Here is a 72,089-nt window from a genome sequence, read left to right as displayed (position 1 = left end):
TCTGCTAGAAATGACCTGTTGCCGCCTCCTAGTGTCTTAAATTTTATCCTTTCTGCTAAGGTTTGACATTCAAAAAATTAGAAACGTTCGCTGAATTTTTTTTCAAAAAACAATCATGAATATGCAATCCACCTGTAGACACTAGTCAACAAGAGAAACTTTAAAGCAAGAAACCTATCACATTGAAAATGCAGGCCAAACAGTGCGACGTTACACAACAAGAGGAGCTCTTTCTATGGTGGGAAGTCAATTAAGAAAGAGTGTGTTTTATGATTTTGCTCCTTGTATTTACCGGGTTAGCCCTTTCCTTCAATAATCTGACAGAAGCTTATGAGGGTGGGCATCAGGTCCTTCAAGCATAAGTCCAAATGAAAAAAAGCTGCATACCATGCATCAAAGTGAAAATATTAGTGGATTTATTCCATGTAGAAGAGCTTAATTGGATTTTAAAAATGTTGGGTTGTCATAAGATGCAAGATTAATAATACATCTCAAAGACACCTTTGATGACTGTTATAGCTGTTTATTGTAGCCAAAGACTAAAGTACAGTAAATTGCCAAAATTCAGAGGTCCAGTTGTAACTAGGGGTCGTCTGTAAGTCAGGTTCATATATACACACAAGCAAATTTATAAAAAATTGTACCAGGGAAGCCGCTAATGTTTCCAGACAAAGGTATCTCAGATCAAGACTAATTCTATTGAGTGACATCAGGCACATGCGCACTCTTCACTGATCAATGCCGCAAGGACGCTGGAGGAGAAGGGAGCTCGATAACAGACTTAAGTATCTTCTTATCTTCTTATGTGCTTACGTTGTTTAGTATTAGTATTATTATAGACAATATCAATCCATACATTTTTCTGGAATCAATTCTTATGTAACATGGCGTAACAGAGTACTCTATGGGGCACATTTACTAAGGTCCTTGCACAAGTTTTTTCTCAGAATTTGCACGTTCTTTTAGGTGCAAACTGCTTGCACATGTTTTTAAGAAGTGCCCGCACCACATTTGTGTTGCACCAAGTCCAACAGAAATGTGTTGCATGTTAAAGGTGCACCAACAAAAATAGTGGTGCACTCTGTCAGGGCAGTGCATGGAGAATCAGATTCATGCAGAATGTGCACCAGATTCAGGATTTCTCTGCACTATTTCAATAAACTGCACATAGTACAGACTGCACTATTCTTAGTAAATTAGCATATGTGGAAAAATAGAATCTTGAGCATTTTCCACAAAAGGTTCACTGGAACTGTATGATTTTTTTTTACAAGGACCCTTTTGTGTATATACAAATCAAATTTTAATATGTAGATTTGTTACATGGACGGATACACCGGATGATATTTATTGCATTATTGATTTAAGTTTTCTATGTTTTTTATTGCATCTTTTATATTACCTTATTTTTCGGACTATAAGGCGCACATTAAAACCTAAGATTTTCTTAGAAATCCAAAGTGCGCCTTATAGTCCGGTGCGCCTTATATATTAAACAAGCTCCAGGCCACGCCAGCAATATCCTGTCAACATCCTGCACACAGGCACAATACCCCACATTGGTGCCAACAACGTCGGAGCAGGGCAGTAGCAGGAAGTAGCAGTAGCTGCGACCCTGCATGGCCGGCAGTACCAGAGGGGGACTCGGCAGTGACTGGAGGAGAAAAGGCGGAGGAACTGCAGACCATGAGCTGGTTGCGACCTGTCTGCTCGGCATCCAAACCACGCCCCCGGACTCCCTTCTAACCCAAGCAGCCTCCAGGAACCTGCTCCTTATAGTCCGCTGTGCCTTATATATGCACCTAGACATCGTAGCTGACCTTTATTCATAATGTGCATTATAGTCCGGTGCGCCTAATCATCCGAAAAATACGGTATTCATTTTGTGTTATAAACATAATGTATTATATATTTTTGAATATATACCGTAAGCATTGTGCCATGTTAATTTTAATTTCCATGTCCTATTTAGTGTTTGTCCCAATTGGCAAGAATGTAGGATTTAGTGGAGCTAATTTTTCTGCTCCATTTCTGCTCAGGGCATATAAAGTGTTTTTCACACTGGAACGTCATGCTGTTGCTAAAATGCTTTTGTATTTTGGGATGTGTTAGGGCTAGAGATGAGCGAGCACTAAAATGCTCGGGTACTCGTTATTCGAGACGAACTTTTCCCGATGCTCGAGTGCTCGTTTCGAGTAACGAGCCCCATTGAAGTCAATGGGAGACTCGAGCATTTTTCAAGGGGACCAAGGCTCTGCACAGGGAAGCTTGGCCAAACACCTGGGAACCTCAGAAAAGGATGGAAACACCACGGAAATGGACAGGAAACAGCAGGGGCAGCATGCATGGATGCCTCTGAGGCTGCTTAATCTCACCATTATGCCAAAATTATGGGCAACAGCATGGCCATGACAGAGTGACAGAATGAAGCTAGATAGCATCTAAAACATCCAATAATTGACCCTGACACTATAGGGGACGGCATGCAGAGGCAGCGGCAGCAGCGGAAGGCTAGAGAGTGGCATGGCGACATACCCTAAATGGACTCAGGCTTCAAACCAATGGGTAGCAGAGAGGAACCAAAGAAGGTGAGCAAGAAGCGCTCAAATAATATTGGTACATGATAAAAGTTTGCCAGTATATTTTGTGGATTACACAGCAGGGTGGCGACAAAGTTAACATGGAAGCCATGAAAACAATCCAAAATTCTGCCTGACACAGCTCGTTTGATAAGGGGACGATGTATGGAGGCAGTGAACTAGTAGTAGATTAAAGGTACTGCAGTTAAAACTATGTTAGTTGGTTCTTGGCATGGAGCTGGCGCTCCGCTGCCAGGCGAGCTTTCGCCAATCCAAGCCCCTGTCTCTAGGCTACTCCCCAAACAGCACTTCTAAGAACCTTTCAGATAAGATCAAGTGTAGTAGCGTTCTTATAAGTTTGGGATATGGCGGGTGAGGGGAATGTAAACATCTGCGCAAGAAGCGCTGAAATAATATCCGTAAATGAAAAAAGTTTTCCAGTATATTTTGTGGCTTACACAGCAGGGTGGCGACAAAGTTAACAAGTTTGATGTGGAATGCCCTGCAATAGCTCTTGGGCGGTGTGCCTTTTATCACCTAGGCTCAGCAGTTTGAGCACCGCCTGCTGTCGCTTAGCAACGGCACTGCTGCTGTGCCTAGAGCTACCGACTGATGGCGCCATGCCCACGGATGGTAATTCGGAGGAGAAGGAGGTGGAGGAGGGGTGGGAGGATTTGGAGGTATAGTAGGCCTTTGAGACCTGGACCGAGGTAGGCCCCGCAATCCTCTGCGTCGGCAGTATATGACCAGCCCCAGGGTCAGACTCGGTCCCAGCCTGCACCAAGTTAAGTGTAGTAGCGTTCTTATAAGTTTGGAATATGGCGGGTGAGGGGAATGTAAACAGATGCGCAAGAAGCGCATGATGCGCATGGAGCTGGCGCTCCGCTGCTAGGCGAGCTTTCGCCAATCCAAGCCCCTGTCTCTAGGCTACTCCCCAAACAGCACTTCTAAGAACCTTTTGTATAAGATCAAGTGTAGTAGCGTTCTTATAAGTTTAGGATATGGCGGGTGAGGGGAATGTAAACAGATGCGCAAGAAGCGCATGATGCGCATGGAGCTGGCGCTCCGCTGCTAGGCGAGCTTTCGCCAATCCAAGCCCCTGTCTCTAGGCTACTCCCCAAACAGCACTTCTAAGAACCTTTTGTATAAGATCAAGTGTAGTAGCGTTCTTATAAGTTTAGGATATGGCGGGTGAGGGGAATGTAAACAGATGCGCAAGAAGCGCTGAAATAATATCCGTAAATGGTAAAAGTTTGCCAGTGTATTTTGTGGATAACACAGCAGGGTGGCGACAAAGTTAACAACTTTGATGTGGAATCCATGAAAACAACCCAAATTTCGGCCTGACAAACCTCGTTTGATAAAGGGACGATGTATGGAGGCAGCTATATGGACGACTTTTGGAGGTAGCAATGGAGACAACGTGTGGAGGCTGCTATGGAGACAATTCAATTTGGATAGTGCCTGTATGTGGCAGTCCAAAAAATTTTTCAAACCAGAGGAGCAGGTAGGTGGCCCTCCAGAAAAATGGAATAGATTGAGTGCCTGTATGTGGCAGTCCAAAAAAGTTTTCAAACCAGAGGAGCAGGTAGGTGGCCCTCCAGAAAAATGGAATAGATTGAGTGCCTGTATGTGGCAGTCCAAAAAAGTTTTCAAACCAGAGGAGCAGGTAGGTGGCCCTCCAGAAAAATGGAATAGATTGAGTGCCTGTATGTGGCAGTCCAAAAAAGTTTTTAAACCAGAGGAGCAGGTAGGTGGCCCTCCAGAAAAATGGAATAGATTGAGTGCCTGTATGTGGCAGTCCAAAAAAGTTTTTTAACCAGAGGAGCAGGTAGGTGGCCCTCCAGAAAAATGGAATAGATTGAGTGCCTGTATGTGGCAGTCCCAAAAAATTGTTTAAAACAGAGGACCGGAAAGGTGGCCCTCCAGAAAAATTGAATAGATTGAGTGCCTGTATGTGGCACTCCCAAAAATTGTTTAAAACAGAGGACCGTGTCGGTGGCCCTCCAGAAAAATTAAATGCATAAAGTACTATACCTAGAGCCAGTGGGCCCTGTCAAAAAACAGCCAGTTTCCTCTGCTTTACTGTAGAAAGAGGAGGAGAAGGAGGAAAATGAGGAGGAGGAGGAGTGGATAAATTATTCAGGTTGAGCTTCCTTCACCTGCTGGAGATTTGAAATTAGGAGAAATCCATGCTTTATTCATCTTGATAAGCGTCAGCCTGTCAGCGCTGTCAGTCGACAGGCGTGTACGCTTATCGGTGATGATGCCACCAGCTGCACTGAAAACCCGCTCTGACAAGACGCTAGCGGCAGGGCAGGCAAGAACCTCCAAGGCGTAGAGCGCCAGTTCGTGCCACATGTCCAGCTTTGAAACCCAGTAGTTGTAGGGAGCTGTGTGATCATTTAGGACGATGGTATGGTCAGCTACGTACTCCCTCACCATCTTTCTGTAAAGATCAGCCCTACTCTGCCGAGACTGGGGACAGGTGACAGTGTCTTGCTGGGGTGACATAAAGCTGGCAAAAGCCTTGTAAAGCGTACCCTTGCCAGTGCTGGACAAGCTGCCTGCTCGCCTACTCTCCCTCGCTACTTGTCCCGCAGAACTACGCACTCTGCCGCTAGCGCTGTCAGAAGGGAAATACTGTTTCAGCTTGTGCACCAGGGCCTGCTGGTATTCATGCATTCTCACACTCCTTTCCTCTCCAGGGATGAGAGTGGAAAGATTTTGCTTGTACCGTGGGTCCAGGAGAGTGAACACCCAGTAATCGGTGCTGGAATAAATTCTTTGAACGCGAGGGTCACGGGATAGGCAGCCTAGCATGAAATCTGCCATATGCGCCAGAGTACCAACGCGTAAGAATTCACTCCCCTCACTGGCCTGACTGTCCATTTCCTCCTCCTCCAACTCCTCCAACTCCTCTTCTTCTGCCCATACACGCTCAACAGTGTAGGACTCAACAATGGTCCCCTCTTGTGTCTCGCCAACATTCTCCTCCTCTTCCTCCTCATCCTCCTCCACCTCCACCTCCTCCGATATGCGCTGAGAAACAGACCTAAGGGTGCTTTGGCTATCAACAAGGGAATCTTCTTCCCCCGTCTCTTGTGAGGAGCGCAAAGCTTCCGACTTCATGCTGACCAGAGAGTTTTTCAACAGGCCAAGCAGCGGGATGGTGAGGCTGATGATGGCGGCATCGCCACTGAGTTACTCCTCAAAGTTACTCAGCACCTGACAGATATCAGACATCCACGTCCACTCCTCATTGTAGACTTGAGGAAGCTGACTGACCTGACTACCAGTTCTGGTGGAAGTTGACATCTGGCAGTCTACAATGGCTCGGCGCTGCTGGTAAACTCTGGATAACATGGTCAGTGTTGAATTCCACCTCGTGGGCACGTCGCACAACAGTCGGTGAGCGGGCAGTTGGAGGCGGCGCTGCGCTGCCCTGAGAGTGGCAGCATCTGTGCTGGACTTCCTGAAATGCGCACAGATGCGGCGCACCTTCGTGAGCAAATCAGACAGATTGGGGTATGTCTTGAGGAAACGCTGAACTATCAGATTTAACACATGGGCCAGGCATGGCACATGTGTCAGTCTGCCGAGTTGCAGAGCCGCCACCAGGTTACGGCCGTTGTCACACACAACCATGCCTGGCTTCAGGTTCAGCGGTGCCAGCCACAGATCAGTCTGCGCCGTGATGCCCTGTAATAGTTCTTGGGCGGTGTGCCTTTTATCGCCTAGGCTCAGCAGTTTGAGCACCGCCTGCTGTCGCTTAGCGACGGCACTGCTGCTGTGCCTAGAGCTACCGACTGATGGCGCCATGCCCACGGATGGTCGTTCGGAGGAGGAGGTGGAGGAGGGGTGGGAGGAGGAGGAGGCATAGTAGGCCTCAAACACCTGGACCGAGGTAGGCCCCGCAATCCTCGGCGTCGGCAGTATATGACCAGCCGCAGGGTCACACTCGGTCCCAGCCTCCACCAAGTTAACCCAATGTGCCGTCAGAGATATATAGTGGCCCTGCCCGGCAGCACTCGTCCACGTGTCCGTGGTCAGGTGGACCTTGTCAGAAACGGCGTTGGTCAGGGCACGGATTATGTTGTCTGACACGTGCTGGTGCAGGGCTGGGACGGCACATCGGGAAAAGTAGTGGCGGCTGGGGACCGAATACCGAGGGGCGGCCGCCGCCATGAGGCTGCGAAAGGCCTCGGTCTCTACTAGCCTATAGGGCAGCATCTTCAGGCTTAGCAATCTGGAAATGTGCACATTAAGGGCTTGGGCGTGCGGGTGGGTTGCACTATATTTGCGTTTCCGCTCCAGCGTCTGGGGTATGGAGAGCTGAACGCTGGTGGATGCTGTGGAGGATCGTGGAGGTGACGATGGGGTTTTTGTGGCAGGGTCCTGGGCAGGGGGCTGACTATCAGCTGACACAGGGGAAGGAGCAGTGGTGTGCACGGCCGGAGGTGAACGCGCTTGTTGCCACTGAGTGGGGTGTTTAGCATTCATATGCCTGCGCATACTGGTGGTAGTTAAGCTAGTAGTGGTGGAACCCCTGCTGATCCTGGTTTGGCAAATGTGGCACACCACAGTCCGTCGGTCATCCGGTGTTTCCTTAAAGAACCTCCAGACTTCTGAAAATCTAGCCCTCGCCGCAGGAACCCTCGCCACGGGAGCTTCACTAGTTGACACATTTGGCGCTGATGCACCAGCTCTGGCCCTGCCTCTCCGTCTGGCCCCACCACTGCCTCTTCCAACCTGTTCTGGTCGAGGACTCTCCTCCGTCTCAGAAGCACTGTGTTCACCCGGCCTCTCAACCCAGCTTGGGTCTGTCACCTCATCATCCTCCGATCCCTCAGTCTGCTCCCCCCTCGGACTTCCTGCCCTGACAACAACTTCCCCACTGTCTGACAACCGTGTCTCCTCATCGTCGGACACCTCTTTACACACTTCTTCCACTACGTCAACAAGGTCATCATCACCCACAGACTGCGACTGGTGGAAAACCTGGGCATCAGAAAATTGCTCATCAGCAACCGGACAAGTGGTTTGTGACTGTGGGAAGGGTCCAGAAAACAGTTCCTCAGAGTATGCCGGTTCAAATGGCAAATTTTGCTGGGAGGGGGCAGACTGGGGGGGAGGAGGCTGAGGTGCAGGAGCTGGAGGAGTGCCGATTTCGGTGACATGGGTGGACTGCGTGGAAGACTGACTGGTGGACAAATTGCTCGAAGCATTGTCGGCAATCCACGACATCACCTGTTCGCACTGTTCTGGCCTCAACAGTGCTCTACCACGAGTCCCAGTAACTTCAGACATGAACCTAGGGAGTGTAGCTCTGCGGCGTTCCCCTGCTCCCTCATAAGCAGGTGGTGTCTCACCCCGCCCAGGACCACGGCCTCTGACCCCTGCAGTAGTTGGACGCCCACGTCCCCGCCCTCGTCCTCTACCCCTAGCCCTCGGGTTAAACATTTTGAAAATGAGAGTTATAACTTGTATTTTTTTTTTAACTTTTTTTTTTTTTTTTTTTTTTTGTGTTTTTTAGTTTTTAAAACCAAACGATGCTATCCTATTGCTATGGCTATTTTCTAGCCAAGTATTACAGCACACTACTATGCCAGATGAGATGACGCTGAGTTATGAAAAAAATAAACGTAAAATAAAAAAGGAAATGGCAGACTGTGCCTAGTTGAAATACAACCCCGGGCCCTAATAAATTTTCCCACTTCGGTCTTTGCGATGGATATGTGCGTCACTAAAACACAGTGGTCGCAAGTCTGACTCCAAATTGCTCCCAATTTGATAGTAGATGCACTGCAGCAAGTACAGCCACCAGCAGATCAACCAGAAATCAAATATATATAACGCTACTGTAGGCGTAATTAAGACGTTTGTATTCTCCTATGGCTATTTTCTAGCCAAGTATTACAGCACACTACTATGCCAGATGAGATGACGCTGAGTTATGAAAAAAATAAACGTAAAATAAAAAGAAACTGGCAGACTGTGCCTAATTGAAATACAACCCCGGGCCCTAATAAATTTTCCCACTTCGGTCTTTGCGATGGATATGTGCGTCACTAAAACACAGTGGTCGCAAGTCTGACTCCAAATTGCTCCCAATTTGATAGTAGATGCACTGCAGCAAGTACAGCCACCAGCAGATCAACCAGAAATCAAATATATATAACGCTACTGCAGGCGTAATTAAGACGTTTGTATTCTCCTATGGCTATTTTCTAGCCAAGTATTACAGCACACTACTATGCCAGATGAGATGACGCTGAGTTATGAAAAAAATAAACGTAAAATAAAAAGAAACTGGCAGACTGTGCCTAATTCTACTCAAACCCCTAATAAATTTTCCCACTTTGGTGTTTGAGGTGGATATGTGTGTCACTAAGAGCTAAACACAACGGTAGCAAGTCCCCCTACTAATTCCTCACAATATGGTACTAGCTGCAAATAAAAAAAAAAAAAAATTATAACGTTATTGTAGCCAAGAAGGGCTGTTGGGTTCTTTAAGAATCACTCCTGCCTAACAGTAAGCTAATAGAACACCCTAACGCTTTCCCTGAGCAGCAGCAGCTCTCTCCCTAGCGGCATCCAGACAGAGAATGATCCGAGCAGCGCGGGCAGCGGCTAGTCTATCCCAGGGTCACCTGATCTGGCCAGCCAACCACTGCTATCTACGTGTAAGGGTACCACGTCATGCTGGGTGGAGTGCAGAGTCTCCTGGCTTGTGATTGGCTCTGTTTCTGGCCGCCAAAAAGCAAAACGGCGGGAGCTGCCATTTTCTCGAGCGGGCGAAATACTCGTCCGAGCAACGAGCAGTTACGAGTACGCTAATGCTCGATCGAGCATCAAGCTCGGACGAGTATGTTCGCTCATCTCTAGTTAGGGCCATTTTAAATTATGCGAATCAGTAAAAATACCTTGTGTGAAAAGTAAAATAGTTTGTTTAAACAAATGATTGAAAGGGTTTTAGCAATGTATCCATAAATAATTATAACACAGAAACTGCAGCTAACAAGATATTTTTATATATTTTGCTTGAATTTGCAAAAGAAATAAAACAGTAAAAATATATGTGTTACAATGTTGTGCATAATAAAATAAAATCTCAAACAAAAGTATATGGAGTTTTTAAAAGTGTTATTAAACTCTTTACTTAAAGTATACCTGTAAAGTTATAATGATTTTACCAAATTCTCACGTGTGAATCCCCCTATTAAAAACACACAGAATGATGCCCATATTGTGCTGCTCACCATTTTTTCCCCAAAGTTATGGTATTATCTGTTTTGAAAATGTTTGACCAAAATCTTTCCCATCAGAGGTCAAGAGGGCAGAAATTAACATCTTCCCGTACTTGCCCTGAAGATGAGTCCAATTCTATCTCCCCACAGATCCCATGATGCCTTGTGCTCTCTCTCAAAGTAATTTAGCATTAACTCCATTTAGTTTGCTACAAGAAAATCTATATGGTGACCAGCCTAGCAGCTTCCATCACATGGAGGAGCAAGGAACATGTAATCATAAGTAAAACAAATCATAAGTAAGAAATCATAAGTAAAACAAATACATGAAGAGTATGTGCTGGGTGAACACTAAGGGTTAATAGCAGCTATGCATAGAGCTAATACTGCCAATGACAAGGTTGGGGAAGGGAGCAGCATGAGGTAAAGTGAAAAATAGAGAAAGTTCTCTAGAATCACAGACTGGGATGAAGGAACCGATAGTAAAAATAGTTTACCTCATATTCTGTGTAGAAAACATCTGTATTTGCAGTTTTGAACACATCTAGCAACCCCTCCCCTCTTGTGAGACTGTAGATTTGTTCATCAGACTGACTCTAGGGCTTGTTAACACAGGCAGAGGAGGCACCTACTGCAGCAATGAGATGAGAATCAGAAGAGTATAGCAGAGAACTGCTGGATACAGGACACAAAGATAATAGGCAGAGTTGTTCTACATACCAAGAGCTATAGTTTTGTGGAAAAAAAAACATTACAGTTGTTCTTAAACCCTTTCCTGCATCCTCACGTAACTATGTCATAAGATGTGTGTAGTTTCTGCACTTCAGCAAACGCTTATGTCTTGGCGATTGCCCGGCTTAGAAGCTGAGCCCATGCGATCATCGCGGGATCCCGGCAGTATAAGGGCACGGAGGTGCTGATCATTGCCATAGCAATCCTTAGATCCAATAAGCACCCCAGGGCTTCCTTCAGTAATAACTTGTTAGGATTGTGCTGAATGCACAATCTAACAGTGCTAATCTTAGCCTGTGCAGAATGCATAGGCTGACTAATATGTAAAATTCTGCAATACATAAGTATGTTTACTTGTTCATTTCCCACTCTGGGACAAAATAAAACAGTAAAAAAAAGTGAAATTAAAATAGTAAAAGTCCCCTGAGTCCCATCTGATATGAAAATCAAATAAAAAGGTGAAAATCACCAAAAAACACAACATATTGATTAACATCACGTCCGTAACAACCCGTTCAATAAAATCAAATTGTCACTGAACCCGTATGTATTGTCTAAAAAAAATTAAAGCTGGTAAATTAAACCTCCATTTTGTTTTTACCCTTGTGAAACATCTAAAGGGTTAACACACTTCTTAAAGTTAAGTTTTCACATGTTGAGCGGTATAGTTTCTAAAATCAACAAAACTGCAAAATAGATAGCCCTTTTAGGACTGCCAAGGCAACAGTTAACCTTATGTTCAAATCTGTCCTAAAAGACACACACGAGCCCCCTCCCCTGATGATGAACCCCTGATGATGCTGGGTCTCCGGCGAAACAAGTCGGAGGGGCTTGTGTGTGTCTTGTAAAATGTCATGGATGTAGCTGTTCAAAATAGGATCTCTGTAGAGATCCAATCATATAATCTACTGAGGGAGCAGAAGGAATCTCCTTACATATAGCACAGAGCATTGAGTTACTTTAGCAGCCCATTCCTGCGATTTTTAAGGAAAGTTAGTGTAATGAAAATTGGTCATGTTTTTACTTTAAATTATAATAGAAGTTAAATTTTATGCCTGACCTAAAAGGCTCTACTCTGTCTCAGGACAGATTTGAAAATATAGTTTCTAAAATGGCATAATTTATGGGGTTTTACTGCTATTTAGACCTCTCAAAGTCACTTAAAGCTGAGCAGGTGCCTCTAAATAAGAGTTTTGGCAATTTTCCTAAAAATGAGAAAAATTGTACCCACAATTCTGAACCTCAAAACCTCTGAATCTCTGAACCTAGAAAAGAGAAAGGATGCATAAATATCCATGCCAATAAAAAGCAGACATTTGGGAAATATTAGTTATAAAAGTTACTTGGGTGCCATGACTATCTGCCTGAAAAGCAGAAAATGTAGAATACTATATAGTATAATTACTATTGTGACATGTACTATTCATTTTAATTAAAAGTATAATGTATATACTGGAGTATAAGATGACCCGAGTATAAAAGGACCCAAGTATAAGCAGAGGTACCTAATTTTGCTATTAAAAAAATGGGAAAACCTATTGACCCCAGTATAAGTCTAGTGTGGGAAATACATTGTTCACAGCCTCCACCCAGTATATAGCCAGCCCATGCCTTCTGGAATCCAGACGCATGTCCCCCAGTATATAGCCAGCCCCCTGACTCCCAGTATATACCCTGTCAGCACATGCCCCCTGGTAAATAGCTAGGCAGCCCATGCCCCAGTATAAAGCCTGATAGGAAGGCCTCATCCAAACCGTTCCCTTTCTTGGTTGAACTTGATGGACATGTGTCTTTTTGCATCCATATAAACTATGCAACTATGACTCCCAAACTATGAAAAATAAGATTCTCCGGTCTGATGATACAAAGATTTAACTTTTTGGTGTTAATTCTAAGCGGCATGTTTGGAATAAAACAGGCACTGCTCATCGCCTGCCAAATAAAAGGACAACAGTAAAACGTGGTGGCAGCATCATATTATAGGGGTATTTCTCAGCTGCAAGTACAGAATGACTGGTTAAAAATTAAGAAAAGGTGAATCCGGCCAAGTACAGAGATATCCTGGATGAAAACCTCTTCCAGTGTGCTCTGGACCTCTGACTGGGCCAAAGATTCAATTTACTACAATACAGTGGGGCATATTTATCAGGCCCTCCAATTATTGCAAATGCTAGATTATTGCTAGCACTTGCGATTATTTGCCCCAAATAAAGGGAGTCGTGAATTTGCTTCTACTCAATACTGAGCAAAGGGTCTGAATACTTATGACCATGTGATATTTTAGTTTTTCTGGTTTACATTTCAGTTGTTTTCTGTCGAGAAGGGGTGCAGAGTGTACATTCATGAGCAAAAAAGGAACTTTTTTGATCTTACCATTTGGCTGCAATGAAACAAATAATAAACTTGTTTTATTTAAGTTGTTTTCATATTTCTGGAGATGACAAATATTTATCTTTTAATAATATCACCGGAAATTGACTTTACACCCCTCCTTGGTTTCTGTCAAAATAAATTAAAAGGTGTCTTGAAAAATGAAATAATCTGGTTCTGAACTACTTAAATTCTCTAAAATACAAAAACTTTCCTGTGCCTCATTTAATTTCTGATGCTTATTTCACTGTGTATAATATGGTATTTATGCTTGTTTTGTTGACTCAGAGAACTCAAAAGTCAAAAGTGCCAAACCAGAAGCTGTGAAATGATGAACCGAGTTGGATAAAAGGAGAGTACTTCTTTATTCTGAAATAAAAGCCAACATGACAACCATATCATAGGTACATGTCGCTGGATGTTCGGAAGAAATCACAAAGCACCTCTGTGTATGGTGTGTATAAAACATTAAAAATGTTATGTGAGCAAAAGAAAAGGAATTGGCTACTCATCACAAGTGCGGAATCCCTCTACTGCTCAGCAGCACAAAATCTAATTTTAATAATTTTTTAATTGCTTTAATGCAAAATAAAGACACACAAATCCATTCTCTGTGTACACACTTGCATAGATTTTTGTTGAAAAACACAGTTTTCAGAAGTGCTAGCTGTGGGGTTTCAATGTATACCTCCTGTGTTAACAAATCTAGAAAAAAAACAAGATTTCCCACTACAGGCAGTTACGTACAAGATAGGGTCCAGAGGTTTGTTCTCAAGTTGAAGTTGTATGTAAGTCGAAACTGTATATTTTATAATTGTAGATCCGGACAATTGGAGTTTAAACATTTTTTGCTGTAACGGGACCAAGGATTATCAATAAAGCTTCATTACAGAAACCTTACAGCTGATCATTGCAATCTGGGACTATAGTTAAGCATTCAGAAAGCTTCACCAGATGTCAGAGGGGTCTGTCTGTAACTATGGGTTGTCTGTAAGTCGGGTGTCCTTAAGTAGGGGACCGCCTATATATCTCTTTATTTAAATTGCCTAAAGTTTGCTACCACAAGCATTTGTAACATTGTATAAAAAGTTGGTAGCAGAAAAGGTCCAAGATATTGTTTTATAGAACAAATAATATTCAATAAACGTGGAGGAAATTATGTCCAAAAATTAAAAATGAGAGAAGCGTACTGGTTTTTGCTTTTTGAAACTCGTCTCCCAAAGGGCATGAACTATAAAAATGACATATCATACATTTACTAAGAGATTTTCTCACAATCCTCATTTATCCAGCAAACACCTTATATCTTAATATATCACTATTAGAGATGAGCGAGCACTAAAATGCTCGGGTACTCGTTATTCGAGACGAACTTTTCCCGATGCTCGAGTGCTCGTCTCGAATAACGAGCCCCATTGAAGTCAATGGGAGACTCGAGCATTTTTCAAGGGGACCAAGGCTCTGCACAGGGAAGCTTGGCCAAACACCTGGGAACCTCAGAAAAGGATGGAAACACCACGGAAATGGACAGGAAACAGCAGGGGCAGCATGCATGGATGCCTCTGAGGCTGCTTAATCGCACCATTATGCCAAAATTATGGGCAACAGCATGGCCATGACAGAGTGACAGAATGAAGCTAGATAGCATCTAAAACATCCAAGAATTGACCCTGACACTATAGGGGACGGCATGCAGAGGCAGCGGCAGCAGCGGAAGGCTAGAGAGTGGCATGGCGACATACCCTAAATGGACTCAGGCTTCAAACCAATGGGTAGCAGAGAGGAACCAAAGAAGGTGAGCAAGAAGCGCTCAAATAATATTGGTACATGATAAAAGTTTGCCAGTATATTTTGTGGATTACACAGCAGGGTGGCGACAAAGTTAACATGGAAGCCATGAAAACAATCCAAAATTCTGCCTGACACAGCTCGTTTGATAAGGGGACGATGTATGGAGGCAGTGAACTAGTAGTAGATTAAAGGTACTGCAGTTAAAACTATGTTAGTTGGTTCTTGGCATGGAGCTGGCGCTCCGCTGCCAGGCGAGCTTTCGCCAATCCAAGCCCCTGTCTCTAGGCTACTCCCCAAACAGCACTTCTAAGAACCTTTCGGATAAGATCAAGTGTAGTAGCGTTCTTATAAGTTTGGGATATGGCGGGTGAGGGGAATGTAAACATCTGCGCAAGAAGCGCTGAAATAATATCCGTAAATGAAAAAAGTTTTCCAGTATATTTTGTGGCTTACACAGCAGGGTGGCGACAAAGTTAACAAGTTTGATGTGGAATGCCCTGCAATAGCTCTTGGGCGGTGTGCCTTTTATCACCTAGGCTCAGCAGTTTGAGCACCGCCTGCTGTCGCTTAGCAACGGCACTGCTGCTGTGCCTAGAGCTACCGACTGATGGCGCCATGCCCACGGATGGTAATTCGGAGGAGGAGGAGGTGGAGGAGGGGTGGGAGGATTTGGAGGTATAGTAGGCCTTTGAGACCTGGACCGAGGTAGGCCCCGCAATCCTCTGCGTCGGCAGTATATGACCAGCCCCAGGGTCAGACTCGGTCCCAGCCTGCACCAAGTTAAGTGTAGTAGCGTTCTTATAAGTTTGGAATATGGCGGGTGAGGGGAATGTAAACAGATGCGCAAGAAGCGCATGATGCGCATGGAGCTGGCGCTCCGCTGCTAGGCGAGCTTTCGCCAATCCAAGCCCCTGTCTCTAGGCTACTCCCCAAACAGCACTTCTAAGAACCTTTTGTATAAGATCAAGTGTAGTAGCGTTCTTATAAGTTTAGGATATGGCGGGTGAGGGGAATGTAAACAGATGCGCAAGAAGCGCTGAAATAATATCCGTAAATGGTAAAAGTTTGCCAGTGTATTTTGTGGATAACACAGCAGGGTGGCGACAAAGTTAACAACTTTGATGTGGAATCCATGAAAACAACCCAAATTTCGGCCTGACAAACCTCGTTTGATAAAGGGACGATGTATGGAGGCAGCTATATGGACGACTTTTGGAGGTAGCAATGGAGACAACGTGTGGAGGCTGCTATGGAGACAATTCAATTTGGATAGTGCCTGTATGTGGCAGTCCAAAAAATTTTTCAAACCAGAGGAGCAGGTAGGTGGCCCTCCAGAAAAATGGAATAGATTGAGTGCCTGTATGTGGCAGTCCAAAAAATTTTTCAAACCAGAGGAGCAGGTAGGTGGCCCTCCAGAAAAATGGAATAGATTGAGTGCCTGTATGTGGCAGTCCAAAAAAGTTTTCAAACCAGAGGAGCAGGTAGGTGGCCCTCCAGAAAAATGGAATAGATTGAGTGCCTGTATGTGGCAGTCCAAAAAAGTTTTTAAACCAGAGGAGCAGGTAGGTGGCCCTCCAGAAAAATGGAATAGATTGAGTGCCTGTATGTGGCAGTCCAAAAAAGTTTTTAAACCAGAGGAGCAGGTAGGTGGCCCTCCAGAAAAATGGAATAGATTGAGTGCCTGTATGTGGCAGTCCCAAAAAATTGTTTAAAACAGAGGACCGGAAAGGTGGCCCTCCAGAAAAATTGAATAGATTGAGTGCCTGTATGTGGCACTCCCAAAAAATTGTTTAAAACAGAGGACCGGAAAGGTGGCCCTCCAGAGAAATTGAATAGATTGAGTGCCTGTATGTGGCACTCCCAAAAATTGTTTAAAACAGAGGACCGTGTCGGTGGCCCTCCAGAAAAATTAAATGCATAAAGTACTATACCTAGAGCCAGTGGGCCCTGTCAAAAAACAGCCAGTTTCCTCTGCTTTACTGTAGAAAGAGGAGGAGAAGGAGGAAAATGAGGAGGAGGAGGAGTGGATAAATTATTCAGGTTGAGCTTCCTTCACCTGCTGGAGATTTGAAATTAGGAGAAATCCATGCTTTATTCATCTTGATAAGCGTCAGCCTGTCAGCGCTGTCAGTCGACAGGCGTGTACGCTTATCGGTGATGATGCCACCAGCTGCACTGAAAACCCGCTCTGACAAGACGCTAGCGGCAGGGCAGGCAAGAACCTCCAAGGCGTAGAGCGCCAGTTCGTGCCACATGTCCAGCTTTGAAACCCAGTAGTTGTAGGGAGCTGTGTGATCATTTAGGACGATGGTATGGTCAGCTACGTACTCCCTCACCATCTTTCTGTAAAGATCAGCCCTACTCTGCCGAGACTGGGGACAGGTGACAGTGTCTTGCTGGGGTGACATAAAGCTGGCAAAAGCCTTGTAAAGCGTACCCTTGCCAGTGCTGGACAAGCTGCCTGCTCGCCTACTCTCCCTCGCTACTTGTCCCGCAGAACTACGCACTCTGCCGCTAGCGCTGTCAGAAGGGAAATACTGTTTCAGCTTGTGCACCAGGGCCTGCTGGTATTCATGCATTCTCACACTCCTTTCCTCTCCAGGGATGAGAGTGGAAAGATTTTGCTTGTACCGTGGGTCCAGGAGAGTGAACACCCAGTAATCGGTGCTGGAATAAATTCTTTGAACGCGAGGGTCACGGGATAGGCAGCCTAGCATGAAATCTGCCATATGCGCCAGAGTACCAACGCGTAAGAATTCACTCCCCTCACTGGCCTGACTGTCCATTTCCTCCTCCTCCAACTCCTCCAACTCCTCTTCTTCTGCCCATACACGCTCAACAGTGTAGGACTCAACAATGGTCCCCTCTTGTGTCTCGCCAACATTCTCCTCCTCTTCCTCCTCATCCTCCTCCACCTCCACCTCCTCCGATATGCGCTGAGAAACAGACCTAAGGGTGCTTTGGCTATCAACAAGGGAATCTTCTTCCCCTGTCTCTTGTGAGGAGCGCAAAGCTTCCGACTTCATGCTGACCAGAGAGTTTTTCAACAGGCCAAGCAGCGGGATGGTGAGGCTGATGATGGCGGCATCGCCACTGAGTTACTCCTCAAAGTTACTCAGCACCTGACAGATATCAGACATCCACGTCCACTCCTCATTGTAGACTTGAGGAAGCTGACTGACCTGACTACCAGTTCTGGTGGAAGTTGACATCTGGCAGTCTACAATGGCTCGGCGCTGCTGGTAAACTCTGGATAACATGGTCAGTGTTGAATTCCACCTCGTGGGCACGTCGCACAACAGTCGGTGAGCGGGCAGTTGGAGGCGGCGCTGCGCTGCCCTGAGAGTGGCAGCATCTGTGCTGGACTTCCTGAAATGCGCACAGATGCGGCGCACCTTCGTGAGCAAATCAGACAGATTGGGGTATGTCTTGAGGAAACGCTGAACTATCAGATTTAACACATGGGCCAGGCATGGCACATGTGTCAGTCTGCCGAGTTGCAGAGCCGCCACCAGGTTACGGCCGTTGTCACACACAACCATGCCTGGCTTCAGGTTCAGCGGTGCCAGCCACAGATCAGTCTGCGCCGTGATGCCCTGTAATAGTTCTTGGGCGGTGTGCCTTTTATCGCCTAGGCTCAGCAGTTTGAGCACCGCCTGCTGTCGCTTAGCGACGGCACTGCTGCTGTGCCTAGAGCTACCGACTGATGGCGCCATGCCCACGGATGGTCGTTCGGAGGAGGAGGTGGAGGAGGGGTGGGAGGAGGAGGAGGCATAGTAGGCCTCAAACACCTGGACCGAGGTAGGCCCCGCAATCCTCGGCGTCGGCAGTATATGACCAGCCGCAGGGTCACACTCGGTCCCAGCCTCCACCAAGTTAACCCAATGTGCCGTCAGAGATATATAGTGGCCCTGCCCGGCAGCACTCGTCCACGTGTCCGTGGTCAGGTGGACCTTGTCAGAAACGGCGTTGGTCAGGGCACGGATTATGTTGTCTGACACGTGCTGGTGCAGGGCTGGGACGGCACATCGGGAAAAGTAGTGGCGGCTGGGGACCGAATACCGAGGGGCGGCCGCCGCCATGAGGCTGCGAAAGGCCTCGGTCTCTACTAGCCTATAGGGCAGCATCTCCAGGCTTAGCAATCTGGAAATGTGCACATTAAGGGCTTGGGCGTGCGGGTGGGTTGCACTATATTTGCGTTTCCGCTCCAGCGTCTGGGGTATGGAGAGCTGAACGCTGGTGGATGCTGTGGAGGATCGTGGAGGTGACGATGGGGTTTTTGTGGCAGGGTCCTGGGCAGGGGGCTGACTATCAGCTGACACAGGGGAAGGAGCAGTGGTGTGCACGGCCGGAGGTGAACGCGCTTGTTGCCACTGAGTGGGGTGTTTAGCATTCATATGCCTGCGCATACTGGTGGTAGTTAAGCTAGTAGTGGTGGAACCCCTGCTGATCCTGGTTTGGCAAATGTGGCACACCACAGTCCGTCGGTCATCCGGTGTTTCCTTAAAGAACCTCCAGACTTCTGAAAATCTAGCCCTCGCCGCAGGAACCCTCGCCACGGGAGCTTCACTAGTTGACACATTTGGCGCTGATGCACCAGCTCTGGCCCTGCCTCTCCGTCTGGCCCCACCATTGCCTCTTCCAACCTGTTCTGGTCGAGGACTCTCCTCCGTCTCAGAAGCACTGTGTTCACCCGGCCTCTCAACCCAGCTTGGGTCTGTCACCTCATCATCCTCCGATCCCTCAGTCTGCTCCCCCCTCGGACTCCCTGCCCTGACAACAACTTCCCCACTGTCTGACAACCGTGTCTCCTCATCGTCGGACACCTCTTTACACACTTCTTCCACTACGTCAACAAGGTCATCATCACCCACAGACTGCGACTGGTGGAAAACCTGGGCATCAGAAAATTGCTCATCAGCAACCGGACAAGTGGTTTGTGACTGTGGGAAGGGTCCAGAAAACAATTCCTCAGAGTATGCCGGTTCAAATGGCAAATTTTGCTGGGAGGGGGCAGACTGGGGGGGAGGAGGCTGAGGTGCAGGAGCTGGAGGAGTGCCGATTTCGGTGACATGGGTGGACTGCGTGGAAGACTGACTGGTGGACAAATTGCTCGAAGCATTGTCGGCAATCCACGACATCACCTGTTCGCACTGTTCTGGCCTCAACAGTGCTCTACCACGAGTCCCAGTAACTTCAGACATGAACCTAGGGAGTGTAGCTCTGCGGCGTTCCCCTGCTCCCTCATAAGCAGGTGGTGTCTCACCCCGCCCAGGACCACGGCCTCTGACCCCTGCAGTAGTTGGACGCCCACGTCCCCGCCCTCGTCCTCTACCCCTAGCCCTCGGGTTAAACATTTTGAAAATGAGAGTTATAACTTGTATTTTTTTTTTAACTTTTTTTTTTTTTTTTTTTTTGTGTTTTTTAGTTTTTAAAACCAAACGATGCTATCCTATTGCTATGGCTATTTTCTAGCCAAGTATTACAGCACACTACTATGCCAGATGAGATGACGCTGAGTTATGAAAAAAATAAACGTAAAATAAAAAAGGAAATGGCAGACTGTGCCTAGTTGAAATACAACCCCGGGCCCTAATAAATTTTCCCACTTCGGTCTTTGCGATGGATATGTGCGTCACTAAAACACAGTGGTCGCAAGTCTGACTCCAAATTGCTCCCAATTTGATAGTAGATGCACTGCAGCAAGTACAGCCACCAGCAGATCAACCAGAAATCAAATATATATAACGCTACTGTAGGCGTAATTAAGACGTTTGTATTCTCCTATGGCTATTTTCTAGCCAAGTATTACAGCACACTACTATGCCAGATGAGATGACGCTGAGTTATGAAAAAAATAAACGTAAAATAAAAAGAAACTGGCAGACTGTGCCTAATTGAAATACAACCCCGGGCCCTAATAAATTTTCCCACTTCGGTCTTTGCGATGGATATGTGCGTCACTAAAACACAGTGGTCGCAAGTCTGACTCCAAATTGCTCCCAATTTGATAGTAGATGCACTGCAGCAAGTACAGCCACCAGCAGATCAACCAGAAATCAAATATATATAACGCTACTGCAGGCATAATTAAGACGTTTGTATTCTCCTATGGCTATTTTCTAGCCAAGTATTACAGCACACTACTATGCCAGATGAGATGACGCTGAGTTATGAAAAAAATAAACGTAAAATAAAAAGAAACTGGCAGACTGTGCCTAATTGAAATACAACCCCGGGCCCTAATAAATTTTCCCACTTCGGTCTTTGCGATGGATATGTGCGTCACTAAAACACAGTGGTCGCAAGTCTGACTCCAAATTGCTCCCAATTTGATAGTAGATGCACTGCAGCAAGTACAGCCACCAGCAGATCAACCAGAAATCAAATATATATAACGCTACTGTAGGCGTAATTAAGACGTTTGTATTCTCCTATGGCTATTTTCTAGCCAAGTATAACAGCACACTACTATGCCAGATGAGATGACGCTGAGTTATGAAAAAAATAAACGTAAAATAAAAAGAAACTGGCAGACTGTGCCTAATTCTACTCAAACCCCTAATAAATTTTCCCACTTTGGTGTTTGAGGTGGATATGTGTGTCACTAAGAGCTAAACACAACGGTAGCAAGTCCCCCTGCTAATTCCTCACAATATGGTACTAGCTGCAAATAAAAAAAAAAAAAAAATTATAACGTTATTGTAGCCCTAAGAAGGGCTGTTGGGTTCTTTAAGAATCACTCCTGCCTAACAGTAAGCTAATAGAACACCCTAACGCTTTCCCTGAGCAGCAGCAGCTCTCTCCCTAGCGGCATCCAGACAGAGAATGATCCGAGCAGCGCGGGCAGCGGCTAGTCTATCCCAGGGTCACCTGATCTGGCCAGCCAACCACTGCTATCTACGTGTAAGGGTACCACGTCATGCTGGGTGGAGTGCAGAGTCTCCTGGCTTGTGATTGGCTCTGTTTCTGGCCGCCAAAAAGCAAAACGGCGGGAGCTGCCATTTTCTCGAGCGGGCGAAATACTCGTCCGAGCAACGAGCAGTTACGAGTACGCTAATGCTCGATCGAGCATCAAGCTCGGACGAGTATGTTCGCTCATCTCTAATCACTATACTATATAACACTGCTGGTAATGTCTGGTAAAATTAAGAAAAAACTAACATCTAGTTCCTGAACAAATCCTCCCTTCCTTTGTAGACAACTGATTTTGTGGTATTACAAATCAATATTACTAAAGTAAAACTGATGACATTTGATTATTAAATATATCTGTACTGCAGATTTATGTAAAACAGGTATGTGTTTTTCCAGTGTTTTTCAATTGAGTTACTGTATCTAGAGGGAGGAAATTACATTGCATTACAAGCATTGATTTACAACATAATAACACAGATGAGGGCTTCCTCCATCTTCCATTCAAGTTGACACATTATCAAGTATGTGACTGGGGTTCGTTCAATACCATGATATGTCACAGGGAAACAATGTTATTTCATCTTAAATATCAATGTAATCCTGGAATAATCGTATTTTAAGAACTTACATATTGTGATACCCCCATCAAGGTAGATATGTTTTTTCATGTGGGATGAAGTTCCTTACAGGACAAGCAGAGAGGCATCTAACTCTAACTTCAGAGCTGAGCAGCATAAAAAGGAACATAAAAAGGCATTAACAGCTACATTTTCAGCACTCTACGGCTTTAGCGAGTGGTTCCCCACTAACATATCAGTCTAAGGGCACTTCCATAGCAACCTTATGGGGACGTACTGTATATCTGGCTGGTCGTGTGCATGTAGGCTAAATATGATCTGTGTCACAGCAAGCTTCATATCCTTGGAGTGAATTTTACGACTTTTCTACTTTCTACTACTACATTGGACTAGGGTCTGTTAACAGAATCCACAAAAAAATTCTGCTTTTCACTGATCCTCCAAGATTAACTTGGATGTGTTTTGACACTCTGGTTACGTTTTTTGTACTGGCTATATTGCTATGATTGGCTCCTCCTATGTGTTCTGCAATATGGGATTTCAATTTCCTTGAAGTACATCGTACATACTGAACATGACACTCAGTGCATTCATGTAAATATATTATGTTAGTGGACTCACAGTTAAAAGGTTTTTTTTATAGGAAAATGGATCTAGTTGCATGATATGAAGGTGGTTGTTTTGTGCATACATTTGCAGCTTGTTCCTCCGCAAACTACACTACCTTTAAACGATAACCAGTTGGATTTGTTGGTGTTTTCTGTGTATAGGTTAGGTGATAGTATGCTGCCAATGGCAGGGGCTTTCCTAGATACACATTGAATGCCCAGCTGCAAAATCTCATTTAGAGTTGCATCAGGGCATAAGTACCTTTTCACTATATCCATTATCTGTTTGTATTGTTGGGAATACTGTGTGGTAAAAAATATTTTATTATGTTGTTCTTGATCTATTAGTTTATTCTTGTTTTTATTTTTAAGATAGTGACTGCGAGTTTGTGCATAGTGACTGCAATGTAACTGCCATACTGCCAACTGATATATGTGTAGAAAAAGGGTTGAACATGGAAAAGAGGTATTTTCCTCCCACAAGGCCATGTATATATTGGCAAGTGTGAGAGAAATGGGAGCCCATAGGGCAACCTTCACTTTGTAGAAAAAAACTTTTTTCAAAAATCTAAAAATTATTGGTTAACAAGAAATTGAGCACATCCACAATGTAATCTTGCAATTCTTGTGCAAATTACTGTATATCTGGAGATGGTACGATGGCCCTGCATGCTCCATCATGAGGGATGGGAGTGTACAGGGCCATGACGTCACATGTCAACCATTTGGTTTGAGATGACCAATTTTTGTTGGAAACCATTCAATACAGACTTACTGTCCTGTATATATTCCGGTAACCGTATTACCAGGGGTTGTAATAGACTGTCCAGCCAGGATCCTGATTTCTCGAACAGAGATCCTATTCTCTAAACAATCGGCTAAAATTTTTGTGGGAAAGTTCTTGGATTTGTAGGAATGATTTGTTCTGCCGTTTGTTCATCATTCCAATATGAATGCCCTCCTTGATTAATGTTTGTAGATCATCTGCGATTTTTGGTGTAGGATCTTCTCTCAATTTTATGGAAGGTCTTGTGTCCATTAACATGTCCAAAGCCTCTTTATGGTATAATTCTTTATCCAATACTTCCACCATTCCTCGCTTACCGGAAGGTTGGATAACAATAATATTAGGGTTATGCCTTAGTGATGAGAAGGCTATTTTTTCCTTTCTATTAACGTTATAGCACGTCCCTGCGGAAACATACGCTTCTGGCACCAGCTCAGGAACGGAGCCGGCACCACATGCAGCGGCTGTCAGTTGTATATTACAGCTGACACTGCGCTTTTAAACCTGCGATCAGAGTTGTTAACCCCTAATGGATCAGATCCCCCATGCCGCTTACCAGGGTATCCGATCCACTTCTGGGCAGCCCCGAGGTCTGCCGAATGCCACGGGGCTGCGCAATCTTCCCGGCAGTCAGACCCTTCTGGGTATTGTATTGTAAGTATTGTAGAGCAGTGTTTTGGACTTGAACCAGCGATCAGAGCATCGCTGGTTCAAGTTCAAGTTTGTATAAGTTAAAAAAAGGAAAGTTTAAACATTAGAATAATTAAAAAATAAATAAAAATATAAGCCCCATAAAATGTTGCTTTCCTATAAAAATACTTAATAAACTATAAAAAACACAAATACACTACAAACCCACCTATTTGGCTTTGCTGTGTCCCTAACAATCTCTTTAATAAAACAGAATTGTTGCTGGATCTGCACGGCAAACGCAGAAAAAAAAACGCAAACAAATGTTTCAAAAAAAGATTATTTTTAATTAATCCCTTTCAAAACATGGTCTAAAAAGTGATTAAAAAAATGTTACCCACTCTAAAATAAGACCACAAAAAAACAACTCTTCTTGCAAAAAATAAGCCCTTAATCAGATTCGTCAGCCGAAAAAAAAAAAAGTTATGCATATGAAAAGGTGGTGATTAGTGATGAGCGAGTATACTCGTCCGAGCTTGATGCTCGGTCGAGTATTAGCATACTCGGACCGGCTCGTTGCTCGGACGAGTATTTGCCCTGCTCGATAACGAGCATTTAATTTAAAAAAAAAAAGTGAAGAACAGTAAAAAGATACAATTAAAACATTTTATTTAATTGTTTAATTGAAGAAAACAGTGCAGAACAGATTGCAGATGTTCGGGAACATCTGCAATCTGTTCCGGAGACACGCGTGCAGAACGGTGTTCTCCGCAATAGTATTTGAAGAACAATATGTGTGAAGAACACATTACAGATGTTTGGCAACATCTGCAAGTTGTTCTCTACACATATTGTTCTTCAAATACTATTGCGGAGAACACCGTTCTGCACGCGTGTCTCCGGAGCAGATCGCAGATGTCCCGGAGACACGCGTGCAGAACGGTGTTCTCCGCAATAGTATTTGAAGAACAATATGTGTGAAGAACAACTTGCAGATGTTTCCAAACATTATATTTTGATAGACTGATATATTGGGACACGGCAATACCTAACATGTTTTAGATTTTTACTGTTTATTTTTATATCAGTTGTAGGGAAAAGGTGCTCATACTACTGTATTTCAGTATGTGGGGTTTTTACACATGATTTATTACAATTTGCCACTGGCACATTGTAACAAAATTGCACAAACCATACAAAAGCCAGTCTTACAAAGGCCCAAGGCTGTCTTGGTAACCGATTGCTGCTCCCTGATAACATGACGGGTAGTGAGAATCAAAACAAAGATGGAGGCACCACTGTCTTTTAAATGCCGCTGACAATCAAAGGGTCAACACCCTAGATCAGTGTTAGCACTGATCGCGTCACATAAAAAAGTTAATAAAAAGTGAACAAAAGGTTGCACAGTCCTCAAAATGGTAGCAATGCAAAAACGTTAAGTCTTAGCTCCGTACTCATTGTTTTCATTTTTTAAAATGTATAAAAACACAATAAAATGTATATGAACTTGATTTATATGAACTTGGCATCACTGTGATAGCACCAAACCAAAGAATAAAGTTGATGTATCATTTGGAGCGCACAGTGAAAGTTGTAAAAATTAAGCCCATTGATGCATTTTTTTGCCAATTTTACCACATTTGGAATATCTTTCCAGCTTCCCAGTACAATGCATTGAATAATACATAACATCACTGAAAAGTAAAATTTGTTTTGCAGAAAATAAGCCCTCACTCAGCTTCCTGCGTGGAAAATTAAAAAGTTATATTTTTGAAGGTGGGAGCAAAAATTTAAAAATAAAGGGTGCAACACGAAGGGTTTAATGGAAACTCATATGTGATCAGGCTGAGCCTCACCCTTGGAAACCCCTTAGCATTTAATGGGTACTGGGTAGAAATAATAATTTGTACTGGATTACATGCAAAATAATTTGGTCACATTGACATTTGACAGCACTGTATAATGCAATAAGGGTACAGTATTATTTATTCATGTTTATATTGTAAAATATTGAGGGAACTAAATGTAATGTTTAATGTGTGCAGGGGCGTAGCATGGTTTTATTATGGTTAAGTATACAGGCAGTCCCCGGGTTACATACAAGATAGGGTCCGGAGGTTTGTTCTTAAGTTGAATTTGTATGTAAGTCGAAACTGTATATTTTATAATTGAAGTTCTAGACAATTTTTTTTCTTTTGTCCCAGTGACAATTGGAGTTGCAAAATTTGTGCTGTAATTGGACCAAGAATTATCAATAAAGCTTCATTACAGCCACCTTACAGCTGATCATTGCAGTCTGGGTCTATAGTAAAGCATCCAGCGAGCTTCATCAGAGGTCACAGTGGGCAGAGGGGTCCGTCTGTAACTATGGGTTGTCTGTAAGTCAGGTGTCCTAAGTAGGGGACCGCCTGTATTTGATAAATGTGGAGGGCACAGTCAAGTAAGTGTGGGACATTGTAAACCAGGTGACATTAAAAGTGACTATGGTATTTTTTTTAGGGACAAAGGGGTACATTTACACTAAACGTAGTTTGCCTGTGTGTATTGCAATGTGTGCCAGATTCGTGATTTCTTGCGCTCCCTGCACTGCCTCGACACTGACATTTTTTTTTGCTGCACCTTTAACATGGGGCGCGCAACAAAGTGCTGTCAGACTTTGCATATCTAATTTGTGTTGCATGATGCCTAATGCAACTGCGCCACAAAAGGGTTAAGTGCGACACAAATGTGGCACAGGCACTTCTTAAACACCTGTGCCAGCAGTTTTCACTAAAAAGAATGTGCAAACTGCTTGCACATGTTTTTACAAAGTGTCTGCATCAATTTTGTGTTGCGGCTGCACTATGTCAAACAGAAAAAGAGAGAAAAAAATGTGCATCTAAAGGTGCGTGTTAGTGCTTAGTCAGACCATGCACCATAATTCTGTCTAATGTGTGCCACAATCGTGTCTGTACAACAATTGTGCAGCTTAAACAAAGTGCACCAAAAAAAGGTGCAGACTTCCAGAGCAGTGCAGGGGGTGCCACATTCATTATTATGCACTAGGCATCATGCAACACAATTTAGAGGGTGTTCCAATACCCAGTCAGACCATGCGCCAGATTTAACCTGCAAAGTCAGACAGAATTGTGTTTCATGCCCCATGTTAAAGGTGCACCACAAAAGTTGGTGCCTACAGTCGGAGCAGTGCAGGGAGTACCAGATTCATGAAGAATGTGTGCCAGAAATACTGAATCTGGCGCACCCTGCACTATTCCCAGTCAAACTGCCTTCAGTGCAGTTTGTCCTGTTTTTAGTATGTATATGTGCCACATTGTGTGCAGTTTTGGACACCATTGAAAAAAAGACATAGCAGAACTGGAACAGGTGAAGAGGAGGACTTCCAAGATTATTAAGGGAATGGGGGCATTATTATACAATGACAGATTACTAAATTTGTGGTTATTCATCTTATTAAAATGACAGCTGAGGGGAGGTGTCATTAAATTGTACGAATACCTGACTGCTAGGTACAGAGATCTCTCCAAAGATCTTTTTATATCTAGGCCAGGTTCCAGGACATGGGGGCATCCTCTGCGCCTAGAGGAGAGGCTTCCATCACCATAGACAGGGATTCTTTACTGTAAGAGCAGTGAGACTATGAAACTCTCTGTTACAACAGATACTTTGTAACAGGATGCCTTGAAAATTTTATATCATGGGTTATGGAAAGAACAAAATTATTTGTTCAATCCTATAGGTAGGACTTGATGCACCTTTGTCTATTTTTAACCTTGTCTACTATGAAATTTAAAAAATTTTTTAAATGGCCTTCTTTAATTTTTGGATACAGCTCTTCCAAGGCAGAAAGCACTCAGCTAGGAACTGATAAAATTTAAAATAGCTGATTTTTTTTGCCAACCGTTAGTGGCAGCAATCTCGTCATGAATTTCTCTTAGGAAAGTGATTGGCTACAGGCCAACGGTCAATAGAACTATTTTCGTCATTTTATCTAAGTGACTGACTTGGAGCTTCATTTGTATTATTACATTTTAAAAAATTTAATGCTTAAACTTTTTTCAAAGTTGCCAATTATAAAAAGTTAAAAGTAAAATACTTACAGTAGGTTTTCAAGAGAATAGACATGGTTATAACAGTAAAGTAAGCAAGGGGTGTTAAACTTCAAGGGGTATTAAACTTCTTGAAACTTTTTGCATCTGCAACAGTCTTCTAATTGGGATGAGCATTCCTATCCACAATCATCAACCTATTAAAGATTTAAGCATATAAATATAATTCCAGACATCAATTATACAGCCAAGCATTATAGTAGTATGCTACTGTCTTAGGCTGCTTTCACACAGCTGTTGTGGGGACTTATATCATAGATGTCTATGCCGCCACATGTGTGCCGACATACTAAACCATGCTTTTCCTGTGGTTATGGCCAAGCGTCATGCCTCGCTATGCCTCTCCAGCACATGGCTTTATGCATGGTAGTACTAGGCGAGCATACAGCCGGACGACAATATCGCTGGATGAAACCAGCCATATATTATCTTGTCCGAGGGGAAATCAATTAGATTTTGGGGAGAAGTGATTCAGCAATCTGGAAATGTTGATTTTATGTGAAAAATGTGTGGTTTTTTTAGTTTGTTTTGTGAATACAATAAATATTTTTAATTTTATTTCTATTGTTTTTGTTGGAAGATGCAAAGTTTTCAATTTCTATTCTTGAAGAAGGCTGTTGAGAAGTAATCCACCTATGTTGTTTTTCTACATTGACATTGGAGTTTGAGCATCGGTCATCTTTCTTAGTTTGTACTTCACTGTCTTGGAGTACCTTACTACTACAGGATATTTTCCTTTAAAGGAAGAAACCATGACTTACCTCCCTGAATTGGGTAGTTAAAGCGTTAAAAACATACAAATAAAAGAAAAAAAAATGTTTAATTAATACATCTTGCATATTTTTGTAATATCCCAGGAGATGTGATTTTCTCTTTGAAAACAAGTGGTTATTATTCAATAAAAGGAGCCATCTAAATATTATTTGACATGTAAACTATGAGGCACTGCTTATCATAGTCAAAAAGACATATACAAAATTATCCATCTTATCTGCTTTTCTTCTTTTTGTTGTGTCTAAACAAGCTTTACATACATAAAACTATAAAGATGCCCTTGACTGAGTAACTCAGCAGGGATCACACAATTAGAAATGGATTGCTTTCAATGAAGGACACTTAATACCAGCAATGAAGTTCCACTGACAATAGAAGAAAAGATAAAAACAAGCCTTTCTGCAAATTGCATAGATATTCTAAACAAGCTATATGCATTTTCGAGGACTCCGATGATTGCTTGTATATTGCTGTTTACTTAGTAATAAAAGCTTTTGTTTTGACTTTAACAATCCCAGTAGTAATTATCCTTTTTACACCTACTTTAAATGTGACTAAATGTTTGCTTTTTCTGGTCCTAGTTATACATTTAGGCGTCTCAAAATGCCATTTAACTAGCCAGAATTGCAATAATTTAGCCATCAATGAAACAATGCACTATCTTATCTTATTGATATTGACACCTGATCTAAAAACAAAATTCAGATAAGTTAATCAACTAAACTTCTTTTAAACCAATGAACATGATCAGGAAGGCCAAATCTATCCCTCAACACATGTAACTGTTAATGTACTGTTAATGTATGGTAAAATGTACAGTAAGATATATATGCTTTATCTTGTATTAAAAAGCTACATTTATCAATACAACATAAAATAAGATATGCCATTTTATGTATCTGGATTGTATGCCTTACTTGCAAAGGCTACAGAGGGTGAATATACTAAAACTGTGGTCCATACAGGACATGGAAGGTAGGGTCTCGGTGACTCTGTGGTCATACATTATCTGTGGTTTATGTAGAAATGCTAGCACCTTGTAAACTTCTGTGATAGCCCTTCCTTTTGTGTCTTAAAGCAAACAGTCACTGTGTAAGACCATCCACTAGACTTCATTACTTAATAATAAGCAGGGAATTACCTGATTAAATTACTAGTGGTACCTATAATTTCCTACAAAATACTCAACTCTGCCTCCTCTATAATCTGCTGACAGGTTCGCTATTAGAAAACAAAATCATGACTATCTGTCTCAGAAATATTGTCACCCTTACCTTGCTCTGACACATTTACTGTCACACTACCCCTTTAATAATTACTTAAGTGACTAATTGATAGAATTTCAAGAATAACTGTACTGGAAAAACTAATGACTGTCTTACTTCTTATGAAAATACAGAATATACTGAAATTCTATATCATTAGGTGGTTAATTTGGCATCTAGTGTCTTGGAACTTCTAATATTATTTTTCTCCATTTGCAATGACAATACAACATATTGTATCATCAACATGTGAATCTGTTTCAATGCACATGACCAGCACAAGGGCCACATCTTTATCAGCGAGATACCGTGGCTTGTCCAGATTTCCTAACGGGTCCCTGCTAATTCTATGCCAAAACTAGCTGTGGATATCTTCCTTTTAATCTCCCATAATGCCTCATTCGATTATTGTCAATGCTCTCCAACCGTGTACTGTCCCTTCAAACATCTAATTCCCTCAGCTGAGCAAGTCAGTTGAGTCTTTGCACTGAGCGAGAAATCAAAGAGCAAAAAGGGGGAGAAAACCTCCATCTGCACTACACGGTTTTACATCAAAATTTAGATGGATTATTGAAAAAGAAAGCCTATGGCATGTGAAGCATATCACGGGTGACTGGGGAGAAAATTTACTGGATATTTTATCAGCACTGAGGCATGGCTTGGCTGATCTTTGGAATATACTACATTTCTCTATGGTAAGTAAAGAAATGAACTTATTGTGTATAGTATGCATAGACATGCATGTGTAGTCGGGTTATTCTAAATCCCCATTTAAATACTGAGTTTTATATGTAAAATTTTTCTACTTTTTTATATGTATATTTTTATATATCTATCTATATATCTCAGGACCAACAAAGGTTTTGGAGACTCTTCTGTCTACGAAAATGTTTTCTCTGAAAATATTACACGCATCTTGGACAGATTACTGGATGGATATGACAATAGACTACGTCCTGGATTTGGAGGTGATTTTCTTTTTGCGTCCGATGAGCTACTAATAATTGGTATAAAAGTAAAAAAGTAATGAAAAATATTTGAAATCTGTATTATATGAATGTTTTTATTATGAGACAATGATCATGACATACAAATATCTTTTCTTTTTAGGTCGTGTCACTGAAGTTAAAACTGATATCTACGTAACTAGCTTTGGTCCAGTTTCAGATGTTGAAATGGTAAGCGTTCTGCTAATATTTTTTGTATAACTGGTTAAAAAATGTATCTTGTAATAAACACTTGAAGTTGTTTTTACTTGTGCTTGTTATAACACAGCAACAGTGCTTAAGAAAACTGATTAAAACAGATTACTTTAGTGTAATCTTCTTGTCATTATATGCTACAGAAGGCATTTGTGCCCTATTTATATCAATGTGCTAAATATATATAGATACTGTAACTCTCAAACAAAGCCATGTAACTTTTTAATCATGCTATAAAACAAGTGTTACTATAGGATGACAATTGCAAACGTTAACAATTAACAAGAGTTTTGAAAGTTATTTATTAAGCTTCAAATGCTTAATCAATTTGCAATAGATTATACTTTAAGATTATAAACTAATTTTCAAATTTTAAGATATTACTTTTACATTAGAAAAAATTTTTAAGGCAGTGCATGCAACTTTATTAGTTCCGCAACCTAAAAACTAAATACAATGTGCATGAAGTTGCATATTCAGAATGATTGGCAATAGGTTTGGTATCAGTAATGCAAAACCGTGTTTCTGTGACTCCACTAAAAGTCCCTAAAACCAGGCACCTCCATATTGGAGCATATAAAATGTCATTTATTTCCTATGCACAAAGGAGGCCAGGGGTGCAAATGTTAGGAAATATAATATAATAATTGTAACTAACCATTAAAAGAATTCTGTTTGTGGGAAAGATACAGTATGTTTAACAAAAAATTGGGTTATTTTTATCATTCTCTGTGCATGCAAATGCCCCAAATAGCCATAATGAATGTCAATGACATATTTATCTGATAATATATTTCTTTAGTTTCCAAATAAGGCTTTAAATGTAGCTATAAGCTTAAAGGGGTATTTCCATCTGGGCATAAACATTTCTTCAAATGGATGTTAATAAAAAAATGTTCCTGTGTGAAGATAGTTTCTCATAAATGTCGCCATGTTTCCCCTTAGAAACGAGATAGGTTCCTCGGATCCGACCACCTCAGATTTTGGCAGCGGTGGCCAGACATGCACTATTGAGCCCTGCCTGACCACCTGGATTCAGCTTTCATTATGACAGGATGGTTGTGGGACCTGGAGTAACTCCTCAGATTTTTGATATACAGAAACTTTTTGTTTCCTTGTGCAATCACTCCAGCAGAGGTGGCCGTATCCAAGGACACTGTCTTGTTTCTAAGGGAGCATATCATTACATTTTTGAGAAATTATCTTCACACAGGAACATTTTTTTAATAACATCTAATTGAAGAAATGTTTATATATGGCAGATTAATGAAACTGAATGTGAATGCCCAGACGAGAATACCCCTTTAAGGCTACACAAATATTTCACCAAGAAATAATCCCAGAGAAGTATATAGAAATAAAGTTTTGTTTTCCCCATTCTTACCACTAGTAAGAATATGGCAACGCCTGGGAAATATTTTTTAATTTTTTATTATGTTTTTCTCCCAAAAGTAAAATAATAGTAAACTAGACACTGAAGTTATTTAGTTAAATCATATGTTGAGCAAAATGCTCAAACATATTATCACACAAATATTAGCTACTGTTCCTCCCCAGCCAACCCTAAACAAATCAAGTAAGTCTCCAGAGTGAGTTTTGCCATACTGTTTATGAAGCAACAGCATAAATCGGTTATAGATCATAAATCATGGCAAGGGCTGTCATAGAATATTAAACATAGATAGATATGAGGAGCTATTGCACTGTGTTATGGAAAAAAAGATTCTCTATACATATTTTTTCTCTCTCTCTCTATATATTATCATATTATGTATCATAGTGTTGTGTTTAAATTAGATGCTGTATTACATTGTTACATTGCTAAAAAAACAACAACTTTGGTTTATATTATTGAACTATAAAGCTAATTTGTTCTTTTTTTTAGCATTTTTTACATTTATTTTTAAAGTATTATATATTTGCATGTAATTATTCTACAGGTTTTCAGCTAATTTGCCTTAGAACATTGAAGGCATTTTGCACTGCTTGATTAAGTTTTTGTTCAGCGAGACGTTAAGTTAAAGACTCATTCCCCCTCCCCCTGTAGTAGCTTTTTTAAGTAACTGCTTAATGGTAATAGGATTAAAATCATTAAGCAGTGACAGAAGTGTGGCTAACATGTTAGTTAAGTTGTTTATTAAATTACTGGGTCTGGTGTTTTGGCCTGAAACCTTTAATGGTCTTAATTTTTTTTCCAGGAATACACAATGGATGTATTTTTCCGACAGACATGGATTGACGAGAGGCTAAAATTTGATGGCCCCACAGAAATACTAAGGTTAAATAATCTAATGGTCAGTAAGATATGGACTCCTGACACTTTTTTCAGAAATGGAAAAAGATCAATCTCTCATAATATGACAACCCCCAATAAACTTTTCAGAATAATGCAGAACGGAACAATCCTGTACACTATGAGGTGAGAGAAATACATTTCACTAGGCTAAAAAAGTCATGGCTAAAATAATTTTTATATATATTAAAATGCTATTTTTTCTGTTTGCATTTGACATTTCATATGCTACAAACTAAATCACCCGAAAATGTCAAAGCCTAACATGGTGTTAAACTTTAGTTGACCTTGATAATTAGTGTTAAAAGACAGAGCAAAAGTAGGTCATCTGGAATGAGTTAATATTATGGACCACCAATTAATTAATTTAGACAAGGGGGTTGGTATAAAATTAGAGTTATTTATGATATGAGCCATACGTAGTGGTGCTCAAGTGAATTCTGTCAGCCAAAGAAATGTATAGCCTCTTAAAAATTTGAGGTTTGAATGTTTACCATTTTGTTCAAATGACAGTTCTATATTGGTAATGAATAGAGATGAGCGAGCACTAAAATGCTCGGGTACTCGTTATTCGAGACAAACTTTTCCCGATGCTCGAGTGCTCATCTCGAATAACGAGCCCCATTGAAGTCAATGGGAGACTCGAGCATTTTTCAAGGGGACCAAGGCTCTGCACAGGGAAGCTTGGCCAAACACCTGGGAACCTCAGAAAAGGATGGAAACACCACGGAAATGGACAGGAAACAGCAGGGGCAGCATGCATGGATGCCTCTGAGGCTGCTTAATCGCACCATTATGCCAAAACTATGGGCAACAGCATGGCCATGACAGAGTGACAGAATGAAGCTAGATAGCATGTAAAACATCCAATAATTGACCCTGACACTATAGGGGACGGCATGCAGAGGCAGCGGCAGCAGCGGCAGGCTAGAGAGTGGCATGGCGACATACTCTAAATGGACTCAGGCTTCAAACCAATGGGTGGCAGAGAGGAACCAAAGGAGGTGAGCAAGAAGCGCTCAAATAATATCGGTACATGATAAAAGTTTGCCAGTATATTTTGTGGATTACACAGCAGGGTGGCGACAAAGTTAACATGGAAGCCATGAAAACAACCCAAAATTCTGCCTGACACAGCTCGTTTGATAAGGGGACCATGTATGGAGGCAGTGAACTAGTAGTAGATTAAAGGTGCTGCAGTTAAAACTATGTTAGTTGGATCTTGGCATGGAGCTGGCGCTCCGCTGCCAGGCGAGCTTTCGCCAATCCAAGCCCCTGTCTCTAGGCTACTCCCCAAACAGCACTTCTAAGAACCTTTTGTATAAGATCAAGTGTAGTAGCGTTCTTATAAGTTTAGGATATGCCGGGTGAGGGGAATGTAAACAGATGCGCAAGAAGCGCTGAAATAAAATTGGTAAATGATAAAAGTTTGCCAGTATATTTTGTGGATAACACAGCAGGGTGGCGACAAAGTTAACAACTTTGATGTGGAATCCATGAAAACAACCCAAATTTCTGCCTGACACACCTCGTTTGATAAAGGGACGATGTATGGAGGCAGCTATATGGACGACTTTTGGAGGTAGCAATGGAGACAACGTGTGGAGGCTGCTATGGAGACAATTTAATTTGGATAGTGCCTGTATGTGGCAGTCCAAAAAAGTTTTCAAACCAGAGGAGCAGGTAGGTGACCCTCCAGAAAAATGAAATAGATTGAGTGCCTGTATGTGGCAGTCCAAAAAAGTTTTCAAACCAGAGAAGCGGGTAGGTGGCCCTCCAGAAAAATGAAATAGATTGAGTGCCTGTATGTGGCAGTCCAAAAAACTTTTCAAACCAGAGGAGCAGGTAGGTGGCCCTCCAGTAAAATGGAATAGATTGAGTGCCTGTATGTGGCAGTCCAAAAAAGTTTTCAAACCAGAGGAGCGGGTAGGTGGCCCTCCAGAAAAATTGAATAGATTGAGTGCCTGTATGTGGCACTCCCAAAAATTTTTTAAAACAGAGGACCGGGTAGGTGGCCCTCCAGAAAAATTAAATGCATAAAGTACTATAGCTAGAGCCAGTGGGCCCTGTCAAAAAATAGCCAGTTTCCTCTGCTTTACTGTACAAAGAAGGAGGAAAATGAGGAGGAGGAGGAGTGGATAAATTATTCAGGTTGAGCTTCCTTCACCTGGTGGAGATTGGAAATTATGAGAAATCCAGGCTTTATTCATCTTAATAAGCGTCAGCCTGTCAGCGCTGTCAGTCGACAGGCGTGTACGCTTATCGGTGATGATGCCACCAGCTGCACTGAAAACCCGCTCGGACAAGACGGTAGCGGCAGGGCAGGCAAGAACCTCCAAGGCGTAGAGCGCCAGTTCGTGCCACATGTCCAGCTTTGAAACCCAGTAGTTGTAGGGAGCTGTGTGATCATTTAGGACGATGGTATGGTCAGCTACGTACTCCCTCACCATCTTTCTGTAAAGATCAGCCCTACTCTGCCGAGACTGGGGACAGGTGACAGTGTCTTGCTGGGGTGACATAAAGCTGGCAAAAGCCTTGTAAAGCGTACCCTTGCCAGTGCTGGACAAGCTGCCTGCTCGCCTACTCTCCCTCGCTACTTGTCCCGCAGAACTACGCACTCTGCCGCTAGTGCTGTCAGAAGGGAAACACTTTCAGCTTGTGAACCAGGGCCTGCTGGTATTCATGCATTCTCACACTCCTTTCCTCTCCAGGGATGAGAGTGGAAAGATTTTGCTTGTACCGTGGGTCCAGGAGAGTGAACACCCAGTAATCGGTGCTGGAATAAATTCTTTGAACGCGAGGGTCACGGGATAGGCAGCCTAGCATGAAATCTGCCATATGCGCCAGAGTACCAACGCGTAAGAATTCACTCCCCTCACTGGCCTGACTGTCCATTTCCTCCTCCTCCAACTCCTCTTCTTCTGCCCATACACGCTGAACAGTGAAGGACTCAACAATGGTCCCCTCTTGTGTCTCGCCAACATTCTCCTCCTCTTCCTCCTCATCCTCCTCCACCTCCACCTCCTCCGATATGCGCTGAGAAACAGACCTAAGGGTGCATTGGCTATCAACAAGGGAATCTTCTTCCCCCGTCTCTTGTGACGAGCGCAAAGCTTCCGACTTCATGCTGATCAGAGAGTTTTTCAACAGGCCAAGCAGCGGGATGGTGAGGCTGATGATGGCGGCATCGCCACTGACCATCTGTGTTGACTCCTCAAAGTTACTCAGCACCTGACAGATATCAGACATCCACGTCCACTCCTCATTGTAGACTTGAGGAAGCTGACTGACCTGACTACCAGTTCTGGTGGAAGTTGACATCTGGCAGTCTAAAATCGCTCGGTGCTGCTGGTAAACTCTGGATAACATGGTCAGTGTTGAATTCCACCTCGTGGGCACGTCGCACAACAGTCGGTGAGCGGGCAGTTGGAGGCCTGAGAGTGGCAGCATCTGTGCTGGACTTCCTGAAATGCGCACAGATGCGGCGCACCTTCGTGAGCAAATCAGACAGATTGGGGTATGTCTTGAGGAAACGCTGAACTATCAGATTTAACACATGGGCCAGGCATGGCTCATGTGTCAGTCTGCCGAGTTGCAGAGCCGCCACCAGGTTACGGCCGTTGTCACACACAACCATGCCTGGCTTCAGGTTCAGCGGTGCCAGCCACAGATCAGTCTGCGCCGTGATGCCCTGTAATAGCTCTTGGGTGGTGTGCCTTTTATCGCCTAGGCTCAGCAGTTTGAGCACCGCCTGCTGTCGCTTAGCGACGGCACTGCTGCTGTGCCTAGAGCTACCGACTGATGGCGCCATGCCCACGGATGGTAATTCGGAGGAGGAGGAGGTGGAGGAGGAGGAGGCATAGTAGGCCTGAAACACCTGGACCGAGGTAGGCCCCGCAATCCTCGGCGTCGGCAGTATATGACCAGCCCCAGGGTCAGACTCGGTCCCAGCCTCCACCAAGTTAACCCAATGTGCCGTCAGCGATATATAGTGGCCCTGCCCGGCAGCACTCGTCCACGTGTCCGTGGTCAGGTGGACCTTGTCAGAAACGGCGTTGGTCAGGGCACGGATGATGTTGTCTGACACGTGCTGGTGCACGGCTGGGACGGCACATCGGGAAAAGTAGTGGCGGCTGGGGACCGAATACCGAGGGGCGGCCGCCGCCATGAGGTTGCGAAAGGCCTCGGTCTCTACTAGCCTATAGGGCAGCATCTCCAGGCTAAGCAATCTGGAGATGTGGACATTAAGGGCTTGGGCGTGCGGGTGGGTTGCAATATATTTGCGTTTCCGCTCCAGCGTCTGGGGTATGGAGAGCTGAACGCTGGTGGATGCTGTGGAGGATCGTGGAGGCGACGATGGGGTTTTTGTGGCAGGGTCCTGGGCAGGGGGCTGACTATCAGCTGACACAGGGGAAGGAGCAGTGGTGTGCACGGCCGGAGGTGAACGGGCTTGTTGCCACTGAGTGGGGTGTTTAGCATTCATATGCCTGCGCATACTGGTGGTAGTTAAGCTAGTAGTGGTGGAACCCCTGCTGATCCTGGTTTGGCAAATGTTGCACACCACAGTCCGTCGGTCATCCGGTGTTTCCTTAAAGAACCTCCAGACTTCTGAAAATCTAGCCCTCGCCGCAGGAGCCCTCGCCACGGGAGCTTCACTAGTTGACACATTTGGCGCTGATGCACCAGCTCTGGCCCTGCCTCTCCGTCTGGCCCCACCACTGCCTCTTCCAACCTGTTCTGGTAGAGGACTCTCCTCTGTCTGCAAAACACAGCGGTCGCAAGTCTCACTACAAATTGCTCACAATTTGCTAGTAGATGCACTGCAGCAAGTACAGCCACCAGCAGATCAACCAGAAATCAAATATATATAACGCTACTGTAGGCGTAAGTAAGCCGTTTGGATTCTCCTATGGCTATTTTCTAGCCAAGTATGAAAGCACACTACTATGCAAGATGAGATGACACTGAGTTATTAAAAAAATAAACGTAAAATAAAAAGTAAATGGCAGACTGTGCCTAATTGAAATCAAACCCCTAATAAATTTTCCCACTTTGGTGTTTGAGGTGGATATGTGTGTCACTAAGAGCTAAACACAACGGTAGCAAGTCCCCCTGCAAATTCCTCACAATATGGTACTAGCTGCAAATAAAAAAAAAAAAAGTATTACGTTATTGTAGCCCTAAAAAGGGCTGTTGGGTTCTTGGAGAATCACTCCTGCCTAGCGCCGGGGCTTCTGTGTCAGACGGCAGGCAAACTTACTACAATGGGTATGTGCAATATGATTACTTCACTGCTATCATGACAAATATATTTGTTTACCTTTAGAATAAGACATATAATAGAGCTGTCCTATTTGGTCCATGATAACCCATAATGAAATGTTTGCTTTGAGATTAAGATATGCTCCCTATTGGGATGCACAGGCACTATGCACTTTAAACAGTGTATATCGATTTTAGGACCATTCCTCCTTTTTGACTTATAGCATATCTCCTCAGGCACACCTCCCCCTAGGAGGGTAGCACCCATTCCCATGTATCACCCTGCAAGATTTGTCTGATTTTGTGTAGTGTCTCCGCTTTCCCTTCTATGTGACCAGCCTGTTCTTGTTGCTTTTAAAGTGTTTGTCATTTGATTTGTAATAAAGATTAATTGTACTTTATAATTCTTTGGTTGGAATGGCTTTTTTTGTGTTTATTGAAGTCAACCACGATGTATATGTAGGAGTCCACCATAACAGTGGAATATAAGAAGGAAACTCAGGGAAACATAGATTTAAATTTTTATGCTACATGTTACTATATTCCCTCCACTGTATGTATATGTGTGTAGCTGCACTGTTAGTCCTAACAGTAAGCTTATAGAACACCCTAACGCTTTCCCTGACCAGCAGCAGCTCTCTCCCTAGCGGCATCCAGACACAGAATGATCCGAGCAGCGCGGGCAGCGGCTAGTCTATCCCAGGGTCACCTGATCTGGCCAGCCAACCACTGCTATCGACGTGTAAGGGTACCACGTCATGCTGGGTGGAGTGCAGAGTCTCCTGGCTTGTGATTGGCTCTGTTTCTGGCCGCCAAAAAGCAAAACGGCGGGAGCTGCCATTTTCTCGAGCGGGCGAAGTATTCGTCCGAGCAACGAGCAGTTTCGAGTACGCTAATGCTCGACCGAGCATCAAGCTCGGACGAGCATGTTCGCTCATCTCTAGTAATGAAGCATGTATTTTTATATCTTAGTTTCTCTTGCTCTTGTCCATTTGGATGGATGCAGAAGAAAAAGACCAGTGGCTTTGTTTTTCTGTAAAGAAAAATGATATTTGATGGGATGAGGTCAAGGTTCCTCGATATTACTGTTTTGAAGGCCACTAGAAACCCAGTTGTCACCTCATGTGTACTTTCATAGATTGTAAGTACATTGACCTTAAATGTTAAAAGCAAGCAAGAACAATAAAAGTATGGTCTAAAAATTACATGTTTGGCCTTCTGAGAAAAGAAGGGCATTGAGGAACATTAAACTTTACAGTATTATAACAAGAATAGAATACATCTATAGTAATAGCCCAATATATAAATACCTTCTAATACTATGCATATCTTTATTATAGGTTGACAATTAAAGCAGAATGTCCAATGAGGTTAATGAATTTTCCCATGGATGGACATGCATGTCCACTGAAGTTTGGCAGTTGTAAGTAAAATAGTCTTATCTCTCAAAATAAAAACTTTAACCTGTTACTCAAATACTAGTTCCAGAACCTCCTTTATGTGGGTTTGTACTTTCGCTATTCCTTCTACAAGTTTAGGACTTGTTAGCCAAGTAGGTGTTACCAGTTTTGATATTTTGTACAGTTTGTGCAGCCATTGTAATAGTACATCAGCTTACCTCCCAGACCGAAAAATACCACCTAACTATTTCCAAAGGGAATAATAGCAGAACAGCACAATATTATAAAAAGAGAGGGTCCTGGACTTCACAAGGAATGTTATTATTTAATAAAACAGAGGAGATAAGCCCCTCTAAGCTTTACGTAAAATTGTTTTTCATTGTATGCACATTTTTATAGAGTCAACTTCAGGGACACAATAGCAATCAACATACCCAATAAACATAAGTCACTTATGAATCACTTTTATCAGTTCATAGCCACACAACAAACACATTAACATACTGTTTATACTTGAGTATAAGTCGACCTGAATATAACTGCGAAAACCTATTGACTCAAGTATGAGCCTAGGGTGGGAGCCTCCACCTACTATATAGTTACTTAACCCCCTGCTGGTGGTCAACTGGTAGCACAGGAGATGCCCTAAGTAATCATCCTAATACTAGATCAGTGGTGGCGAACCTATAGCACGGGTGCCAGAGGTGGCACTCAGAGCCCTCTTTATGGGCACCCGTGCTATCAACCCACCGCAGACTCCAACAGACAGAACTCAAGACCTCTTGCAGTCCCAGGCAGCCCAGGACCCTAGAAGGAAGCTACAATGATAACAAAAGCTTTTTCTCCTTATTTCTACTGTATTGGTGTCCTCAGGTGCCTAAACAATTTAAACATGTGACAGAACAGGGAGTAATAAGTTACTGTTTAAATTGACTCATCACTTTGCAAAAAATATGTGGATTTTGGATGTAGTTTGGGCACTCGGCGTCTAAAAGGTTTGCCATCACTGTACTAGATGGTAATAAAGATAAAAAGAGTCACCATAGTCGACCATTTTATACAAAATGAATGCACCAATCTGAAAATGTATATATCTATCACTACTAAGCCCAGTATTTCCCTTACAGCTCTCAGCTAGATTGACTCATGTGGTCCTCTGCAGTATAACTGATTAGGTTTGGTTTTTATGGGCTCAACTGAAGCCCAGCATTACTAATGAATTCTGTTGGACTTCTCCAGTATTAAGGTGCCAGGAAGGTTATATGTTGGATCACCATTTTATTTAAAAAAAACTGCATTGCATATATTATAATCCAGCACAACATCATCATCATGAAATTATAGATTTAAAAACAAAACAGAAAAATGTATTAAAATTACATTTAATTATTATTTCTCAAAACCAGATGCTTATCCCAAAAGTGAAATAATTTATACATGGAAAAAAGGTCCTCTGCACTCAGTTGAAGTGCCAGCAGAGTCTTCAAGTCTTCTACAGTATGATTTGGTTGGGCAAACTGTTTCCAGTGAAACAATGAAATCTAATACAGGTAATTTAATGGAGCTTTTTAAAATAATTCTTATGTATTTAACATTTTTTGTGAAATTTCATTATATTCCCTTCCATTAAATCTCCACTACAGGCAGTGTAAGTTTTCTCAACTCCTATGAGACAGAACTTTCTTTTCCATTGGACATAGTCATGTATAGGCTTGGTTTTATAGTAAAACTTGAATTTTCCGATGGTTATATTTTGCGTGTAAAAATAACATAATTTTTACATTCAATAATTTTTTTCTTGGATGGGAAAATAGAAAAAAGTGCTATTTTGACACTTTTGGGGTACATCTGACTTCTTCAATACTTTATATTACATTTTTTTGTAGCATCACAAAACACCAAAAGGACAATTTTTAGCATACTTTTTATTTAAAATTATTTATGCTCCTTTAAAAGACAGTATAGCCTTAGACAACTTTATATGGATGGGTCAATACTTATTTTGCAGGGATTCTTTTTTTTTATTATTTAGCTTTCTGACATAATAAGAGAGAAAATGTACTTGGGCTCACTTGACCACCCTTTTAATACATTGAAACACTTCTGTACTAAAACCTCTAGTTTTACACTGAGCTTAATGGTCTCTAATACTTGGCAGCCCTGGAGACCATGATCAAGCAATGACAAGTTCATGACACCCTGCAGTCTCATTATGGGAGCCCATGGAGCTGACCCCATTAGTTAAGGGATTAACTGTCCTAAACTGAGCTTTCTGCAGTTTGGACAGATGCACAGACATGCATGTCATCAATTTTGTATTCATGTTTGTATAATATGAATGTATTAATTAATATTATAGAGATTTACTTGCTTTGTAGTATTATTTTTAAAGGTGTTGGCCATTTTACTATGTGTTTTTGTAATGTGTGCGTAAGTGTGGGGGAATGATATAAGGTAATTTACCAATATACATCTATATATAAAGTGAAACCGCCTGTATTTTACCTAATCAGCCAGACATTCCTGACCATAAAATGGGATCTTGTCTATCCATAAACAATTACCCTGCCAGGACCTTGATCATATAATTATGAATACGATCATAAAATCCTGGCAAAAATGGCCAACCCCTTTAATAAATGTAGGGGGTTTATAGACCACAATAAAGATTTACACAAAATTCTTATAGTTCCCTACAATAAAGTCACTTAGAGTCCATTGTCCATCTTTTTCCCCTTCACCTGTGCATGAGGACTATGCAAAGGGTTGATTCAGGATTTTAATTAATTAAGCTAGTTGTTAGTAACGAAGACCTTGTGTTTGAGATGAAAGATTATTTTAGCTCTTTATATTTTTTATCAACAGGCGAATATATTGTAATGACGGTACATTTCCATCTGCAAAGAAAAATGGGCTATTTTTTGATACAAACCTATATCCCTTGCATAATGACCGTCATTCTTTCCCAGGTCTCATTTTGGATCAACAAAGAATCTGTTCCAGCCAGAACAGTTTTTGGTATGATTTCGGTTTAGTGCTGTATCCATAATGTCCATGTCATTACTCATTTGTCCATCCATCCCTTATTTGTTGTAGGTGAATATTCCCAGCAAGTTGTACTGTTTTATCTCCGAAGAAAAATAGGGTACTACATCATCCATACATACATCCCGTGCAGTATGACTGTTGTCTTGTCCCAAGTTGTGTTTTGGATCAACAAAGAATCGGTTCCAGCAAGGACTGTTGCTGGTATGAATCTTAAACTAGTTATTTATTAATGCTGAACTGGTATTATAATAATAGAAGAATTCAACCATTAAACATGTTGTTTGATACAAACAATTTAGCTTAAAAAAAATACTATCACTATGTTATAAAGTCTGTTCTACATCATTCAAGTTAACAGGCTGAGATTCAATAAAAATGCAACGCCTATGAAAGAGGACAGAGCTTTATTTTTTTTTATCTTAATAAGGTAATCTAACCTTCTTAAAGGCTACATAATGGCTGACAATTGTGAGTGCTAAGCTGAACTACATAGGGACAAGCATATAGACCACATTACAATACAAGTTTAGTTTCTTCAAATGTCATCTTTTTCTCTTGACATACCGCACTTATGCAAGTACATCAAAAACACTCATAAACAAGTATACATTCACTCTATTATCAGGCAAATTATATAGGGTTATTGCCGAAATGGAGTCCATTCCTGATGGACTGAGATGCTTGTTTATACATTATGGGGTTTATTTTCTGAAGTTCAGGGGAACTCACTTTCATCGGATTTTGGGAATTTTCATGATTTGCGCCGCTGCGACAGGTATTTAGAAGACGATTGTTTCCCACGTGATCGGATTTTGGCACAGCAGCCCCGTCTTTCATGCGACAGAAATGGGGGGGGCGTGCCATCGTCGGACGATCGAACTGATTCGGACTGAGCCTGGGATTTAGTATTCAAAATGTGTGGCAACCAATGCACTTACATGCACCAGGAAGAAGATGGTGAACTCCAGTGGACCTGAGAGGGGAAGCGACAGATGCAGGAAAACTAGGAGCATGACCTTTGTGAATAGCAGTACAGTGCATTCCAGTTGGACAATGCACTTTGGGTGAACTCCGTCGGCCAGGTAAGTAAATGTGCCCCCATGTATTTAAACCCCATCCCGCACCTTGAAGTAACTTAATGTCATAGGATGCGGGTAGTTCCTGCACCTTGACATAGTGTCATGGTGATCACCCCATCTGAAAATGAATAATTTTTAGAAATTTATGCCAAATTTCAATTTTTTTTCATTATTAACCACAAAAGATATCATAAAATGTTTTCTAGTAATTTTAAGTACAATGTATGATGAGAAAACAATCTCAAAATACCCTGGATATGTTAAAGCGTTACAAAGGTATAACCTCCTATAATTTAAAAAAATCAGGCTTGGTCCAAAAGCCCATAATGGCTTAGTCCTAAAGGGGTTAATGTACCTGTAAATGCTGTAAGTCAAGAGAAATTTTGAAGCCTATCAGGGAAATAAGGAGACCCTTTTAATCTACACAGATAGGAATAATTATTGAACTTTGAGCCTACTTTTTCTTATTACATAGACACAGCCACCACACATTGAATGACGTTTCTGGTTACCTCCATTATACAGTTATAGTGCCAGAGTCTGCCTAAAGACAGTGTAGATCATAAATATCAAAAATAACCAAGGGATCTGAAATCATCATTAACTACACTCATAAGTCATAAACTTTTTAGAATGACAAAGAAGCCGTATACAGTTCTGATCATGTGATTTTTCTTCATGTTGTTCTATAGGTATTACAACTGTTCTAACAATGACCACTTTAGGTATCAGTGCAAGGCACTCCTTCCCAAAGGTGTCCTATGCAACTGCCATGGATTGGTTCATAGCTGTCTGCTTTGCCTTTGTCTTCTCTGCCTTAATTGAGTTTGCTGCAGTGAATTACTTTACCAATCGACAGATGCAACAGGCAATGATGAAAGCAGCCAAAGAATCTGCGCTAGCAGCCGTGGCTGTAACTGCAGCAGCCGAAGGAGAGACTGTCACGGTAAGGTTTTATTCAGTGCCATTTAGGTTCTTCACCAGAGCCATTGTGACCACCCAATAGATTATCAGAAAAGACTGGTGTTAGCTAAAATTTGCTTCAAATTCCCTGGGAATAACAAGAACATAGTTGATAAAGCTTAAACTCTCTGGTCCATTGGCTTAAAATCAATTCTACAATGATAGAATCCCCCAAAAAATCCCAAATAGTCACTGGAGATCATTTATCTTAGAATTTCCTTTCCCTTTTTTTCTTTTATCTTTGCAACTTTTTGGACATATTTTATACATTTGCACCTTAATTTGCAACTTTTCCACTCACCTAGCAAGATTAGGGGCGCAATAATTTTTCAGTGTTGAGCCTTATATATTTTTAAAAGCCAGATGTGGTCACAGATTGTGTTCAAAAAGTTGCAATTTGAGTCTAGATCATGCATAGGAAAAACTTTAGAAGGGGTTGCAGAAGAGTTTACAACTTTTGAATTAAAAATAGCAAAAACACAACAGATTAAGCTGCCTGATATATCAACCTCTAAGATAAATCAAACAGGTCCTGCTTGAAGTGCAAATTCAGATAAGTTGAGAAAAAAATTCACAAATTTCCCTTTGCTCAATATTTTGCAACTTTTTTTTGTCTAAATTAGATACTGTATATCTCCTCCAATGTGCATGATGATAAAACAGTTTTGCATTTAAGGGTTATGGAGACCACTGTGCTCTTAGGAAAATTAAGTACTGCAGAAATTCTAGTTTGCAGTCTTTTTCCACACTTACCCGGCAGAGTATTCGCTGTGGTGGATAAATACAAAAGTCTAAAGCCTCATGATCTATCCACTGTTGCAGGCGGACATGGTCTTTATCATACACTGTGCACACGGAGCGCCAGCTATGATAAATGTCCCATATATATATGAAAGTGGGAGCCTTGGCTTATTCTAGAGTATATATGGTAATTATATTATTAAATTATTAATATTATTTTTCTGCTCTTCTACTACAAAAAAAAAAATATCTCACCACACAAATACATTTAGCTGACAGATTTGCTTTCGGATGAAGCTTTATAAGTTTAATAATGTAACTATTGGTTTGTCTACAGCATTCTGATTCCAACTGTAACCTGAAGAAGAGAATCAACTCAACGGTTTCTCAAGGGAATGCATCACTTGAAGACAACCTAGCATCATATAGTACATCTTACTATCCACAAATGGATGCTCCACCTGCAGACTTTTCACAGCTAGGAATTTCATCAAGCCATTTTAGTGGAACTAGTAAAATAGACCAGTATGCAAGAATTCTATTCCCTTTGTCATTTGCTGGATTTAATTTAGTATATTGGGTTGTTTACCTTTCAAAAGACACAATGGAAATCAATAGCAGTGTGTGAACTTTCAGCAAGTAAAAGGTAAGCAATTAAAATTATATATCAGAAGAATTTTATGTTTATTTATATTCTCTATGGCTGAAATTACAAACCTAAAACTGGCCATATGGTGCACAAATAGAAAGAGTTAAATTAAGACACAAGTTGTTGAAGTCCAATCTATAGGAAAAGACAGCCATTTTACAAAAATATGGCAGAATGCATGTAGGTCCCGCTTGTATTCATGCAAATTGTTAACATTACAGCTTACTGTGCAGCATGTTCCATAGTTACACTGCTCTTGAAGTGTTGGCCAACATAGCTTTCATCTTAAAGGGACTTTACTAGTTCTTAAGTCCCTGCACAAGAAATAGAATCTGTGTGCCATCAATTTCTAATTTTAACCTTTAACCTTGATTTGTATCTTTATGCAATAAACATCTTCTTTCTTCCAACTAACACAAACGAGACAGGAACCACCAGATAAAGACGTTCATGATTTAAGTTTACCAACTCTAAGACAGAAGCGTATGATGGACAAACAAATAATTACAAAAATGATTTATTAAATATTCAATATTAATTACCTGAGTGTGTAAAGTTCCACTTGTAGTGTAGTGTGTGGGCGCATGATCTGCGCAGAATCGGAAGAGCCCTGCCCATGTGAGCAACATGTTTTCTCTGGTAAAGCATGCCTAGCATAGTCGTAGGTTAAGCACATGTGCCGAGTGACAGAATGCAGACAGGCTGCCAAAATAAAAGTGATGGATTATATAATTTTTTTTTCTACACCATTTTTCTCTTGGAAATTTATTTTTAAAATGATATTTACTGATATATCTTTACCATTACTGATATACCTTTATAATTTTTAAACTATAATAAATATATAAAAAGTGAAATACATGGGGCCAGATGTATCACTCGTTTTTTTCTGTTGTTTTTGCACCTTTTTATACTAGCACACTGTTTTTGCGACTAAACACCAAACTATCCGCACAGCAAAAATAACCATGTTTTACTAATTTATTCTTCCAAACCAGATATTTTGCTGCACCTAATAATCATTCATCATTAGCAACTTGTTCATTTAGGCGCAATTTAGGCACAAAACACTCCAGCCTGAAGGTGGCGTAAACTGAGAAGCAACACTGAGCTCTTATGCAGAGCAGCAGAGCTCAGCAGACACTACAGACACTACATCCACTACTACAGTTATCCACAGCAGCAGAGCTCAGCAGACACTACAGACACTACGTGCAGCCTCTGTTTACAGTTCATGACCTTCTATTTAAAAAATTATTACAAAAGCAGCAGCTCAGAGCAGGACAGAAGATAAGTTTGTAGGATTTTGCAGATACAATAGGGAAGTGTCCCATGTAGCAGGATGACCACACTGGTGTCTGAGGAGGAATACCGGCAATAATTACAGGGGATAGCAGAAGACCAGTAGTGGAGGATCCCCTCGAGGAGTAGCCACTGCTGAGAAGATCACTGGGTGCCGCTTGTCACACACCTAAAGCTCTGCTGTGAGGGTCATTCTCACGCTGGGGTGTGGGAGAGAAGCAGAGAGGAGCTTGAAGCAGGATCAAATATAAGTGATGAAATCTAACATTGCACCTAAACTGCACCTAAATTGTGCCTAAAGTAAAGTGACTAATAAGAGGCAGCAACATATCTCATCACAGATGGTTGTAGCTTGTGATAATTCTGTTACAGCAATGCACCAGAATTAAGGCGCAACAACTACATCAGGGTTCCCCAAACTACGGCCTGCGGGCCACATACGTTTCGATCCGGCCCCCGACACTTGGCTCGCCAGCGCCGGGCCCTCACGGCCTGCAATAGTTGGGCAGGAGCCTCCGTCCGGACAGGAAGCTCCTGCCCGTCACTGTATAGTGCTCGGTGCGGCCAGAAACGGACGCTCAAGCACTATTACTGGAGCAATGTGGCCGGAATACAACCCCGGCGCACATCGCTCCAAGAACTAGGCTGCGCGGCTGCGTGATGACGTCATCACACGGCCACGCACCCCTTCCTGCCCGGACGCAGCAAGAAGGTAGAAGACTTAGGTGAGTACATGGTTTTTATTTTTTTTATTAAAAAGGGCAGTAAAAAGATTATGGCTACTGGGGGCCAATAATTAGTTATGAGGGGCAGAATAAGAAATAATTAATTATAAGGGGCAGCATAGGAAATAAGTAATTATGAGGGGCAGCATAGGAAATAATTATAAGGGGCAGCATAGGAAATAATTATGAGGGGCAGCATAGGAAATAATTAATTATAAGGGGCAGCTTAGGAAATAATTAATTATAAGGGGCAGCTTAGGAAATAATTAATTATGAGGGGCAGCATAGGAAATAATTAATTACGAGGGGCAGAATAGGAATAATTAATTATGAGAGGCAGTATAGGAATAATTAATTATGAGGGGCAGCATAGGAAATAATGGTGGGGGCAGCATAGGAAATAATTAATGGTGCGGCTATAGGAAATAATTAATTATGAGGGGGAGTTTAGTAATTAATGAGGGGGTAGGCATATTTAATAATTAATGGAGAGAGGTCCCAGTATATTAATTAATTAATTGGGCCAATATATAAAATAGTTCACAAGGGGGTGCAGTACCGGTATATTAAATAATTAATTGAGGGGGGGGTACCTGTGTATTATGGATGCGGTCTCACATACCGCTATTTATTTTTAGACTTTAGTCCGGCCCTCCAACGGTCTGAGGGGGACAGTGAATGGCCCCCCTATGTAAAAAGTTTGGGGACCCCTGAACTACACTGAAGTGCAGAACACTGATACATCTGGCCCATGGTTCTTTATCTTAAGCTAAACAAATCTGAGGAAAATATACAGATAATATAATGAAGTTTAATATGACAAGAGGTCATATGGATAATAACAATTAAAATTTGGGGCAACATATTCTACAAGTTATAGGTGATTGAGCATAATCTACTACTGCATGTTTTTAATTCCTAAATTTAAAGTTTTTAGGTCTTCTACTTATATAATGATGTTGAAGACATCGTCGGTTATTTACTGCAGCTGATCCATATCCATTGGGATGAATTTACTATTAGTGTCCAAAACTTAGTTTAGACAGAATTACATACTTTGACAAATATGTGCAATATATAACTGGTTAGTGTAAGAATTAGAGATGAGCGAGCACTAAAATGCTCGGGTGCTCGTTATTCGAGACGAACTTTTCCAGATGCTCGAGTGCTCGTCTCGAATAACGAGCCCCATTGAAGTCAATGGGAGACCCGAGCATTTTTCAAAGGGACCATGGCTCAGGAATAAAATGTGTTATTTAATTGAAAAAGAATGTCTTCTGATAAGTTAGCAGATGTATGCAAACATCTGCAATCTATTCTTCACTGTTCCGCGCGTATATTATCTCCCGACAAGTTAACAGATGTGAAGAACAGTGAAGAATAGAATAAAAACTGTGAACACAGGATGATTTAAGTAAAAACGCAGTGAAAAACACAGTGAAGAATAGATTACAGATGTTCTGCACATCTGCTTACTTGTCGGGGTGATACGCTGTCCCGGGATCGCTCCTCCACTGAAGTCTCCCCGTGCTGCCCGATGTCTGTCTCCCCCGTGCTGCCCGATGTCTGTCTCCCCCGTGCTGCCCGATGTCTGTCTCCCCCGTGCTGCCCGATGTCTGTCTCCCCCGTGCTGCCCGATGTCTGTCTCCCCCGTGCTGCCCGATGTCTGTCTCCCCCGTGCTGCCCGATGTCTGTCTCCCCCGTGCAGCCCGATGTCTGTGTCCCCCGTGCAGCCCGATGTCTGTGTCCCCCGTGCTGCCCGATGTCTGTGTCCCCCGTGCTGCCCGATGTCTCCCCCGTGCTGCCCGATGTCTCCCCGCTGCCTGATGTCTCCCCGTGCTGCTTGATGTCTCCCTGCTGCCGTTCTGCGCGTATCTTCCGACAAGTAAGCAGATGTGTCGAACATCTGTAATCTATTCTTCACTGTGTTCTTCACTGTCTTTTTCACTTAAATGATCCTGTGGTCACTGTTTTTATTCTATTCTTCATTGTTCTTCACTGTGTTTTTTTAATTAAATGCTCGATCTCGAGCAGGGGAAATACTCGTCCGAGCAACGAGCCGTTTCGAGTACCTTAATACTCGAACGAGCATCAAGCTCGGACGAGTATACTCGCTCATCTCTAGTAAGAATGTCTATTTTAAGTTTAAACCTCCAATATGTTGGTGTTTTTTTTTTTTGCTGCAATATGACGATTTTTTGATAACTTATGGTATCTATCATTATTTGTCTGTCTACGCACTGCTTAGGAACTACACTTTGATGCCTCCAAGAAGATGACTTACTTCTATTTGTTCATCATATAGAAAAGTAACATTTTGTCTTCACTTGGAGTTTACTCCATACTTTTGCATTAAGACCTACTAAAGAAATGATAAATACCCTGAGAGCTGAATGAAGTTGGATGCAAGTTTTTAGTTTGTATTAAAATGTGCAAAAATGTTATGCATTTTATTTAAATTTATTAATGAATCTATTACTGTTATACTGTTTATAGTGTTTTGTTTTATACTAAAGTTGTATAAATGTACAATAAATTATTTATTAAAATACAATTGTCAGGATTTGGGATGTGTGGATCCACTGTACCACCATGGGAGGTGGTACTAGCCGACAACTGGCACCGAAGTAAAAGTGGCACCTGGTCTTCACCAGAGCCCACCGCAATGCGGCTTAGACTTGCTGTGGCAGGATACCATCAGGTAGTTCCACAGGTGCCACTAGCCCGCGGTGGCAGCCGAGGTTGAGGGACCTTAGCAGAAAACAGTCTTGTGCTAGGGTCCAGACACAAGGTCAGGGCAGGCAGCAGAGATGCAATGTCAAGTCCAATCTGGGGTCAGCAACGGGAGGTCCAGTCAGATGGGAATGGGAACACAGGCACATGGGACGCAGGACACGGAACTCAGGTGCAGGAACACATGGGAGCAGAAACGCAGGATACACAGAAACGCAGGAGAATCGTTAGGGAGCTTTTTCTAAGGCTGTGAGGCACATAGATCTGGTAGGGAAGACAGGAACAGGCTGAGAATATGTAAGGAAGGGCCTCTGACCAGCACCAATTATCGGCGCACTGGCACTTTAAATCTGACACAGCCGGCGCACTCACATCCCCGCCACAAAGGTATCCGCGGTAGACGCTGCTGGATCCCGGCGAGCACAGCGGCCCGCACAGAGGTACAAAGGTCGGAGGGGCTCCCGTGACAACAATCTCATTGATTAACCCCTTAACGCTCTGCGCCGTAGCTCTACGGCGCAGAGGTACAGGGAATGTATGAAGAGGGCTCACGGGCTGAGTCCTCTTCATACAAAGGTGGGGGTTGATGCATATTGCAGCAAAGCCCCACCGCTAATAACCGGGGTGGGTGCTTGCACCAATTGCGGCTATTAACCCTTTCAATGCCGCCGGCAAAGTCGCTGGCGGCATTTAAAAGACGGCTGTGCGCGGGGGCGCCGCCATCTTTATTATGATGGTTGCCATAGTAGCCTCGGGTCTTCGTTTGACCCGAGGCTTATTGGCTTCTGCAGATTCGTTACAATGAGCCAGTGGCTCATTGTAATGAATGAGCTGCGAAAATGCCATATATTGCATATAATGCCATATAATGCCATATACTGTATTGCAGTATATGGTAGGAACGATCTGACCATCTAGGGTTAATGTACCCTAGATGGTCTAAGAATTAGTAAAAAAAAAAAAAGAAAAAAAAAAGTTTAAAAAATAAAGCAAATTAATAAAATATAAAAAATTCAAATCACCCCCCTTTCCCTAGAACTGATATAAAAAGTAATAAACAGTAAAAATCACAGACACATTAGGTATCGCCATGTCCCAAAATGCCCGATCTATCAAAATATAAAAGCGGTTACGGCCGGCGGTGACCTCCGAGACGGGAAATGGCGCCCAAATTTCCAAAATGCGACTTTTACACCTTTTTACATCACATAAAAAATAGAATAAAAAATGATCAAAATGTCGCACAGACCTCACAATGGTAGCAATGCAAACGTCGGCTCATTTCGCAAAAAATGACCCCTCACACATCTCCGTGCGCCAAAGTATGAAAAAGTTATTAGCTTCAGAATATGACAAAATGTTTTTTTCCTTTTATGTACACATTCGTTTAATTTTTGAAAATGTGTTAAAACACAATAAAACCTATATATATTTGGTATCACCGCGATCGCACCAAACCAAAGAATAAAGTAGGTGTGTTATTTGGAGCGAAGAGTGAAAGTTGTAAAAACTGAGCCCACAAGAACATGACGTGCGTTTTTTTTTTCAATTTTTCCACATTTGGAATTTTTTTTCAGCTTTGCAGTACACGCCATTTTAAAATAAATAACTTTACAGGGAAGTAAAATTTGTTATGCACAAAATAAGCCCTCACACAGGTCTGTACACGTAAAAATGAAAAAGTTATGGATTTTTGAATGTGGAGAGCGAGAAATGAGCAAAAAAACCTGTGTCCTTAAGGGGTTAATCATTTTCTGTAAAATAACATCACATAAACTTAGTAAAGTTAATTAGAATTTTAAAAATGCCTTTGAGAAGAAGACATACGCCAATATTATCTATAAAATATATAACACATTTGTCAAAACAAATTAGTCTTTGGGACACAATTTTGTGGAATGTTAGTTACCACCAACTTGTGAAATTTCTATCAGAATTTCTGTGGTTTGTCTGTTTGACTTTAAATTCATACAGAAGTACAGGTCCCTAAACTTCTGTAGCTTCTGGTCCATCTGTGTATATATGGCTAGCACAGGTGTTACTTTGATTTTTACAATGGATAATAAGAACATACAGATAATCTACTAATAAGCTCATCCTTTTACCTGGTTTCACAACTCAATTGTAGAATGCAGCCAAAAAAATGATTGTAGTTCTTCTGCAATTCTACAATTTCTAAAGGTATGCTTTAAAAATACTTTTAAGGAAATCTACCATCAAAATCAAGCTTGATAAACCAATAACACTTATTCATAGATCCAGACAGAGTGACTGTGATAACCTTACATTATCTGGCTTTATAAGCGGTTACACTTTGCAGGAGCACTTCAACCCTCCCACTGTGTAAGATCACAACAAGCAGAGAAAGGGGGGAAGTGCATAGGGAGCAAGGGGTAGTGTGAGCCAGTGTAACACCCTGTGAAGCTAAAGCATGTGAGATCCCTTCAGGATCATTAGCACAATTTTAAAAGTTGATTTTATAAGGAACAAGGCCATGGATAACAAATGTAAGAAGATTGCCATGGTCATAGTTCCTAGATCTGTGTGTAAGTGCATTTGGTTTATCCATGCTTGATTCTGATGGTAGATTTCCTTTAAGACATAGATGGAGGCTAGATTAACTCTTTTCATACCTAGCGAATATTCCTGTTAATGATTCAGATGTTTTAGAAAATGATACTATCCAGTTACGATCTGTAAATAATAAAATCATAAACACTTTATTAGTTTTTTGAGTCGTGAAGTATAAGATAGAAATCTGATTAAAATAGACTACTTTAAGAAATGAGGGCAGGAGAAAAGAACACGTGAAGATATTTTTTTATTAACCCCCTTCACGACTGCAATACGGCTATATACTGTACGTCCTATTTGCACATGCCCTGTACAGAGAGGACATCTATAAACGTCTTGACAGTGACCAACAGTTATGTCTCCTGAACCCTGGCCCATAAAAATATAATTTTTTACGTCATTTTAAATAGGAGAGTCTCCCCTTTAATGATGTATGGAACTGGAGATATTCACCCTTAAATGTTTACTAAAAAAATTATTTTAAATGTACAGCTCAGTATTCCTGATTATAACTTTAAGAATGAATATCCCCAATTCTCTTAAGCATCCATGCACAATCTATATATTATATTAAACAGGAGACTGTTAATTTCAAACTAAAATTATATCTCTACGTGCAATGCTTCAGGAGATATATACATCTGAAATGTGCCCCCTCCAGCCTGTCAGCTGAAGGAAGAATATACTGTAAAAGAAGAGGCAGGAGACATACACCCTCTGCATCTGTAGCTGAGCCTGGAATATTGATGGAATAATGCTGAACAAATTTATAACATATTTTGGAAAAAGTTACTACTCATTTAAAAAAAACTTTCATTGCACACATTTTCACATTTGTAGTCAATTAATGGCAAATTTTAGAAATAAAAAATATGTTATTTATAAAACTATCCTATCAAGTTAAAGTCTCACATGCCATGAAAAAAACAAAGTAAAAATGATGGAGATATCATCATTTAAAGAAGCGTATAACAGAATGTCAAAAATTGACCTGGATATTCAGGCACCAATGACCATCGGTCATGAAGGGGATAAAAAGTAACTGTCATTTCAGATGATTTTTAAAATATTTTGTGGCCTTTTTTTAAAATCCTTCATGAAAAAATTCTGCTCAGTCTGTTAAGAAAAAAACTGCAAATTGCCCCATTTTAATACAGTGTAATTTTTCCATTGCCATGGTAAATCTGTCTACCAGATTGAAGAAAGGGTCATCATTAATAGCACATTCTCAAATTTGGTTGAGGTTATCAGTAAAGTGCCACATGTGGCAGTATTGGGCCCCCTTTCTTTATAATAATACTTGTATTGATGACCTTGTACACAGTCATGTTTCAATATTTGCTGATGATACTAAGTTGTGTAAAGTAATTAATACTGAGGCCGATAGTTTAGCATTACACAGGGATTTATAGAAGCTGGAGGAATGAATAGAGAATTGGTTGATGAGGTTTAGTGTAGATAAATGTAAAGTTATGCACTTAGGCCATTGAGACAAAAAGTACAATTATGTTTTGCCCTTCAACAAATCACTGGTTAGACCACACATGGAATATTGGGTACAGTTTGGGGCACCAGTGTGTAAAAAAGACATTGTAGAACTAGAAGGGGTAAAGAGGAGAGCAACCAAGATTATTAGGGAATTGAGGGGACTAGAATACACTGATAGATTACAAAATTTGGAGTTTTTTAGTTTAGAAAAAAGATGGCTGAGGGGAGAACTCATTACAATGTACAAATTCCTGAATGGGCAGTACACTTATCTCCCCAAAGATCTTTTTATACCTAGGCCTGTGATCAAGACTAGCTAAAATATGCAAAGTTTTCCAGATTGGGATAATGAAAACCATGCCTCTTTTAGCTATCTTGTAAGTCAGCTCCCTTGACATTATGCATAACCTACAAGAGGCCTTATGACATGATGCAGGATTAAAACCAAACCAGTATATGTATTCCAGAAGCAACCGACTTCCAGTGTAGACAGCACTGCTTCAGCCTGATTGGGTCTCCTCAGTACAGTGTAGGGAACTGGTTTGGCTGGGTGAGAGGTTTGTGACCAGGGTTGGGAAGTAAGAGTTCTCCTTACAGAGACTGCCAATTAAGGCCTCCATGTAGGCGTGTGGAGTCTATAGCCATGGATGCTCCACTAGGGGTATTCTGGAAAAATATGTAGAGGGGACATCCTCTACACCTAGAGGAGCAGCAGTTCCACCATCACCATAGACAGGGTTTCTTTAATGGAAGAGCAATGAGAATATTGAACTCTCTGCAGCAGGAGGTTGTTATGGCAGACTCTTCGTACATATTCAAAAGAGGCCTGGATACCTGTCTGAAAAGCAAAAATATCACGGCTTACGGGGAAAAAACATTTATTTAATTCTTTAAGGTTGGACTTCCATCTTTTTCCAGCCTTATATACTATGATACTCTCTTCCGTTTGTTTACACAGCTCTGAGCAGTGAGTGTTAACCCCTCCTGCTCTCTCCCTAGCTATAGCATGGTTTGAGCATATTTTTTAAGATCAAGCTAAAAGTGAAGTGGGTAATCTTCCCTTTGCAGAGCTGTTTAAACACACACAGGGTGATTAGATGTAAACTCATAGTCAGCATAAAGTTTTAATGCATTATGTATATGAAACTATAGAGTTGCTGTAACATAGTGGACATACCTGCATGCCCCCAGTTCTCCCACAAATATATTTAATACCTATTCTAGGAAGAAGGGTATGAGCCACCATATGTACGAAACCCCTTAAATGCCATCCAAGTTATTTAAACTGTAACCATCATTTGAGATAATTTTTAATACTGTGCGGGGGAAGCTGTTAAATTTTTTCTAATATACTTCATTAACAAATTCTGCATAGTTAAAAAAAAATTAAGCTACTCCTTACCATAGAGATGCATATTTCAGCCTGTAAAGTGTATGTCTATCGAGGCTGCATGATTTCACATCTAATCTCCCTGTTTGAACAGCCATGGCAGTGAGGATAGAATACTGTTCATAGCATACTACATCCAGGGAGAGAGCAGAAAGGGTTAATAGCTCTGTAACAAACATAAGAGGAGAGAGAGACCTATCTTTAGTCTGGTAGACAGATTTGCCATAGCAACGTAGACATAACATTGTAACAAAAGGGGCACTTTTCAGTCTCTTTCTTTGCAAACTAAGCTGAATTTCTTAATAAAGTATATTATAAAACCAATCACAACCCTTCCCCTCACACAATATCAAAAATCATATGAAATGACAATTTCTCAGTAAAAAATAAAAACTTATTATAATAATGTTAAGCAGCAGAATAAGGCATAAAAGGTCATTGTCTAGGAATAGATCAGATTCCTAAATACTAATCTGGCATATTCTTTCTCATTGCCTATTGACCAAATGCAGTTTTTTTTCCAGTTTGCTCTTACAGCTCACTATACCACAGCTTGTCAAACACTATGGCCACTGGAATGAAGATTAGAAAATTCAGGTAACAATGTTTTCAGTGGTAAATGTAAATGCACCTCTGTGCTAGTGGATCGCGCAGAGAGGTACATTTACATTTAACGCTGAAAACATTGTTACCCGACTTTTCTCCTCTTCTTTCCAGCAGTGAAAGTGTTTGACAAAGGCGAAGCTATTAGCCAAAGCGTCACAGACTTGTACAGTGGCGCAATAAAAGTTTTCACAATTTGGATAGCAAGCAATGTGTGTCCCTGGATTGATTTTCTAGTTGTACATGGGGAAGGAACCCATCCAGACACACTCCTATTCAAATAAGGACTATTACCTCTAAAAAACCTGCCATCATAATATGCTACAATTCTAACAGACAGCCATAGATATATAGAGACATGTTCACATTTGTGGCTAATGATTAGAAGAGAGCAAAAGGGGAAGGGGTTAACTTATAATGATTAGAGGGGATTATTCAAGCAGCTGGAAGAACCCGATCTTCTGCCAATTAAAGAAAATCTACCATCACATATCTACCTAATAAGATAGATCTGATGGCAGGTTTCTAGCTGTCCCAGCCCTATGGTATTTTTGATGAAACCATTAGTTTGGCAGAAGCTTGTAAAAATGTTATCTTTGATATATACAAATTTTGTAGCCACGCTACGTAGTGGGAGCTATGGATAATATACTCCCCAGTAGCCTCTTTCGACCATTCTTACCCAGCTACCCTTCAGAGCCCAGAACACAGTCGTGTCGCTGCAGCTGCAGCTTGCTCCAGAGAAGCTGGGTAGAATGCATTGAAAGAGGCTACTGAGGTGTGGATTGGCTGTAGCTCCCACTACAGTGTGCAGCTTCTCCAAATATATCATATTGTATATATCATAGATGCATATGTCAAAGATAAAATTTTACAAGCTTCTTACGAACAAATAGTTTAATCAAAAATACCATAGGGCTGGGGAAGACTAAGGAACCTGCCATCGGATCTACCTTATTTGGTAAATCCGTGATGGTAGGTTTCCTTTAAGTGGAAGTGGTAGATTTACACAGCCCAGCGATACTAACCCTGCTGGTGCTAGTAAGAGTATGGAAAGTGGTGGCTCTATTATTTTTCTTTGGTAATCCCATACCTAGGCTAAGAAGAGCTAAACTAAATGAATTCTTAATTAAGTAACACATTTTATATTCGGATAAAATTATAGAATAATAATATAATTTTTTTTAAAAAAATGGACACAAGTCATAAATGTAATGTTTGATTAGGACCATTGATCAATGTGTCTCCCTAGTCACCATTACCTATTATAAGCTCTTGTAAATTATTAGGTACTGTGCTGTACAAATAGTGGAACATATATGTGTATCCATTTATGTTTTGCTGAATTTGCTCTTTTCAGTTCAGCTGATGGATGGCTTCCCAGAGGAAAATCTCTATTTTTGTGTATATCTGCAGAGCAAACTAGGGTCAACTTTGAACAAATAGGGGCAGGAATCAACAAGGGAATATTATATAAATAGACCTACAAACAACGGGGTATGACAGGTCTACGTGCTTGAAGTTTTGTGTTGCTATTGTATTTGGCTTTTCACTTGCTTTCTGGTACCTCTAGTGAAAACGATTGCAGAGTACATATATAAATAGCATATATAACTAGTAAATATCTCAATAATTTAATACATAACATAATGCTTTTTTTTTTTAAAGACTTACCAAAAGTTTGCTGATATACCATAGATTAAGTTATTTACTTGATTTTTTGTTGTGCTGCCATTTCAGAACTATATACAGTAGTTGAGGTGTACTATAGCATCCTTCATCTACTATGCAGTAGACATTGTATAAATCAAGAGTATTATGTAGCCGTTTTCTTTTGAGACTTAAAAAAAGTCTCAAAGATTTAAGAAACCGCTTGGCTACGCCTGGACTGGAGGTTATTTTCATAAAATTTTGCAACTTTTTCTTACAAGGTGAACTTTCAAAACGGAGGGGAAAAAAAGTCACAAAATTCACCATAATTAAGCTAAAAAGTCACAAAAAAGAGAGAAAAAAAAATTGAAAAAAGTTTAATAAATGACCCCCTCTGTTTATCTTGAGGTAGTATACTCCGCTCTACGACCTTTATACCCCAGACACATTATAACCAAAGTTATTGATTAGCTGATGAATAGCTGATTTATATCCAGAACAGTAAATAAAAATATGAATTTATAGTTAATAGAATGTTGGTCATTGATCAACATAGTAGGTTAACGGAATAAACTGGATGGGGGGTTAATTGGGGGTTATTTTTCATTAGAAAGACCACTTGGGACAGTTATATGTCTATTTTTGGAGCTCTGGTACCCATTACATTAATAAAAGTGGCTTTGACCCTTTAATAAATGTTTTTATAGTCTTCTTTCTGCATGGGATTTTTTTCAAGCAGCTTCAAAAAGCCAAGCTAAGAAATCAGAGATGAAAGGGGGTACCTCTGCTGTCTGCCCTTAGAAATTTGGAAATTGTCATTGTCAGAGTCCACTGGGTTGTCTTGCTGGAGTCTGAGATTGTCTGTTGCCTTTTAAAATACCAGGGAAGCTGGGTGGTGCTTCATGGAACTCAGTGCTGCTCTCAGCTGTGGTTTGAGTAAATCAAGGGCTATCCAAATCGGGTACTGGGGCGGCATCCAGGAACTGGAAAAAGAGCTAACCTTCTGTGACCCAGTACCCTGCCAGTAGTTCTGGGACCCGGTCTCCTTCTAGAGCTGGAACCCTGTGGACTATCAGCTTTGGAATCCTGTATCTGTGTCTAATTCAGTGTCCTGTGCCCTAATTTGGAATCCAGCACCCTAGTCTGTGAATACCAGCCTTATACGGTACATCTGTGATCTTAGGTGAGCTGGTAACTGGAATCCTAGTCTGCACTGGAGTCCCTGTCTGGAAATCCCATCTCCTTAACTGGAAGCTTTGTCTTGAAATTCCATCTCCTGAACTGGAACCTGTGTCTGAAAATCCCTTCTCCTGAACTGAAACCTGTGTCAGGAAATCTCGTCTAATGAACTGGAACCTGTGTCCATAAATCCTGTCTCCTGAAATGGAACCTGTGTCCGGCTCTAGTATCAAGTAAAAGTGGTAATCTGGTAGCCAAAAGTTTAGAAAAAAGTTTAGAAAAGATCTTAGGTTCAGGAATGATATTAGTCTGTAATTATTCATCATGGACTTTACCAGAAATGCAACAGGCAATAATTGTCACAATTAATAAAATAGGCAAAGTGCTCCATAATAATAGTTTTAATAAGTACGGAGCTAAGACATGAGCAACATTATTGTAATATATGTTGACAAAGCCATTAAAAGTGCAAAGTTTGTGGGAATCTGATTGGAGTCTCACTACTTCCTGGACATTTGCTCTCCTTCACGTCACAATACATTTAAAAATGCAAAGAAATTTCTGTATAGTTGCTATCTAAAATTAACCAGGATTAATAAATGGGCTGGAGACTTGGAACCCAAGAAAGAGAATTTTTACACATGTGGTTAAAATTTCCTAGTATTCATTTCCTTAATATGTTTTATCTCCCCAAATTCAGCATTCACCTTTCTCTCTCTAGTAGTATACAACTACCTATCTAGAGAGCAATTATTCAGCATATTCGATTTTTTGTATGGAAAAAGGGGCAAGAGAAGATTAGATTGCTTTTATTTACCATAATACAAAATGTCAATGATAACGTAAATGTCAGCCTCTGCAAATAATAGCTTTAAAGTTTTTAAGAAATTCTAGAATGTCTGGCTAATTAGTGATCACACCTATTCAGTGGTTCAACCCAAATGTAAACTTGGTTCTCTTATTGAAGAAATGACCTTCCAGAAGGGTGTTACCTTTGTTATGGTCATAAATGTCAAATCTCTGTTTAAGGTATTTTCAAACCCTCCTTTACAAAAAAAAACTGTGCCTTACTGAACTGTTATACACGCTCCAGGTACATTGTGAAATACCAAAAAAAGAGTTAAGCTATTACATACAAACACTGGAAAACACAATAGCCCAGATATATTATTGTGCTTGAGACAGTTTTTTTGTCTACGTTTGCATGAAAACATTTCTTTGGAGCTTGCATAAGTATTCATTATGTGTTTGCACCACAATTGTATTGTGGTTGCATTTTGTCTGACACTTTAGAAAACTGTGCACCTGTGCATGGGACATGGTAGTTCCTATTTGTAGTTTGAGACACATTTATGGGCGTATATGTCTACCGGCGAGAAGTAGCCAATTTTAAGCTCCTTTATTGTTTTATTTGTGGCAGTAAAAGTACTGTAGATATACTTACCCTATGAAGAATTTGGAATCTCTGGTTTTAGCGGTAGAAGCTTGATTTTATATTTAAAATTTCTTGAGACACATTACTGCCTAGAATCAAATGTGTAGCACATTGTAAATTGAAAATCCTGAAAACAGAGTTTTCAGAAATTATTTAAAAATGTGCAACACTATTAAATAATGTGCTGCAAAGTTCACTTGGGTAGATTGCACCTGTTTTAATGTATATGCACCAAAGTTTTAGCCTTTGGCTCGCATACATCTTGATTGGACTGTACAAAATCCTACAGGGCATAGGGTTAAGAATCTGACACAATAATGAAACCCACAAATCCAGCAATTTTAGATTTTTATTTCTGTATACAAACATGGTACATTTCAGTTTTTTTATGAACCAATGGCTTCAGTGCCATATTTGGCTCTTGGTCCTCCTTAATGGCATACCACAATTTACTGTGGCCTATTAAAATGTCACCAAAGCTTTATGCTTGGGTCTACATGTGGACATGGAAATTGGTCATAGTTTTTCCTTCTTGCTATGCTTTTATTATCTTTACAATTGTTTTCTACACTTAAAATAATTATTACTCACCATTTTCTGGAAGCCACTTCATTGAGCCATTGCTATAATGACCAGGGTATCCAGGGCTGAATTAAAGGGAGGGCTCCAGGGCCACTTTCTTTGTGGCCCTTACCTCATAAGGAGGCCCCATCAGCAATGGATCTTCCTTACAGATCATTAGACTCAATCTGTCAGTGGTGGAGAGAGAAATCTCAGAGACGCAGTGGAGCATGAAATTGGCATGGCAGCAAGGACTAGTAGTCAGTACTAATGCCACTGTTGCAGCTAGGCCAACCACACAGCTCACACTACTGCCACTATGCCAGTTAGGCCAGCAGCAAGACTTATATGTAAGTAGGAGAAAATGTAGAATATTAGTGAGCCACTGTCTAGGTTACATTCAATGGGGGCCCTCACCAGATTTTGCATATCTATTCCTATGCACTCAAAGTTCCCTGTAGGCAGCTTTATTACTCTGTGATTAATTCTGATGTCTGTAATAATTTTATATGGCCAAAACAATCTTAGCTGGTAAAAAGCTTACACTGGGCAATGACAATTATCCTCATTCATTTATAACTGTAACTTGTTACATCTTATCCTCCACAACCACAGACAGCCATTACTCCCTTTCCACTCCAGTATGAAACTACCCCTGTTCCCTAACATTTAGCATTTTTCTTACATTCCCACCACTTGCAGTGTATCATGTTGGTTCTTATTGGTTATTATCAATTTTTTCTTTTATACGAGTATGCATTTGTACTTTGTTTTATGAAATGTGGAAGATTTCTAATAAAAAACATTGAAATAATTAGTATATGGTTCCTGTGATATTTCTAGCTCTCGAGCAATGCCAAGATAGATCTCACAACAAAATGAGAATCTAAACATTCTTAACATCTATGTTCAGCCTTGTTAGTCCTGTGCTTTTAAAAAGACATCAGTAATGCATGAATAGTGGTGTTTTTATTATTGTAGTTTCCTGTAGGCAGCTTTATTACTCTGTGATTGATTCTGATGTCCATAATAATTTTATATGGCCAAACAGTATAAGCTGGTAAAAAGGTCATCGTTTTTTGAACAATGACAATATGTTCTTGTCACTAGAGGCCACTTGTTTTGTGTCTTATGTCTGTTCAAGGTGTTTGCCTCTTTCTTATGAGAATCATAAACAAGCGCAAATAAAGTAATAACTCATCGCTAAAGCAGCACTTTGAATCCATAACTAGAATATAGTGCATTTGAAAACATCTTTCAGTATAGGAACAGGGTAAATAATGCTCTTATTGATAGTCAATTGAATAAATTCAACTTTACTGTATTCATTACGAAAGATTTTTTAATATCAAAATAGTCAACTGTTATACAGTATGTCATCGGAAACTTAGGATGAGTACTCCCTAATATATGTATATTACAAACCAAACACATTTACCATATAGCCAAACATGTAGATCCACAAGAAAGACATGTATTCCAGTACAAACTCTTGGATAATCACAAAAATATATATACAAAAACACTAGTACAAAAATATTTATATAAAAAAAACAATAAAAAATGTCCATGTACCAAATATAAAGCTTATGGAACTACCTCACCAGATAATGTAGACTGTCTTCAAATGGCCATCCTCCCACTCTGTGATATCAAGTATGCCAACAAAGTTGGGTGTGCCAACTGCAAGGAGCTTCATTGACCTGCAAAATGAAAAACAAGGTTCACCTATGATGGCATAGAAGTGACCACCTTGAAGAACAAGATTTGCTTATAACAAAAGAGTGAAAAATAAAATTCTTCTCTCTGCCATTAAAGGTGAACCTTGTTTTGCAATTTGAACATGAAGGTGAGGCTTCTCACGATTGGCACACCCAGCTGCCATTTAATATAATGTTTATTTAATATGGTAAAGTTGATACTGTCCGTAAGGGACATTCAACAGCCATGGTGACAGATGAAAACTATTGAACAGCTATATTTGTTGTTTAATCGTATTTTTTTCTCTTCACAGTCCATTATCGAATAGATGAGGACTGAAAGTGTACAGCAAAAACTTAAGGTGTTTTTATTCCCATGTGTCTAGCAATGTCAACGATTGTATGAAACTTTCAATCAATATCTTTTGAATTGAGATCTGTGGAAAAACCTCCAGATATGTTGTGGGGTTGCATAAAAATACAGAGTTACCGACTTTTAGAATTACTAGTATCCTTGACTATCTACGTTATCCACATTTAAAACACTGAAGTGTCTAGCCAGGGTCCAGGCACACCCCATGTTTATAGAGTATCCCGGCCTGGAAATGATTACTTATATGTATGGTTCATTTTACATCTTTATTTGTTGGTGAAATTTACTTTTTTATTTGTGACATAAAAGGTGTATCTTATCTATATGCAAGGTATCTTTAGTTTAGTTTTTTTAATGATATGATATATAAAGTCTATTTTTAATATTTGTATATATAATCATAGATCCACATTTCATCTTACAATTTTGGAACATACATATACAGTATAAAATTAAATTCAATATCCCTTTTAAGGTTTGGGACAGTGCCTGAATATACACAAATGCCTTGTTGATGCCAGAGGTCATAGGAGAATGGGCAGACTGGTTCGAGCTGATAGAAAGGCAACAGTGACTCAAATCGCCACCCGTTACAACCAAGGTAGGCAGAAGAGCATCTCTGAACGCACAGTACGTCGAACTTTGAGGCAGATGGGCTACAGCAGCAGAAGACCACACCGGGTGCCACTCCTTTCAGCTAAGAACAGGAAACTGAGGCTACAATTTGCACAAGCTCATCGAAATTGGACAGTAGAAGATTGGAAAAACGTTGCCTGGTCTGATGAGTCTCGATTTCTGCTGCGACATTCGGATGGTAGGGTCAGAATTTGGCGTCAACAACATGAAAGCATGTATCCATCCTGCCTTGTATCAATGGTTCAGGCTGGTGGTGGTGGTGTCATGGTGTGGGGAATATTAGAGTGACACTGGTTGTCGGTGACTGACTCACTGAAGTGAAATCAGCTCCTTCATTCACCCCTCTCTCAGGAATTCTCTACAGCAAGTCACACACAGCTACTGTTTCTCTCATTCCTGCGGGACAAGGGAATCAGCTGGAAGTATTGCTAAGCAGGAAGGGCATTAATATGTCAGATTTGGCTCAAAGGAAAGCAATGATTGTACTCATACAGTATTTGCATAGCTGGTGAGTCAACTTTTTGGATGGCCTGTAGAACTTCTAGAGACGAGATAAAGCAAAAACAAACGGTGTGGCCAGCTCACCTTTGCGGTTAAGTATGCAATCCTCCCGATGCATGGATATATTCAGCGGGCGGACTCTCCATGGAGTGATGAGGCAAACATCCAAAGGAAATCCAGCATAGTCACGGAGAATGCATTGAAATCCAATAGCTTTTATTTCTTCATATTAAAAATGCTTGACAACACATAGAGCAACACACAGACAAGTCAGACCTACGTGTTTTGTCTAAATTGACTTAATCATGGTCCTGTCTAACAAGAGAACACCTCATCCATTTAAACCATATTGATTAACACCTGTGGAACTAGGTAAGAGTCACATGATGCAGAGAAAAAAGGGAAGGGGAAGGAAAGAACGATTGCCTTTTATCGTGTCTAGGCACATATTCACATATTCAGACTCTAGTACCACAGTGTGATGCAAAAATATGAAAAAACATACAAAAGTGACAAATTAAAACAATGTGTACGTCAACAAGTAAGAGAACGACTAATAAGAAGTATTATGTTACATATTTGTGGAGTCCATTTAAAATTCATACATTTTTAATTTAATATTAATTATTACATTATGTGTATTTTAGTTATATTTCTACAAAAGGAATATTCCTATTCTTTAAGTAATCCATTTGTATCTATTTATGTTTACCATAATCCATTTGTTTATCAATTTATTTATTTCTTGATATAGGTAAACATAAATGGACTCTCTCATCTAAAGACAAGATGGTTCAAAAGTAAACTTTTGTTAAATAAAAGTAAATTGATCTATGGTATGGGCATGGTTTTACCAATAATAGTAGATTAAATAAACAGTATAGCTATGTGATCCAGAGAAAATGTATAAAAATGTAGTGGTGTAATTATAATCAGAACTTACTGCTACATGAACATGACATGAACAATACATTTTTTTAATGGAAACATTACTTTTTAACTTTTTCTTGTTGTCTGGAAAGATACTAAGACTTTCAATAGAAAGCAATTATAATTTTAATGTCATCGTTACAGCATTGCCATCACAAAATGGGACATATGTATCACTGACATAAGAATGATCATGGAAGGTTCAGAAGAGACAGTCTGCATGAAACCTATTACATTGTGGAAATTACATTGTTATCTATTGTATATGAAACAGACTTGTCACCTGGCTCATTCCCTCCTTGTACTATAATTTTAAGAATTTTATAGAGGCACAACTGATGAAACTAGAATGCAAATACCCTTCCTGTTTTGTTTTCTCTTTTTTTCCTCTATCTTTAACAACATATCTGCATTATTTGTGACTTCATGGTGCATGTGCACTTCGGCAAAATTTTTTCTCCTAAGGCAACCTCTGTTCAAAGTCCACCATTGTCAAGGTTTCTGCAATGTTATCTAGTTTATCACCCCATTCCAGATGTGAAAGTTGCAACCTTTTTAAAATGTTGCAAAAAAGTTGCAAATTATGGAGCAAATACACACCACGTGTAGGAAATAGATCAGAGCTTTTTGTGACTTTATGTAGAACTTTTTTGTAATTTTGCTAAAAAGCTGCAAATTCATTACAAACCTAAAATCCTCCTACCCAAAACTTTTTCTGTACCATAGAATTAGTACAATATTCCCATATGACCACATGACGATCCAGTGTTCTCGAAATAGTATGGTTTAACCACTTCCTTACAAGCGCTTTTATCTGTTTTTACTCCCATCTTGCCTCAAGCTTGTTTATTTGCTGGCAAAATTACAGTTCCTTGTTGCACTATTTTATATTTTGTCCAGTGTACAGAGAAGCTGGAAAATATCCAAACAATTCAAAAGTTCTTTGCATCATTTGCCCACAGGCTTTTTTAACATGTTTTTCTGTGTGGTCAAAATGAGATGAGTAGAGATGAGCGAGCACTAAAATGGTCGGGTGCTCGTTATTCGATACAAACTTTTCTCGATGCTCGAGAGCTCGTATAGAATAACAAACCCCATTAAAGTCAATGGGAGACCCGAGCATTTTTTCACTGAAAGAAAACATTAAAAGAACAGTGCAGAATAACACATTACAGATGTTTACAGATGTTTTCCTTGTAAGAACACATTGAAATAACACTATTCTTCACTTTGCAGGTGTTCGCGCGTGTCTTCCGCTAAGTTTTCGCGCGTGTCTTCTGCAAAGTGAAGAATAGAATAAAAACAGTGAAAACAGTGAACACAGGATCATTTAAGTGCAGAACACAATGAAAGAACACTATTCTTCACATTTCAGATGTTCGCGCACATCTCCTAACTTAGCAGAAGACACGCGAACACCTGCAAAGTGAAGAATAGTGTTCTTTCAATGTGTTCTTACAAAGAAAACATCTGTAAACATGTGTAATGTGTTATTCTTCACTGTAAACACTGTTCTTCACTGTCTTTTATCAATTTAATGCTCAATCTCGAGCCGGCGAGATACTCGTCCAAGCAACGAGCCGGTCCGAGTATGCTAATACTCGACCGAGCAGTATACTCGGACGAGTATACTCGCTCATCTCTAGAGATGAGCCCTTTATTCTTTGGAACAGTATGTTCAAGGAGATACCAATTTTATATGGGGTTTATTATAGTTTAAAACTTTTAAAATATTTTGTACAATAAAGATTTCTCAGTTTCCCCATATTCTGACGGCAATAACTTTTTCATATTTGGTGTATGGAACTGGTCGAGGAGTCATTTTTTTTGACAGATGAGCTGATGTTCTCATCTATAAGATTTGTAGACCTACTTTTTATTCAAATATTCAAGGGTTGCTAAATGTTGCAAAAAGCCGCAATTCATCCATTCAAGGAATGGAACAATTGTTTTTATATTTTGAATTTTGGGACATGGTGCTATCTAACATAATCATGATTTACTTGGTTATTTATTTATTTTTATAGGTGTTCTATGAAAAGTGGGAGGGATTATAATTTTCATAGTTTTTATTTTTGTTCAATTTTATTATTAGTTCAAGCACCCCAGGGTAACACTATGGAGTCTGGTCACTAATACAATATACTGCAATCCTTTGGTACTGTATACTACAATATTCTGCCTCCAACAGAGACAATGGCCGTCATTATACTTGATCAGCACAAATTTAGCTGCAACCATGCACCACCACAGTTTAGGTGTCACGATTGAGGTAACAGGCTAACTGCAGTCAGGGGTGGACAGGTCATAGCCCCCCCCCCCCCCGGGAAAATCCTGTACTGGCTGAATGTATACAGGTGGGATGTCTGGCTATGTACAGGGGGTCTGTCTGGCTGTATGCTGGGGGGTCTGCCTGGCTGTATACAGGGAGGGCTGGATGGCTATATGCTGGGGGGCTAAGCTTGGCTGTATACTGTGGGGGCTGGCTGTATACTGCGGGGGCTGGCTATATACTGCAGGGGCTAGCTGTATACTAGGGAGGGGCTGGCTATATACTGGGGGGCTGGGCTGGCTATATACTGGGGGGCTGGGCTGGCTATATACTGGGGGGCTGGGCTGGCTATATACTGGGGGGCTGGGCTGGCTGCATACTGGGGGGCTGGGCTGGCTGCAAACTGGGGGGCTGGCTATATACACAGGGGAATGGCTGGCTGTATACTGGGGATTGGCTGGCTGTATACATGGGGAGGCGGCTGGCTGTATACTGGGGAGGGACTGTCTGCCTATATACTGGAAGGGTTTGGGGTCTATAATGGGGGGCAGTTGGGCTGTATACTGGTGGGACTGGCTGGCTATATACAAGGAGGGCTATCTGGCTATATGCAGGGGAGCTGTCTGGCTGTATACTGGGGGCTGTATGGCTATATACAGGAGAGCTAAGGCTGGCTGTATACTATTGGGATTGGCTAAATACAGGGGGGTTGGCTGTATACTGGGGGGGCTGTATGGCTATATACTGGGGGACTGGCTTGCTGTATACTGGGGGGGCTTGCCGGCTATATATTTTGGGGGGTGACTATATACAGGGGAATGACTGGCTGGCTGTATCCTGGAGGGCTGGCTGGTTATATACTGGGGTGGGGGGGCTGAATGGCTATATATAGAGGACTGATTGGCTATATGCTGAGTGAGACTGGCTGGCGGAGTTATATGGCATAGTAGTTGATTTTTCTGGGTTTCGGGTTTGATTTATCTGGCAATTTATGTGGTTTACAAAAGTCTCAAACTCTCCTGCAACTTCTTCTAAAGTTTTTCCTATGACTGGTCCGGACTGGAGTTCATTTGTGACTTTTTAACCACGATTTGCACCAAAATTGTGGCTTTTTAATATGTTCACATCTGGATCTTAAAGATACATCAGGCACAACACTGAAAAATTCTTTCACAGATAGCTTTGCTGGAAAAGTTGCAAATTTAAGCGCAAATATATCAAATGTGCCAAAAAAAAGAATATCCTAACATAAATGACCCCTTATTGTATCCATTTCTATAAGTGCCACTTATTATCCTTTATGCATTCCCAGGACTGGAACTATCAACAGTCTTTGTTTCCATAACTGTATGTACCTAATATATAATAAAGAGACAGACTGATATCAGCAAGAAAAAAAAAACGACGAGAGCTTGGCACATAAGAAACCATAATAGAGACCATAGTTTGCAATTTCTTATGTCTAAGACCTTAAAGAAAAGGGTTCTTCTAGTTTTCAAGGTTCTTTTCTTATAAAGGCTTATTCAAACTTTTGTCCCAGTGAATAGACTGCAATAATTCACCGGTAATCATCTTCAGACGTGGGTATACAATATATTGTGGCTTCTTAATCATCATTTTAAAAAGAACAGAAAATTGCACTGGTTCTTAGACATTTGGAAATGACCTTGATTCATTTTCCAAGTAGATTGCATCTTTCAGTGCTTGGGCAGAGACAACATAAGAGCCTCTTGTAGGTATAATAAACTTACTGTTTACAAAAAATAAATATCTGAACTAGTGCATAGTTTTAATTCTATACATTATTATATCACTTTAAATGTAAAAATTACCCTACACATTTATCATCCTTATAGTGGCCATCAAAACTGATTGTAGCGGCAACTGTAAGAAATATGGATGATACCGAAGGTGAAGATGACCATACATCCAATTATATAACATATTTCTTTGACAATTACTGAACACTGATATCCACTGTAAAAAAAAAAACAATATTTACTGTTGAGAGGCTGTAATTAACCTTTTGTTGGCCATACAGAGCACATGTACATCAAAATAAGGTTAAGACGGTATGGAGAGGGTTCACAGCTCTCTCCACACAAGGCAGGTGTCTGCTGTATAGTAGGTGTTAACTGCTGCGAACAGTCCACTGATGCTGTTTCGGGGGCACAATCAGCTTTGCCTGTGGACTTGCAGACATTTTAAGATGTACTTTTCCTTAGGAAAACTGTGTTATTAAGTTAGGTGTTAAACAAGAATACATTTGTTGATGGTGGGTTATGTTCAGCATAAACGTGCAATAAAAGTAAAATGTGTTGAATGAAATAGAGAATGAGCAAACAATAGTTCTATAATTCTTCCATTTGCAGGGCTAGGAAAGTATGTATCGTTACCTAATAATTGGCCCTTCAATGGAGCTTACAATAGTAACTAGAAAATAAAACTAAACAATAAATTGTATCTGCTCTGTGTTGGAGACATTCATTTTATTTTAATTTGCATGTAATACTATTTATTGTGATCCATTGAATGGACAGATAATGGTCTGCTACCCATAGAAAACAAAAGATAACTAGGCAGTTTGTCTAAATGTATAAGTCTGAGACACAATGGGGAGAATTATCAGAAGTTGCCATGGCAAGCAATCACAGCTCAGCTTTCATTTTCCCGCAGCAGGTAATACATTTAAAGCTGAGATCTGATTGGTTTCCATGGGCAACTAGAACAGTTCTGCTCTCAGACACTTCTGATAATTCTCCCCCAATGTTACTGTGAAAAGAAAGAATCATTGGACCAAATGTATAACTTGTTTTTTCTGTTATTTTTGTGCCTTTTCATATTGATGCACTGTTTTTGCACCAGTTTTGCAACTAAAAACCAAACTAGCCATGCAGCAAAAATAACATGTTTATCTCATTTGTCATATCAATCCAGATGTTTTGCTGTGCCTAATAATCATTCACCATGAGCAACCTCATTTAGGAGCAATTTAGGCGCAAAAACACA

General features: G+C 40.9%; 1 protein-coding gene across 3 annotated transcripts; it reads left to right on the top strand.

Annotated features, from left to right (window-relative positions):
• The first annotated feature begins 30,771 nt into the window (after window positions 1-30,771).
• Window positions 30,772-51,609, top strand: GABRA6 (gamma-aminobutyric acid type A receptor subunit alpha6). 3 transcript variants are annotated; one of them, XM_072145896.1, is made up of 11 exons: window positions 30,772-31,086; window positions 31,241-31,359; window positions 31,502-31,569; window positions 33,792-34,012; window positions 40,489-40,571; window positions 41,955-42,098; window positions 43,414-43,566; window positions 43,645-43,797; window positions 45,368-45,621; window positions 46,717-47,025; window positions 51,304-51,609. In XM_072145896.1, the coding sequence occupies exons 1-10, from the start codon at window positions 31,046-31,048 to the stop codon at window positions 47,005-47,007; spliced, it is 1,527 nt and encodes a 508-aa protein (XP_072001997.1). In that variant the 5' UTR covers window positions 30,772-31,045; the 3' UTR covers window positions 47,008-47,025; window positions 51,304-51,609. The 3 variants fall into 3 exon arrangements, with proteins under 3 accessions (XP_072001997.1, XP_072001999.1, XP_072001998.1); XM_072145898.1 differs by lacking the exon at window positions 43,645-43,797 and having other exon boundaries at window positions 30,774-31,086; XM_072145897.1 differs by lacking the exon at window positions 43,414-43,566 and having other exon boundaries at window positions 30,779-31,086.
• The last annotated feature ends 20,480 nt before the right edge of the window (window positions 51,610-72,089 follow it).

Source organism: Engystomops pustulosus, chromosome 4, assembly GCF_040894005.1.
Source record: "Engystomops pustulosus chromosome 4, aEngPut4.maternal, whole genome shotgun sequence".
NCBI lineage: Eukaryota > Metazoa > Chordata > Amphibia > Anura > Leptodactylidae > Engystomops > Engystomops pustulosus.
Note: the sequence above shows the minus strand (reverse complement) of the source record. Positions and strands in the feature narration are given on the sequence as shown.

Bases quoted from the DNA above. Each gene is read 5' to 3' on its own strand.
- GABRA6 (XM_072145896.1), top strand. From the start codon at position 31,046: ATGGCTTGGCTGATCTTTGGAATATACTACATTTCTCTATG. The intron at 42,099-43,413 runs GTAATTTAATGG...TTTTATCAACAG, and splicing joins AACAATGAAATCTAATACAG to GCGAATATATTGTAATGACG. The intron at 43,567-43,644 runs GTATGATTTCGG...TATTTGTTGTAG, and splicing joins TCCAGCCAGAACAGTTTTTG to GTGAATATTCCCAGCAAGTT.